General features: G+C 42.6%; 1 protein-coding gene across 2 annotated transcripts; it reads right to left on the minus strand.

Annotated features, from left to right (window-relative positions):
• Positions 1-10,693: 10,693 nt before the first annotated feature.
• epha2b (eph receptor A2 b) lies at positions 10,694-34,480 on the minus strand. Of its 2 annotated transcripts, none has more exons than XM_069659474.1 (17): positions 34,345-34,480; positions 33,626-33,705; positions 31,451-32,099; positions 19,678-19,833; positions 19,038-19,397; positions 18,722-18,852; positions 18,296-18,467; positions 18,102-18,201; positions 17,340-17,395; positions 17,120-17,245; positions 16,259-16,444; positions 16,084-16,145; positions 15,712-15,921; positions 15,438-15,587; positions 15,151-15,344; positions 13,934-14,089; positions 10,694-12,542 (listed from the first exon to the last, which is right to left on the minus strand). In XM_069659474.1, exons 1-17 carry the CDS (start codon positions 34,427-34,429, stop codon positions 12,434-12,436), a joined length of 2,982 nt encoding a protein of 993 aa, XP_069515575.1. In that variant the 5' UTR covers positions 34,430-34,480; the 3' UTR covers positions 10,694-12,433. The 2 variants fall into 2 exon arrangements, with proteins under 2 accessions (XP_069515575.1, XP_069515574.1); XM_069659473.1 differs by having other exon boundaries at positions 16,247-16,444.
• Positions 34,481-56,114: the final 21,634 nt, after the last annotated feature.

The raw sequence follows: 56,114 nt of genomic DNA on the forward strand, positions 1-56,114 counted from the left end.
TTTACACAATCTTTTAGATGTTTAAATTAGACGTTCCCTGTGTAATTATAAGAACTTGCATATGACTAAAAGATTGAAAATTATCAACTGGAGGAGTTTTAAATTCAAACGGATGTGTTCAAACCAAAAGCAGCCAGACACAGGAAATATGTACATTATAAAGATTATTATTATTACCTTCTGTACACTCCTGGACAGCCCCTGACCTTGCCAGCTGATGGTGACATAGAGACAACCGTTTGGGACAAAATTACATCATTTTTTTAAAAAGGTAAAAGGAATGTTAACGCCTGTCTATGCACGCGCGGTTGGCGCATGCGCACTTGCATTGCCTCTGCTCCGAAAGCTCTTGCTTCAGGTATTAGCGGGGCTGGCGCTAACTGCTCGCACTGATAGGGCTCGGGACCCCCACGGTCCTCCACCGCACTAAAGTGCTCTTCAGGGGACTCTGGAGGGGAGATGTCCTCCCCCTCAAAAGAGCCCTCTGTCTTCTTTGCACATATAGATAGCATTTTTATGCAAATGTGAAGTGCCAAAGAACATTTCATGGTTATTGACTTTAGTGTCATTCAGTTTTTATTTTGAGTCCTGGCACGTAAAACGACTCGCAATCAGCTCGCTCAGTAAATAGATGGCTTCACTGGAGCGTTTGTCCCAGTTGCTCACAGTGGATGTGTTATGTGTTTAACAGCGGAAAAATGCCTCACATCATCACAAGTTTTATCTCAACTTTTTAAAAAAAGCTGCTGGCATTTTTGGCTGCAACAATATAATAAAATCCCTGCAAAGTCCTGCAGGGACCGTTTAATGCTGTCTTTATGTCCCCTCTGCCTCTGATCAGCAACACAGTTTAATCTGCTACCTCATTTCATCAGTCTAGACTACCTTCTATTACAACATCTCCCAGTAGTGTCTAAACACCAACGACTTTCTGACAAGACAGTATCATCTTTTAAAATTACTTTATATCTCCTTATCGAACTACATTTAGTACGGAAGCCCTAAGCGGACATGCATCTATACCTTTTATTTACTCAATTTTTCCACGTTATCGAGTCATTTCTGGTTGTGAGATCTGGACTTATTTATAACAACGCTCTAACAACGCTGCATCACCGTAACGTTAGATGATCATAACGCATATCCCCAGAATGCAAAAGCACAAAACAAACCTAGAAACAGACTTAACTTACCTCATTAGTGTTGGCAATGGCAGAACGGCATGTCCTGGTCTGTAATATCGCAGTGATCAGCCTGCTGTTTGGTTTTCTAGATCACCGGAAAATTATCACGAGAAATCCAGCTTTGTTATCCCAAGATTACGAGATCTCAACAGAACAACCGGAAATGACTCATCAAGGGAAAACAGAGTAAATAAAATGTATGGATGCATGTCCGCTTAGGGCTTCCGTAATTCAGTAGCACAATTCACATTCCTACATGTGACCTTTTTTTCATGTTAACGTTTCTCTACATTAGACTATAAAATCCTGTCAGTCAGTCAGGATTATATAACATTTAAAAGATCAAAAGAAGTCATTTAAACAGTGTTCCATATAAATATTCTTTATAAAGATTTTTTATCTGATCACTAACATATTGTTTGAGATCCCCCCTCCTGGAGAAGCTTGGAATGGAGCCCTGTTGTAACCGTAATGTGCTTGTCATGATCTTCATCCTGCAGGATCTGATACGCCTTTCATAGTTTATTCATCCTGGGCACATCACAATATCTACACTTCACTCTTCACTGTTATTCATTAGTTAGCAGTTACAACCTGTATGGAGCTCCTTGTTCATTGTTGGCTTTTTCTTTTGCTTTCTTTGCAGAGTTCAGAGAAACGTGTGCCAAGCACAACACGAAGAATGCTGGGAAACACGTCGCAGAATCAGTGAGGGACAGTGCGTCGTCCAACATGACTAACCAGACGAGACTCTTTAAGGACGCGCGAGGGACTTTCTGTGGGCGTCCTGCACACGAGGACGCTGACTGGAAATCTCAGTTCCATTTGTCTCAATAATAAGTTTGTATGTATTCTTTGCTGCGGCCTCTTTCTGCCAGAACTCCCACTGTGTCAGGCCGAATGAAAACATAATATTAGCTCTAGAATCACATGATAGACTGAGCATGCTGAAAACCACCGTCTGCAGACTGACCAATCCGCCCTTTCACTTCTCCTCTCCTTTTCTCAGTTTTTACCACAGAAGCACCAAAAGAGCACTCTTAGCAGCGTGGAGAACACTTTTTGATGACACCAACCTAAATGGCTGCTTCACTCCTCAGATAAAGGATGTGAAAACGGGGAGGATTTTTGCTGGCTAATGGCTCTGGTTACTTCGCCTGCAGCAAAGTTGGCAAGGTCTCTCAAGGCTACACCAACAGGAAATTGCATTAATCCCGAGCCGGGCTGAAGTAATTCACTCCCTTCTTTATTCAAGGCTCTGCCAGAGTTACAGCGGACCACCTCGGCCGTCCTGGTAAGAGAGGAACAGGAGTTGGAGGCCTCGGGCCCTGACTGGAGCCTCCCCTCCATGTGCTCCCTAATTGGTTTAATGACCGTAATTATCTGCTGGGGTGCATGTTGTGCTGGGGACGATTAATGGCCTCCAAAACATATGCAGACAGGCGGAAACTAAGAGAGGGGCAGGGGGGCGCTGAGACAAAGAATAGCTCTGCAGAAAAAGAGTCATAAAGTCGCAGAGAGAGAGACACATCCTGCTGGGTACGAGAAGCAGAGTAATGACACAGCGCTTTAGAGCCGCTTTTCTTTCTTCTTTATGGTTATTTTGTTGCTGTTAAAATGATGAATTAACTTCTGGGGCTTGTTTCTTCTTTTGATAGAAGAACATATTTGATTAGATGTAATCTAAGGTAAACATATGGAACTATACAGGGCATGCCACCCATGTAGTTACAAAGTGAACTTTACAATGCAGCAGAAAACTTCCTCAAAGAAGCAAACGTGGCTGAAAGCTGAATGGTTGGAGTTGTAGTAACATGAATGTCCTCTAGGGGCAGCCTCCAAAAGCTCTCTGACTGGTTACATTTTCTTTACAGGTAACGCTTTATGTTAAGATCCTCGTAATAAGCGTTACTTAATAGGTAATTAAGATCCCTAAGTCCTTATAAGATGCTTATTAGCATGAAATATGTAAATTAGACTGTAAGTGTTAATAATAGTATTATAATCCTGTTTATTGTTAGATTTTAAGACATTAATCAGCACTTATAAGAAATTTTTTAACAATTTATAGACAGCTTAAGAACCTTAAGATGCTTTTTACCTTTTAACTAACATATTAAAATGTATTTGATATAAAACATTACTTATTTATATTTGAGAATCAGCATTTTTCTGAAGTTAGTGTCATAATATTGAATTTCAAACTTAAACTGCCACTCATTTTATATATCATCTATTCTGCCTGTTACTATCTAATGTAATTCAATTATAATTTCTTCCATAAAATGTCAGAAAATTGTGGAAAATGTTAATCACAGTCCCCTAAGCCCCAAAGTCTGTTGTCTAATTGTTGGTTTCTGTCCATCCTACGGTCCAAATATCCCAACATCCACTGAATTTACTGATTTTGCAACCTTAAAAGTCTACAGCTTTAAAATGCAACATACACATTGATGCATCAGTAATATTGATCCAAAAAAACATCTTATAAAAGAGTCTGGAGCCCTTTTTTCCTAGAATGAGTACTTTTACTTTGAGGGCGGCTGTGGCTCAGTGGTGGAGTGGGTCGTCTCTCAATCGGAAGGGTTAGGATTCAATCCCTGACTGCTGCAGTCACATGTCCAAGAGTCCTTGGGTGAGACACTGAACACCAAATTGCTCGCGAAGGCAAAGCCATCAGTGTATGTATGAGCATAGATACTGATTAGAGACCTAGGCCTTTGCCATCAGTGTGTGAAAGGGTGTGTGAAAGGGTGAATGTGACACAGTGTAAAAGTGCTTTGAGTGGTCAGAAGACCAAGAAAAGCTGCAGTCCATGTAGCATTTACTTTTGAAACTTTAAGTACATTTTACTTTCTTGAGCCGAAGTTTTGAACCCATGATTTGAACTTGTAGCAGATTATTTCCCCAGTGTGATAGTGTTACTTTTACTTGTGTAAGGGATCTGAATAGTTCTTCCAGCATAAATACCGTCTTTGAATGTCGATTAAAGATGGTGTTTGATTTGGTAATCAAATGCCTTCTTGATTCTTTCAGTGGTTACAGAGAAAATTTTCAGTGGTTATTTTGCATCAGCCTGTAACTGCTTTATGTCAGCCTCCTCTGCTTTGTCTCTGTTGGTTTATCAGGTTGTCTTATTTTATATCTCTTCTCTGACAGTCATGTTTAAATGCCATTAAAAGGAACAGTATGAGAAATCCTGTCATGATGTAAAAATAAGATAATCTTACTAAACCCTAAACAGGTTGCTGCTTTTAGCTTCTATTCTGCTCACAGCTGGAGGAACCTCGATCAGCTGCGACTTTTATAACAACACAGAGAACTAAACATCAACAGAACAACAAAGACAAACAAACACAGGATAATATAATGAAGAGCAGGGTAACTGTTAACTGTTTTAGTACAAAGGAGCACATACTTTTTATTAAGAGAACCTACCATGTCTAAATATTTGTTAAAGTGATAATGAAAGATCTTCATGTAAATAAATGTCTGTTAAGTCACTATCTATCGCAGAATAAGGTAACACAATGGTGATGCATTTGCAGTATTACAGACTGGGTGTTTGTGGCGACTTTTGTGGCAAAAATCACAAGCGGCGCCCAGTTAGTGACGCGTTTTCCATCAGCTAGCAGTGGTTGGTCTGCCAGAGAGGGTAGGCGGAGCTAAGCGGCTGCTTTTCCGGTCTCTGCAAGTGTTGCGAGTAAACAGTAATCTACTACGGCTGAACAAACAAAGAAAAGATGGATGACTACAGATACAACTTCAAAAATAAGTGAAAATCCAAAGAAAAAGAAACAAACTCGACGCTCAGATGAAGCAAACAGTCTGAAAAGGAAAGCGACCGTCAGCCAGGAAAATCAAGAGTTTCAACCGGAGGCAACCGTGGACGCCACACATGCAACACTGTCTTGATATCTGGGAAGTGTGCTCCAACAATTACGATTTATCGCCATAAGAGAACAAAACTGAAATTACAACTTTAAAGAAAAAAATATGTTGATTAAATTCAATAAAACATGTTTAAACAAGCTTTCCATACATGCAGACCTCAGTGAACATGATCTGCCCCGTCAACACACAGCTGAAATGTGAACTACATGATGTCACTCTGTGGCACTTTCACCCCACTGCTATCTCAGAGGTCAATCCGACCTTTTAGACAAACATTTTTAGGATGATTTTAGGTTTCGTGTTATTTTGTGTCTAAATCTGGTCGCTCCTGAACGCACCCTCGTTGTAAATGGCAGCAGTCAGAAAAGGACCGTTGGAACAGCAGTACCGACATGTTAATGGGCTCTTGTAAAGATGGACATGTGAGAATTTTAATGTGTTGAGTGACATCAGCGGTGTCATTAGCTGGAATATGGAGTGAATTAGGCCGGCGTTTCCAAATATACAGAGAGTCTGCAGACGGGCCGGGCTTATGTCAACAGGGGCTTGTGTTTCGCTCTCCACTCCCCCTCATGTCGCCTTGTGCTGACATCAAACAGATCCCAGCAGCACAGTTTGGGAAATGCAACATGCTGGTAATAATTATTTGCCGCTCAGTATCTCTAAATGAGTTATTTACAACATTTAGTTCCAGCAGCTTAGATTGTTTTTATATGGATTAAACCTTGAGAGGAGCTTTGGCAGAGTAATCTTGGATCAGAACGTTTCAATCTTTTATTTGGGAGTGCAGTGAAAATAGGAAAAATTGAAGGGAGATTTAGGGAGCAGAATAATCTGCACAAGCCCTGGAGCACTGGTGAGAGGAACAGCAGCGGAAAGACGCAGGAAGACCAATATAGACAGAAATTGGAGGATGTGTTTTCTGGTCAGGAACCCGTCGCTAAAATTAGCAAGGATGTAAATTCCTCAGCGTTGCCGGTTTTTGAATCCACGCATGACACAGAGAGCCGCCAGGAGGACATAAAGCAAGAATAAAAATGGAACGGCCGCGGTATAAGGGAGGGTTCATCCGTGAACAGTGCCGTGGTAATGTTTTCCTTCTTCCTAACTTCTTTCAAACTGACCTTCGCCCTGAGAACAAAGACATCTAACAAGCCACAAGAAGGAGGGAAAGAGCCCTGAAAGCGAAAGCCACGGCTCCCACATACAACAGTCCACAGAGGGAGGCTCGGTCCCTGGACGCCAAGCCTTCAACACAATCACCGCACATGCTATTGTGGCCTGCAGTAAAGCCCTGGTATGGCTCAAATCTCCAGCTTACCCCCTTTGCCCCCACCCTTTCCCCCTTGCTATTTCTCTGTCTCCCCATGCATCCCTGTCATTTACAGTCCTAATGACAAGACACAAACTTCCACACATTCAACCCCCGCAGAGCGAGGATAATCACATTACAGCTGACGACAGGGACATAAACCAAACTCCTCCTGCAGTCACTTTGAACGCACTTAGACGTGGATTTGCATAAATCCAAACAGTACAGTCAGCAGCTACAGTGTGTGGCTCTGCTTCTCTTTTTCCATCGTGGAAGAGAGTTTAAAAAAATCCCCATAATGTGAAACACTGAGGGAACGGATGGAACATTGTGGAAGACTGTCGGTTTACAGTCGCCACACAAAGCCGGGACTATTTCTAGGCATCCCAAAGGTTTAACAGAGGTAAGAGCACACAGCCGGCTGGAAGTCAAGGACAAAGACGCCTAAGATGCTAAGTGTCACATCCAAGTTCCCATGAGCCGTCTGCGCGAGGCCTTCTTTTGCCACTGATTAATTCAAAACCCAAATATTGACATTCCTCTTTGTAGCTTGGGCTGTTATCTTAGGAATGCATTCTAGCCTTTGTCACTCACATCAATCAACCAAAGCTGATCATTTTAAGATGCAAGGCGCCGGGGACTTTCCTGCCACTGCAAGGTCACAGTCAGTGAGATAAGGCAAAGTGGATCCATCACAGTGAAGCACAAAGTGAATACGGGGCATGTTTGGACTTGCTGAAAAGTGATGTTGCTGACGGTTACACACTGTCTTCCTTGTCCATCGAAAGAATGCTGGATTCCATTCAAGATCAGACATTGGAAGTTCCCAAATACTTTTCTAAACTCTGGTTAAGTGTTGGAAAAAACTACAGAAATGTAAGTAATAAGAAAAGTGAATGTTGGTCAAGTTTATTTACAGCTTTTTTGAGTTAAAGTAGGGATCCAGGACAGACCGACTGCTGACGTAGCCTTTGTCCAGTGGAAATCCATGAGATTTAAGGAATAATTCCATATTATTACATCCATCCATTATCTTTACCACTTATCCTGTTCAGGGCCGCAGGGGGGCTGGAGCCAATCCCAGCTGTCATTGGGCGAGAGGCGGAGTAGCAATTTATTACAACTTGTGTTAGATATGTGCGGTTTTCACCATCACTCACATTTGTTATTATAACGATGTTAGCACCAAAGCTTCAAACAGGTTTTAAACATGGCAACAGTTATCTTGAGTCAGTAATAAAACCTCATCGGACTGGAAAAACTGTGCTCAAACGGCAGGTATGTTAAAGAAGACCTGAAGAAACTGACTCTGTGAGGGGTAATACAGTACAGACAGTTCATGTGAAGAAAAAATGTATATTTATATTTATATTTATATTTATATTTATACTATTTTCTGTCAATTTCACTTTTAGAAATACTTTCACTAACCTGAGGGCTGCTTTATGACTCAGATTTTTGTCTGTACTTGTCAATCTTGTGCAGATTATTACTTGCAGGGTTGGGAGGGTTATTTTAAAAATTCCGATACGGCTACTAAATACCTGAAATGTTATCAGTAACCAAATCCAAGTCTCACCATTTTAAAGTTACTTAACTGATTATTTTCAGTTGTTTTTGGATTCATTCAAAACTAAATATACAAATAAAGACAAGAGAAAATACATTTCAATACAATGACTTTTATTTAAAGCTCCTGTGAGGAGTTTTTCGCTTGTTATGAAACAGACTGAAATTAATTCTGATTACTCTATATGACCTACAAAAGCAAACCAGACCATCAGCAACCAGACTGATTATTTCTATATACTTATTTTAATGCCTGAAACTGCTGGCGGGGGGTAGGTGTCAGATGAAGCAATTAACAGCACGCTGCCTTTGTGTACATTTTCCAGGGCAAACATTTAATTTACATAAGAAAGCAGGATGAGATTTTTTGTTAAAAACCACCATTTAAGCATGTACAGGACAAAATCAGCAAAGAGATAAGACGTTTGTCCACAGGGGGCGCCAAAACACAAACCGAAAGTTCCTCACAGGAACTTTAAGTGTATTCTGTAACAGAACAGTGTCATGCAGAACTTGAACTGTACTGCGATGTTGCTCTCATTTTCTCCTTTGAAAATAAAATAATGGCGAAATTTCCACCCATTGAAAGCTTGTTTTTCACCACAGGCCATGGCAGCCATAGGCTGTTGATGGCAGCTTTGAGGAGTGCTGTTGTGTCGTAAAGTGTCATAACGTGTACGCGCAGGTGCATGGCATTATCAGAGACAGTCAGACGGATGGTTTAGAAATGAGAGTCCAGATGTTATGGAGCATCTTTGCTATTAAATCGTCTTCATTTTAAGATGTATTTTAAAATTGTAATCCTCCAAGTAATCTCCATTTTTAATAAATGTATCTGTAATCTAATTACCTCTTTTTTTTGTAACTGTAACGGAATACAGTTGCCTTTTAATATCCTAGTTACTTAAGGCTGTTACTTGTATTCCATTACTACCCACGCCTGCTAACTGAGAAACTAAAATTAACTAAAATATTTTAGAGTAGAGTCTAAAACTGAAAGCTTGTCTGTCTTTATGTGTCAGCACTGTGATGGACTGGCAGTCAGTCCTGGGTGTACCCCGCCTCTCACCCAATGACAGCTGTGATAGGCTTCAGCGCCCCAGCAACCCTGAACAAGATAAGCGGTATTGATAATGGATGGATGGATGGACAGTCTAAAACTAGTGAATATGTTAAATCAAATCAAATCAAATCAAATTTTATTTGTATAGCGCCAAATCATAACCAGAGTTATCTCGAGACACTTTACAGAAAGAGCAGGTCTAGACCGACTCTTTGTTAAGTTATTTAAAGAGAGGCCCAACATGAATCCACCATGAGTAGCACTTAGCAATTCAGCACATTGGCAAGGAGAAACTTCCTTTTAACAGGCAGAAACCTCGAGCAGAACCAGACTCATGTTGAACAGCCATCTGCCTCGACTGGATGGGCCGAAAATGGGATAGAAGGAGATGCAGGATAGAGACAGGCAAAGAGAGCAACAACAACACATGTTCTTGTTACAACAACAACATATGTCCTTGTTAAGTGTGACATTGAAACTTTTGCTGTGATTTGGTGTTATGTAAATATGTTTTTAATGAATGTTGATTGAATAGAGCTTCCCCATCATGATATATCCTAGTTTGGAGACAAACAAGTACTGTGTCTATCTGTGTCATAAGTAGCGTAACATCTGTGAATCTCCTGCTTTGTTCACTCAGAATGTCCACAGTAAAAAAGGGCCTGTTATGGCCCAAAATATAAAAGTGGTGAGGATGTAAAAAGAAATAAGAAACATACAAACAAAAGAAAGAAAAAGAGAGTGCCGCAAGAGTACCGCATGCCATGTCGTTTTTGGTAACCTATTCTTCCTGTGGACCGTGAATATTCAAAACAGCAAATGCAATTTTAAATCTCAGACTCGCATGTTTATCCAAGCGGTACAACTGTAACGCAACAGTGGGGTTCATGAGAGAAGAAAATGTGGTGTCAGCAGCAGGTCATGTCCCAGGGCAAGAGTAATCAAAAGGCAGATGACAGTGCGATCTCTGTTTAATAAATACAAACATCTGAGCTGAATCTGAGTGTTTCATGTTTACTTTTCTCTCACGGTTTGATTCTGGTCGGTTTGATTAGAGAACATAAATTATAAAATGTTGATGTGTGTGTGCATGCGTGTGTGTGTGTGTGAGAGGAACAGAAAATCTTTGCAGTAAACAAGCACTCATTAGAGGAAGGATTGGGTACAGACAGTTCCACTACAGTATGTGGAGTTCTCGTCTTTGTACAAAATGCTCAAGGATGCAGGTCCCCAGTCGGCTATTTGTTCTGAAAAAATTTAAACACAACATATTTGCAGTTATATTATGAGAAAAGACCTGAAAATCAAACAGAGGTCCCCACTTGGTTGGTGTAGCTACATAGTCCTTTGTTTGTATTGTAGGCAGGAATGTGTGTGTTTGGGCGAGTGTTTATGGCTGGACACAGTTTCCGCCTGCAGGTAATGAAACACTCAATCATGTTTATTACAGGTTCCACCTCTGGAATTAAACCGTGCAGCAGCATTATAAGGATATCCAGGCGGAAGTCTAAACATCCTGGTACTGTTTAAAACAAATGAAGCATTCCTCCGCTCTGTTTGGTGTCAATCATAAATCAGTCTTAACCTAATTCAATTTAAGACTTTATCGCTCCACTAATGCAACGAATAACGCCGACACAGACACAGAAAATCAGAGCTTTTCTTTTTTTATTTATCGAAAATGAGAGAACAACCTTCAATTAAAATCCCAGCTCAGTGTTTATCAGCATAAATAAATAAAAGTACAAAATAAATAGGCTATTAAATACAGTATAAAACAACAGGCAAAAAGGAAGGAGTTTGCTCTTTGATGAAGGAACTCTCAAAATGTTTGTAAAGGCAGCAAAAGTAGGAGACGTTGCTTTTGAGAGTGGTGGTAACTTATAGAAAAATAATCAGTTTGGTATTATGGTAAATAGTGAAATCATACAAAATGTACAAAATGTAATTGCAACCAGTAAACCAGAGTAATAACACAAATATCCCTTTTCCAAAGACAGACCTATCAGCTACTATAGAATCAGATACATTTGAAAATACAGTAAAAATTCAAGTAAAGGAAGGTGTACATCAGTAACACAATGATTTGCAGTCATCAATCAAGAGCACTGGAGAAACTGTCCACTATACACTTCCCACTCCGCTGAGAGCAGCTTCTTTAAAACCACACAGAAGCAAATTCCCTCCGCTGTTTCACAAACAGGTACTTTAAAAAAGTCTTTGAATTTCGAGCTCTAAATTGTCAAAGCACGTAGTTTCATCCCATCAAAGTGTTACTCAAACCCACAGAAATGTGAATATTTTAATATTTCTACAAGACTAAATGAGACATTGAAATTGCAAACCAAACCATGATTACGTATGAAATTATTTCAACCACAAATCATCAGTAAATGTGTTTTAAATTCCTTTGGTAGGGGCTTCATCCTCTCCCTCTCTTCATTACTGGGATGCTACAAATAGAGATGTGATGCATTCTAATGGAAACTTATTTCATTCACACAACATCTCACTTAGACACCTTTACATTTTGTTCAAGATTATGTGTGTAATTTTAAAATGCAATGCTGCGACAAACAAAGACGATGAGATTCTTGATCCAAGTGCTACATTATAAAATTGAATCCCGATGTTTTAGGTAATTTCCCAAACACAAAGAAACAAAACAAAGTGAATCTGTACAAATCGAGTACCTCATATATACGCTCTCTTTTCTCATATAACATCACTTATATGATTATAGCTTAAATTCTGCGCAGAGCCAGCAGAAGGCCAGAGACAACAACCGGCCCTACTGTGTTTATACACCTAAGCAACACAGCCTCTTTAACTTCGGGCCAGCTCAAGCTAATTTCAGCCCTCTCAATGCTCAATCCTCATTGTTCTGACAGGAAGAGGACCAAAGTGCCAATTAAAGGGAGACGCTGTGACATCAGCACCAACCACAACCTGAGCCAGGGCGGGACTCTGCTGCTTCCACACTGACTGTGCGTCCCTTGTTTGTTGGAAACTGAATTGCAACAAGCTCGGGGTGCAAAGTTGTAAAGTTGAAGCTGTTCCCAGAACTGGCTGGATTGTTGATTTTTACAGAGCAGGAATGTGAAATGAAGAAAAATAATGCATGAGCAGTGGATCATATCTGTACAGAAGACATGGATAATAAAAAATAGATATCTAAATATACAGTCTACATGATACATCTATTGTTGTATATTTTGCTCAATTCCCGTGTGAATAAGATGAAGAAATCAAAAATGTACAGATGGTTATTATGATTCAGTCTGCCCCAGGATGGCACAGTTCTGTTGGTCCTGCCGTTCCAAAGCCGCCCCTGCAGTATCGCTGCTGCTCCGCTTAGAGTCCAAGGGGCCGCCTGCTTCAGTGCCCGAATTTAACTCTCTTAGTTGAGGATCACACTGCAAACACGCTCAGGGTGCTGGTCTGGTCCTTTAAACCCAGGATGCTATAGGCGATTCTTTTCAAATGGCCAGGCAGTCTCACCCCAATGTTTTTTATATCCCTGTAAAAGAGAGAGACATGAAAGAATATGAGAGAGCTGTGTATGGATTCACACTTTGGACTCGTTCCAACACCTTTAAAGCACATCCTTCCTGTCTCTCACGCCTTGTAGTAATCTGTCACTCATCCAGCGCCACAAAACGCAATGCGACTCCATCCTTGTCTAGCTTGATTGCTAAACCAGTTCAGAAAGTCTGGCTGTGTTCCAAGTTAATAATCTACCAGGATTTTATTTTCTTCACTGTCTTCATCATAGACCTGCAAAAGCCCTGCAACACAGCAGTCAAAAGCCAAAGTCTTAATTACAGCTTTAATTACTTAACGAGGATTCTCCCTGTTGACCATGAATCACTCGTCTGGCAAGCAGAGGGTGCGTCGTAAATAACCGCTGTTTTTTTCCAAGAGTGCTACCAGATGCCCCGAGATGGAAACATGGGGCCATGAAATCACACCATTCTCTATGACAAATACTTCAAAAGCGTTGTCTGCTTTAGACTCTGCCCATCTTACCAAATCATGAGCAAGACCGGCTGCGATATGTATACCATGAGGGGAGGGGGGATGGTCCTTTTGGCTGCTCATGTGGTTACAAAAGGCTCTGGCCCTCGTTATTGCCCCAAAACAACCCAATATTGCTGCTTCACTGACTCTTTTTTCCCCCTAAAAGGTTGAGACCATTTCATTAAAGTGCTCCCTAAGCACTCCTACACATCTAAGAAGATCCAATTGCCTTAAACTGCCCTGTGATACGTTCAGGGGTTACTTTCTGAACGCACCTCTTCAATCTTTCTAGAAGAACAAACGTGCCGACTACGGGGCTTCAAATGTCGTCCATCTATTTCAGTTCCTTAATCTCTTTTAGTCGCTCCTGCTCCACAGGCAATTCTCTCCTCTTCCTTCCCTCCTTTAATGTTAAAGAAGCCACAACGGGCCTTTGCTCTCAACAGGCATCACTGGTGGTTTTTCGGGGCTCTAGCAATAGTGCTGCTTGTGTGTATGTGGGTGAGGGAGGGATAAGAGAAAGAATGGAGAGAGGAAAGAAGAATAAGGACTGCAGCAACCACACGCCACCACCAGCCTACCACAAATGAGCCCACTCCTTCTCGTTCCCTCCATTACTTTTTCCATCTCAAACATTTCTCAAGTTGTAACTGAGGTTGGAGATTATATTGTGCGCAAACTATTCTGCCGGCAACATTTTTTCTGGATAACATAAATTACTCAGAGTGGGTTCATAACAAACTTACTCTAGGGTGCAAAAACATGCCCGTGCATTAGGATTTAAGGTTTAATTCATTGCATGATTTGACAACAAAATGTTCCACGGCAAAAACAAACTTTACAATGAAGTTATAATGTGGCGTCAACAATAAGTGATCATGCCGCACTTACTCGTTCTTCATCTGCAGGACCTGGTCCATGGTGACGACCCCAGCGTGCGTGAAGTTCTCACTGTACTGACTCATCTTGATGGACTCCAGCCACTCAGACACCGACCTGAAGGGGGAACCGTCCGAGCCGCTGGTGCTTGGCAGGCGGATGGATACGCTGCAAGCAAAGCAAAGTAGATCCAACGATAATAATCAACAGACTTTCCCACAACAAAGGCAGATAACTGAGGTCTGTAATTACTGTACAGGAAACCAGTTGGTGATAAAAACCAGTTGGAGCAGTCAGGGCGAAAGCCGATCAAGATACAAGAACGACAGTCTTTTGTCCTTTCTCATCGTTTCTGGCTTTCTTACAAAAGGGAAAATATGCATTCAGGCACACAGTCGCAACAGAGCGTTTGTAATCCCTTGCCAGGAGTGCAAACACATTTCTTTCATTGGCCTCGGGGTTAAGGTGTCAGTCGGTCCTTTTAATGGTTTAAGTAGAACATCTTAAAGCCATTCCCTTTCTTCACCAAACAACCCTTAACACCCGGCCTCTTACTTCAATTAAAAGGGGAGCCGCTGCAAGAGCTATGTTCTGGAGCATGTCCCGCCCGGTCAAGTCTCAAGACTGTTAAGACCAGCAAAAGTCAAGTCCCTATGTATTCAAGACAAGTCTGAGTGAAGGCAAAGCTCACCGAGAGCAAGTCACAAATCTTTAGTCTCATGATGCCAAACTTTAAAATCAGCTTTTTTAAAATGATTGTTTGTTCAGACATATAGTGAAAAATCCAAAGTGCCGGCTATAATATTTATAAGTTTGTATTGCTCAATGATTTTACATGACAACATAAGTTAGTTTCGGGGTCCCGCTTTCGATCTTATTCTGCAAATCAACTATGAGAAAATACCGGTGCTTTAGGTATCTCTCTAAAGGTGAGAAAAAGGCTGTATCTTAGAGGAGACCAAATGACTTTGATGTTGATGCTGTATAAATAAACAGATAGATAAGATGATAAATAGATCTCACCAACCAGAGAGGAAACTGTAAAAGTGCTTAAACAGTTGGCAGGAGACAAAAAATGACTGAAACTGTAATATATAAGGCGACTGCAAGAGTTTTAGTTACAGGGTTTTTTCAAAAGTAATATTTGCTGATAGTGGCAACTACTGAAGAGTCAGCACTGGAAAAATATGCATTTCAAGCCCTTAATCTGTTTTGCAAATAAATCTTACCGTGGGTCAAAGTCAGCAATGGTCTTCAGGGAGTCTGGGCTCCTCAGCAACTTGTCCAGCAGGCTGACAATGTCTCCAAAGCGTGGCCTCTTGGAGCGATCCTGGAGCCAGCACTGCAGCATCAGCTGATAAACGGCTGAGGGACAGTCCATCGGAGCCGGCAGCCTAAAGGCCTCATTGATAGCCTTCATTACCTGCGAGAAGATGTTCAGGTTACTAATTAGATCTTCTCCCACTATCAGACATGTAGTGCAATCTGTGAACCAGCTGTAGACACTGAAAATTACCTCATGGTTACTCATGTCCCAGTAAGGCCTTTCTCCAAAGGCCATGACTTCCCACATGACAATGCCGAAACTCCACACATCACTCGCTGAGGTGAACTTCCTGTATGCTATTGCCTCTGGAGCAGTCCAGCGAATGGGGATCTTACCTCCCTGTTCAGGCAAAAAAAAAGCTTCATGTTAGAGACAAAAATACAAAAGCAGGACTCAAGAATCTAAAAACCAACACGGCCGCTCTGACACCACTCCTCACTCTGTGTTGTTGACATATACTCACACTTGTGGTGTACGTCCCCTCAGGATCATCCTCCAGCACCCTGGACAGGCCGAAGTCTGACACTTTACACTCCAGGGTGTTGTTGACGAGGATGTTGCGGGCAGCAAGGTCGCGGTGCACGTAGCTCATGTCAGAGAGGTACTTCATACCCGCGGCGATGCCACGCAGCATGCCAACCAGCTGAAAGGAGGCAAACTCGCCATCGTGATCCTGATTGGAGGGGAGAAAGGACACACTGCTTTTATTTTTGTGATCAAAGCAAGAAGAACCATGGTAGTACAGTAGATGAGCAAGGCCCAGAGATATACTGTGATATAAAATTGACGTAGTAGAGATAATTGCATCTGCAAAAATGTTATGTTGGAGACTTACCCTGAGGTATCTGTCCAGTGCTCCATTCTCCATGTATTCAGTAACGATCATTGCATGTTTGACTGCAAACACACAAAAAAAGGACAGATTAATTTTCAGAACTGGCCCAAAACAGGAGCAGATAAAATAATAAGTAAAGTAAAAAAAGCGCAACAAAACTCACAGAAGTCCTTACATTTGGTCACCACCCCCTCCAGGCGAATGATGTTCTGGTGGGAGAACTGGCCCATGATGGAGGCCTCACTGAGAAAGTCCTGCCTCTGTTTCTCAGTGTAGCCTGGCTTCAGCGTCTTGATAGCCACTGCCACCTCTTTCCTCCCCGGCGCCTTCAGATTGCCTCGGTACACCTCACCGAACTCCCCTGCAGGGAAAGAAACAACATCAATGGAACAACTGAAAGAGCTATCAAATGTGTTTGATATACGTATCATGTCTCTAGCTGCAGGGGATTCCTGTGCAGCGTGAAAATGAGGAAGTCTCTGCGTCTGTTTTGCCTGCGGCTCTCTCACAGAGGTGTGTTCTGGCTGCGTGTTGAGAGACATTCTATTTTGTTTAATTAGTGGATGGCCTGTGGTGTGGAAGCATGGGAATCAGCTGTCACATGAGGAGAGCGGAGGGGGGGCATGGTCGTGGGAACCGGGGAGGGGGTGTATGTATAAAATAGACGGTCAGTTCAAAGGGTAAAGGTGGTCGCACTTGAATAAACGTTTAATGAAAGACCCGGGCAGGGCTGGGGAAGGTGCTCTGATATCCTTCCAAACACTGTTTCAGCAACACTTTCTTTGCAAATGTTCGTCAACGTGAGCCAAAAAAACATGGATCCCACAGCCAAGAGTTGCCACACAACAAAGTGTCTCAACTTGTTGTGTGAGAACTCAGCCAGATAGATGTTAATCTCGCTAAAGTAACCAGCCAGTCAGCCTTTAAAGCTGGAGAAAATGCACAATATAAACAGCGAATTTGAGGATTGGAAAAATCTTTCAACATCTCTGACTTAAGCCCCACAGCAGATTGTCTCAGCGGGGTTGTCACTCACCAGCTCCAATGACTTTCTGTTTGGTTATGTGGCTGGGGTGGATTTCAGTGGCAAACTTCAGGACGGCTGTGTTGGGGTCCTCGTATGTGTGTGGATCCACGTAGGTCTTCAGAGGCTTCAGTTGCTCTGTGAGAGAAAAAAATGAAACATTTAATTTATTAACTAAATAAAAGAATTTAAAAAGAGTGCAGTAAAGAAATGAAAGAGATTTTCTGTTTACCTGAGCTGGAGAAGTAGGTGTCCTCTGGCCCCTGCCTGGTGTGAGAGTTTCTTCTCCTGAAGAAACGGATTAAAACCAAACTGTAAATTAATATCACACTTTCAAGAAAAAAAAACGCCTTTTGTCTTTAAATCATTTGCCTGCTTTAATATCAATGGCACATAGCAACCTTTGTAGCCATTTTTCAAGATGTTGTAAAGCTTTCAAAAGGATCCCGACACTGGGGCAATCGGCCTTTCATACAGAAGCAGCCTTTTGAAAAAGGCTGACGATAGTGTGTGTTTGCTGAGCCGATTTTAAAGACTGAAAGAGAGACAAGCAGGCGGGAGGGAGGTGGACAGACGGGCTACAGTCTGCTACAGTGCAGGCTCAGGTCACTTCTACAAAATGCCTGCAGTCCGGTTTAGAAAGAACCAAGCGCCTCTTATCGCAAACAATGTACCACCCCGGACCAATTTCCTTTTAAAGGCCCCAACACTTACTAGAAAATAACCATTCAGCAATGACAAGGCGCATTCAAAGCAAATTCTTCCCTAGTGAGTGCTGGGACACAGATCCAGATAAAGAGAAAGAGAAAGTTGGCTAAAGGAAGAGAGAAAGCGAGAGGTGAGGAGAGACTGAATGCAGAGGCCATTTGGAGGCCCCACAAAGGAAAGGCAGAAGAATGAGAGAGGAAGCCGGTGAAGCAGGTCCATTCTGACCGAGCACCAGGGCAGACAGATACACAGACACGGAGAGCAGCAGAGGGGAGCGGTTACTCACCGTCTGCGGAGGAATAGGACCACAAGCACGATGAACAACATGGCCGCTCCTCCAACTGCTGCACAGAAGATCACTGCTGTGTTGTTTTGAGTGAGACGTTCTAGAAAAGGAACGTAAAGAAAACAGACGTCAGAGAAACTTCCTGAAAGAAAAAAGTTTGTGAAACTTTATTTGATACAGGGTCGGCTTTGTACCTTCATGGGAGGTCTCAAACTGTTCCTCCATGCCGGAGCCTCCTGGGCTGCCATCGCTGGTGAGGGCCTGCACCCTGAACAGGTAGGCTGTGCCCGGGGCCAGTTCGTTGATCTGCACAGAGTTCTTCTCCAGTAACAGCACAGTGTAGGTCGTCACATCCAGGTTATCATCCTGAGACACAGAAGAAGACAAAGTTTTTTTTTAACATGTACTGTGAAGTTGTTGCGAATGGATTCTCATGTTTATGTCACAGTGATGGTCAGATCAGCTTTGACTCTAAATTGATTGGTATGCAATTTTTTGCACTCCTTTTCAAACACTTGTTTAGTCATCTCTCCAGTTGGATATTTTGCGTACACCCCAACGCCATCTTTATATAAAACATCTCAGAAACCAAATTAAACCTGCAGAGCAAAGTGACGCACCTTCTTGCGGTAAGTAAGTTCATAGCGGATGGGCCGCAGTTGGACCCTCGGTCGGGGGGATACATCCCAGGAAAGGGACAAGCTGGAGGAGCTCCTCTCAACCAGTCGCATCATGGTAATCTTCGGGGGATCTGTGGACGGAGGGTGGAGAATAAGTCATCGGGATGTGTAAATCTAATTAAAAAATGGCCTACTGATATAGATAAGAGTTCTCACTCTTGCTGCATGATTCGACTGCCCCTGCCTCACAGATAGCCTCTATCATTCCTGCAGCACAGATAGCATCACTTCACTGCCTCATATCAGCAGCTCTCACCTGTGTAGTGCAGAGATGTAGTCAGAGCGCTGGTGGAACGTGGTCCATGAGCTCGTGGCATCGCCTGACTAGCAAACACCGACACGCCGCTATGTGCCTCAACGGTGAAAGTGTAGTTGAGGTGAGCATCCAACTCGCTCACCGACACCTTTGTGTCAGTGAGGCCGGTGCTGGCTGGCTCGTAGCGGATTTTCTCGCCACAGGCCTGGCACACGGCGCCCTCGCAGCGCTGACATTCGATGTTGTAGGTGATGTCGCTGCGACCTCCCGTGTCTTTAGGCGGGCTCCAGGAGAGGAGGAGTTTTCCCGGGGAGAGCTGGGTGGTGGTGGCAATGAGGTCTTGTGGGGCAGAGGGAAGGCCTGATGGACCCAGATAGGGAGAGGGGAGAGGATGTTAGACCAAAACACAGAAGAAGAGAACCACAGGAAGAAAAACATGGCTCATGCCTTTCTTACTTGATAGAAACACTTGAAAGTGTAACAAAAACATTTGTGGTACTTTGAGGATGTTCAAACATTCAGATTTCTTTATTTAAATCACATAAAATGTGTGCAGGGAAATGTTTCTCAAGTCATTGATGACTAATACTTCAACATTATCTTATGCAATGTAACCATTAGAGATGAGGTGACTCTTTACCTGAGCAGGGTCCAGTAGGGGGGTCGGATGAAGCCCGGTAGAAGCCATCCATGCAGGGACAAGAGAAAGCCCCAGAGTCAAGCTTCTGGGTGTTGGCAGGACATGGCTCACAACTGTCAGCGGACGCTTCGGCTTTGAAGAAGCCAGCCTTGCATTCTGTGAAAACAAAAAATGATTCACATGAGCAGGTGAAAAGGGACAACAGTGGCTTCAGGCAGCATAATATATTGCACAACGCGCCGCCAGTTCCTCCAGATCATCAACGCTGTGAACTTACATGCAACCAAACATGAGCTAACAGGTTATTATGTCAAGATTAAAGGTCTGATTTGTGACAGTGACAGAGACGTGGGAGGGAAAACAGAGGCGATGTTCTGCTCAGTGTTGACTCTTCTTTTTATAACACTGTCCACTGCAGCGAAGACATTGCTCACATGAGCTCAACCCTGAAACAAAACGCAGACTCCCTGCCTAGCCGGCACTCCTACTCCTTACTGTTCTAACCACCAACCCCCTCTGATTCTGCTGTCTTACCGTGTCTCTCTCAACAAACACAACCAGTCGTCCCACATTCCACGACAGTAAGTCTGTCAGGCACCAACAACGACGTGAAGGGACCCAAAGCAGAGCATACATTTGCACTTAAATTGTTTAGCACCTAACAGTCTATTATATCATTTCTTTCAGAGACCCACATGCAGACCATTGTAACTGTATCACCAAGATCAAATGACACATAATTTCACACGTCCAGCCCGGGATAAAGAAATACAGGTAAAGCATCCAGCTGTGCGTAGCGGCGGTGAAATATGAACTTAATACGGTGTGAAATTTTGGCGAGAGCTTTCCATAAAGGAGAATGAAAATGAGACGGGCCCCCCTTTAACTCTGCGAGAGCATTCCAGCGGCTGCTGCTCCATGTCCTCACACCATCGCACATTCATCCAACCAGCTACACACACACACACACACGTTCATGCATGAACTGCACACATGCACCCACGCCCGTATGTAAGCACAAAGCACACAGACATGTATGCAAAGCACACCCGTGGACACATGGGTAAATCTGACATCAGAAGAAGGATTATGTACGCTGCCTGTCACCTGTTCATGTCCTTCTGCCAAGTCCATTCAGCAACACACACATATGTAAACATACACACACATTTCCTGCCTTCCAAGTCGCCTGGAGCGTTTAAATAGCTCATGTCATAAGATGTTGACAATTCAAATGAGAGCCAACATGCAGGCCAAAGGAAAACAGAAGAGGAAGCACGAGAGAGCAGATAGAAACCAAAGAAGAGAACGGTTAGAGGAAGATCAGATAAGGTAGAAAGGGGGAATGATTGCCAGTTGAAATGAGATTCATGCTTTCAGTGATTGAAAGTCAAAGGCAAAAACACACATTCAATGTTGGATTCCAGCAGAGGCGAGTTGGACAGAGGAACCAAGGACGAAGGCGATATCAGATTCACTCAGAGATACTGTCTCAGTCTCCGTCTTTCATTGTGGTTCATGTAAAATGAGGTCCATTTGGAAGCCTCAAATAAACACAAGACGGAGAGCACATGGCTCGCCTTCCATTTAAGTCATATCAGGGGGATTTACTCAATTGACCGTGATTTTCTCCTCATCTCTTTTCAGCTTCTCCTCACATCGCGGTTCACAAAGCTGCTGTAAAGAGGTGTCTATTAACTGAAGAGCTCAGCGACAATGGGAGAACGAACCCCACTCAGCATGAGAAGAAGTTGCAAGTTTTCGCAACAGACTTGCACGTTACTCAATCTTCCCCTCAAGAAAGCATCTCTCCTCTCCTGGCCAGCTGTTCCACTCACAGCCACCGCTACTCATTAACGCGAACGAGGCCGAGGTTGGGCGAGGCAGTAGAGAGGTGCTGCGAAGGAACAGAAGGTCCAAGAAAGAAAGAGAGAGGAATACTGTATCCTGCTGAGGGCTGAAGAAAAGAGGGGAGAAAGAAAAGAGACAGGCCGGGGTGAACTCCTCCATTGAGAAGGGGCAACAGCTGCTGCCTGCAAACCCCAATTCATACCCCTACCTCTCCTCCTCGTAATCCCCGAATTCCTTCCTCCCCTCCTTCTCTCCTCCCAGTCTTCACTTAAAAAGGCGCCCAGCTAACCCATTAACATTGCTATTCACCACTGACCAACAGGCACAGAGAATGCCATGCCATTCAAGTGCTGAAAGAGAAAACATACACACACAAGCATTGCAGATGGGAATAGCCGAAATGCCACATGGCAACTGAATAGAGGAGGACTAGCCTCTTTTTGGCGCTACAGCGCAGGCTGCAATGCATCGTGGTCAGGACTGCGGAGATGATGGCCTTACACTGTGAGCCGCCTCTATAATCAAGATGCATTCCAGTGCACACCACCCATCAGGAGCCCTGTAGCAGAGTGCCTCTATTACAGCTCCAGTTTCAGCCCTGCTTCTCCATGATAAAGGTGATTGAGTTTGTGTACCTTAAACATATGAGTCACGGTGACAGTTAAATAACTAGATGACTCTCTGCTGAGGTATTTAACAAGAGGATTCCTCGACAAAAGAGCAAAGTCCGGTGAAAGGAAACCTCCTGGTTCCACAGAGGAGGTGGAGCGCGACTTTGGATTGTTGCTGGACACAACAGGAAACAGGAAGAGTGCGGCTGATGCAGCCTTCCTTCCTTCGGCAGCCAATCAAAGCATGGAAACACAACGGAGCACGAGCAAATGACGAACCAGCGCTGAGACTATGAGACAGAATAATAACCGTAAAGGAAGCCAAAATGTGTTGACCTGACATGAACATGGGCTCTAAACGAAGGGAAGGGGAGGGAGGGGGGCTCCTGAGATGAACCCTTTCGCTCCTTTGAGTTAAAACATATGACAAACTTAGACCGGCCATTTTTTTCCTTCCTTTAGCTACAGAGTCAGGAACTGTTTGTCATTTGAGAGGCCCTGTGTGCCTTGAGTGGCTCTGTGTTTGTTTATTGAGACCGAGTGCAGGGGCCTGCTATATTCTGGGAGCAAGAGTGGCTCTGGAGTAGGAGCCCCCCCTCAAGGACCCCCCCCCCCCAGGTTTGTCGGCAGAAGTTAAGATGGATGAGATGGCGACAGTGATGAATGCATGCACGGATAGATGGATGAATGGGGTAACATGGTGGCTTGACAACATAGATCGCCCTCAGGACTGGAGGAGTAAGTGGTCGGGGGCCCCCCCCACAATCGAGTCCGGCGCTGGGCTTTTTAAAAAGGCAGAAAGGTCATGTCTGCCTCGGGGTAGTGAGTAGTGAGTTAAACTGTGCATGGCTTACAGGGAGTCAGTGGCCAAGTAAAACAAACACATGCTCGCAGTAAGGAGGAGGAGGAGGAGGAGGGAGACAGACGGTGAAGGTTAAATTCAGAAGTATGGCCAAGGAACAAAAAACATCTTGGAAAAATAAATTCATAAGACATAAATACAAATCTTTATCAGCTACCCAGATATATTTCCCTGCTTTGTCTGCACCCTCATCTACCTCACCCCGTCCTCCCAAACCCCCTCATTTCATTCCCCCAGTCAGTCAGACCCCTAATTGCAATATGTCATGTCATTTTGTTTGTATGCAGGGTGACAACATGTCATTAGCATTTTGGGGGAGCTGGGTTTTGTTGGAACAATGGGGCTCTCTGATGGGGGAGGTGAGCCGGTAACATGAGCCAGGGGTCACAGAGGTAGAGGAGAGGAGGGGGGTTAGTAAAGGTGTAGGGGCTGTTAGAAGTGTGTGCATGTGTGTGAAGGAGGCATTAGTCAAAAGGATTAGCTGACCGATGGAGCAGCTGTAAGGGCATTACATCTGTTTTACAATTGCACTCAGGCTTTCATCTGGGGCTGTTAACAAACACAATAAATTCCCTGATCCCCTTTCTCCTCTCACTCCCTCTGTCCACTCAGGCTCAAGGAAACAGGGAGTGATACAGGGAGTGAAAAGGTGACTCAAGGAGGCGAAAAACTCAACGTGGTCTGATCGTTTGACACCCATTCCGGCTGACATGGAAGTCACAGCTTTCAGAGGCCTTTTAGTTGCACCGCAGTCATTTGGTTGCATTTCTCCACGTTGCTGGTCAAAGCCAGACAGCCAGGTGGCAAACACAACACCATTTTACTACAGCACGCTGAGCCGACATGTCACACTCTGCATGCCGACAGCCGTCTGCTTCCTGGTTAGGGGGGAAGAGGCCAAAATGGGACCAAATGCACCCACAAACAAAAAGACTTATCAGGCAGGACAACAAAATGGAAAGTGGCTGAGCGAGGCCGCTCGGCACAACGCGACAATGGAAAGCCCTGAGCCAACGGGTCGGGGAGTCACCCAGGGATTAGGTGACCTCCGGTTTCCGCTGCGGACTCGTCCTGTTAGCCGTGAAGGGTGGGTGGGTGTTGTGTTGGGCTGGGGAGGGGATTGGGGGGGAATGACTGACTGACATGGGGGAAGGAAAGTGCTGACCTCACACACCAGCAGTACAATACAATGTGCTTCACACACACACACATATACACACACAGCCTCGAGGCTCAGGAATGTCACATAGAGGAAAAATGTCCCAACTTCCCAACCACAACCAAAACACACTCAAAAAAGCCAAGAAATGCTGAGGCTCGGTTATTTGACTAATTGCAGACATTTAGAAACTAAATTTGCAGACTGCATTTAAACACAACTCGCTGCCCGATAAAAGAATCACATGTGCTAACACTTGAAAGTAACGACACTAAGCGCTGCTCCAATCTTATTTTACGATACATCGATTGTGTAACAAAAATGTTAAACGATGTTGCTTGTAGGCTAGATCCAACAAGAATACGGTTCTTAACTTTAAAGTGACATTTTTGCCACTTTTCCCTCTTGGTTTTTGTTTGCTCACCAACACCGTTAGCAGCTAACATGAAAACATCGAGAAAAGCTGGAGATGCAGATATTTTTGGTAGAAGCCAAACCACAGCTGAGAGACGCGTTAATATTTGATTGTCCATCAGCTGACCAAGAAACAAAACTCTAAATGAATGCACATGTTGCTTTATGTCTGCAAGGTGTGATAATGGTGATTGAGCCTATGGCCCACTGATGAAAGCCTTTGCATTTGCAGAATTACAGACTGGGTGTCTGTGGCGACTTTCACAGAAATAATACAAGCGGCGCCCAGTTAGTGACACGTTTTCCATCACCAGCAGTGGTTGGTCTGCCAGAGAGGGTAGGCGGAGCTAAGCGACTGCTTTTCCGGTCTCTGCGAGTAAACAGTAATCTACTATGGCTGAACAAACAAAGAAAAAATTGATAACTACAGATACAACTTCAAAAATATTTAAAAATCCAAAGAAAAAGAAACAAACTCGACGCTCAGATGAAGGCAAACGGTCTAAAAAGGAAAACGACCGTCAGCGAGGAAAATCAAGAGTTACAACCAGAGCCAACCGTGGACGTCACACATGCAGCACTGTCTGGATATCTGGGAAGTGTTCTTCCGCAATTATCGCTTATCGCCACAGATGCCGCCAAAGAGAACGAAAGTGAAATCTTCGAGATGACAACTTTAACACCAAAAAGTTGTCTCATTTGTCATCACACGTTTTGCTACATGCTAATGATATGCTCAGGAAACAATCTGTGGGTTTATGTTCGCCTCTGTCCTCACTGAAAACGACCAAGCAAAAACTGAGTGTCATTACTGTGAGTTCGTAGTGCATCCAAAGGTAATCGCTGATATCTCGTGTGTTCTGACACATCAAAGGCTCCTCCATCAGAGTGCACTTTTAAAACCACAACAGTGCAATTTGCTCTGATCCACATTTAGCAGTCACAGGGGCCATAAGATCTTAGCTTCGCTACATTTCCTGTCATCTCGTTCGCAGTAATTGCAAGTGTACTGTTCTCTCCGAACACTGCCCAACAAGACGGTGCATGACACCACTTAAAAGTTTTTTCAGTCTCCCCATTATCTAACCAACTCCCTCAAGTTCAGCCCCCCTAGGCAGATGGTACCTTGGCAGGAGATCAGAGGGAACTATAAATTCAAAGTAATCACGGTGGCTTTTGGGTAAAAGCAAGAATATATCCAGACTGAGATGTAACATGAGCAGCGTTTTCCGATAGGTGACTTACAACCTACAGCTACAGGGATCAAGAGTCGAGGATGTTCGGTAGAGCAGAATATTTCAGTGTGGGGATTATCCTGCAGGAGTGAGATGATTTCATTACATGAAATCCAGCGTAAGCCAACTAAATCAGAACACTGACACACTGAGGTGTGGTGCTGTGTTCACATGTCTTTGTATACTCTTCTTCAGATGAGCTGAAGTTTTTAAAAGGTTTGGGGTGATAATTACAAAGCAGTTAGCTACATGTACAAGCAGTTTAAAAAGGATTGGCCATAAAACAATTGATGTCTACATTCCCAAATCCAAACTTCCTTCATGAGTTAGTCCCAAACAAAATAAGAAACTGTCAGCTGAGGTTCACATTTTAAATCCACTGAATGTTTATGCCTTAACTACTATGTGAACCGGGCCATTTATTTTTCTCCGCTACTCCGCTTCAACTCTCCAGCTGGCAGCATTGTTCAAATTTAGCCTCTATTTATCTTTACGAGTCAGTCTTGGACAAATGTATTTACCAGAGAGAGGAGAACTCAGCACAGTCTAAATAGTCCCATCAGGGCCGTGTGAAACGGGATGTTTAAACTCTATCGGTGTCATATTCATGACCCGCATATCAGACAGAAACAACAAAAACACAACACATGCAGGAGAAACTGTTTGTTTGTCAATTTGTTGTACTTGGGAAAGCTTGCGCAACCGGGTACATTTATTGAGTAAATCTCATGAAGAAGACTGCTGAGAATTATGCGCTGAGATAAGAAACTATCAAATAAATAGAAGATGAGAGGCGGAAAATTGGGGCTTAAATAGAGAGAGGCTTCAGGGACAGGAGAGGGGGGAGAAGTACAGGAGGGCACAAAGACAAAAAGGCACACAGAACCTGTAGTTACTTCACTTAAAAAGCACAAACACACCCAACTCAATTACTACCCATACAAATCACTCACCACAGCATACAGTCATCCAACTATGAGTTAGTCACCAACTGTTTGTTACATCAGCTGAGGATGAGTATGGAGACACGGACGCAGAAGGAAGGAGGGGGAGAGGGAGCATAGTTTACTGGAACCTCTCTGGCGAGAGGAAACTTCTTTACGGGAACTTTTTAGTGGACAGTTGTTCCACCGAGACACCAAAACGGCTCAGAGCACTTCATATATTCCACATTATATTTCACATTGTGTCTCCACATACAAACACAGGCCTGTGGAAACCATGATTTGGGATTAAGCCGTATTTGTTGAGGCTTTAGAGCGGCTGACGAGGTGTGGACCTGGACGGTTGAACACAAACCCAAGGACCAGCCAGGGCAGCCCCTGCTCCTTTGTGGGGTGACACACGGTATGCCGTTCTATTGTGCCGGGGAGGATTATGGGTAAGGAAGGGCGTGATTGGGAACGGAGGAAAACTGTGTCAGAGTCAACAGTGAGTCACAAGTGGAAGCCCACAGCACGTTGTCGATTTAAAGCCAACTGCTTAGTTGCACAAAAGTTGAGATTGATTTTCCAGAATTTAAATATAGATTGTTTATTTTCTCACTGAGAGACTGAAAGAAGAAAATCCTGCTACAAAGCAGGTGCTGAGTGAAGTAAATCACAGAGTACACACACTGGGAGTCGCCTCCTCCATGTTTTTTTAATTATTGTTATTCACTGAAAATATCTGATGTTAACAAATTTCAGTTATGGAAAATTACTATGTTTACTAAAGTTTCAATGTACTTTCTATGTTATGTTGCTTTGTGCGCGTACATACTAAACTGTAAATTGTAGTGATGTAGTCAGATTAATGTTTTACATTAAATATCATGCATATTTTGGTATAAACTGTCAGAATACAAATTGAGCTCGACCTCAGCTAGCCTCATTACGATGCTGCCTATATGTTAAATCATTAGTGCGCTTGGTCATAATGCAGTACGACTGTCAGACAGTGGCTGCAGCGCATCTGAAGGCTGTTTACTAACCGCAATTAAATAACAAAAGAAGAAGAAAGCATTAGTGCCAGGTGCCAGCAAAGCAGGTGTGGCGCTGTGAGATTAGGAACAGGAGAAAAATGCAGAGACTTCTGCAGCCGTCAAAGAGTTCTGTGTGAAACTTGTCGCAAAAAATAAACGAAAACGAGGTCAAGTGCAAACTTTGAAAGGTAAAACTAGCAGTTCATAAGTCAACACCAATATGCACAGATGGGGTGGGACAAAGTATCGATACAGCAATATATCGTCGTCCTCACAGTTCCCAATGAATATCGAACAGTCATTTTGCTAGAAATGCCCATCCCTAATACGTTATGTTATAACACTTATTCTGCATTATGAGTAGATTACTTTTCAAAGTATAATCTACTTATGATACTCTTGTAATTTGACCAATGTCACATTTTGAATGCAGGACTTATAAAATTATAGAAAAAGTTTTAGTTCTCCATAAGCAGTTAAACAGTTAAAAACGTAAGGGGAGAAGAAGCCCACAAACACAACAATAAAAAGTTTAAATAAGAAAGTAATTAATGTGAACGTTTTCCTGAGGCCTTCATCGTGTGCTGATCCTGCTAATAAACATAAACCCTACCAGCAGCTTGAGCTGCGCGTTCTCTGGTTCCAATGCATTTTGTGTTTGACATTTATGTCTATGGAGAGCCAAAATAATTCTCTTTTATGGTAGTCTGTGGTGCTTTCATGAAAACAAAAGGCCGTTCTGTGCCTCACCACAGCTGACTGATATGATTTACAACCGGTTCATAAAAGCTTTTACATTTATAGCTCTGTGGTAGGTTTCTGCGGCACAGGAAGTGATGCGTTTTATCTTTAGAGTTTGTTTGTCCGAAAGTCGGACTCTGAAGTTAAAATGAGAAATGACGGTCACAGAGAGAAATGCGCCACACGCCACCTACAGAAACCTCAGCAGGAGAGTTTGAGCAGAGAAAGCTCCTAGTTTGACGTACGAACGGTCGCTGAGCCTGAGAGCGCTGATGAGGAGGCAGTGACAAAAACCAGATCGTCACAGATTTCTACTTTAACAGGTCCCACAGTGCAGAGGAGTCATAAAACTGAGTGAACACATCAGTGAACATGGAAACTCTCAACTTTAGAAAGAAAAAGCACCGCAATTGAAGTTTTGTGGTTTCTCCCCGGACGGACCCGCAGCACAGGAAAGAAGTGGGGAGAATGATTAACTGTGTGTCTGTATGAGATTCCTCTTTAAGCCCTTCCAACCATTCATCTTGGCCCCGCACTGCTGCGACCCTGTGATTCATTTCCACCTTCATTAACAACTGCCCTCGTGCGTCTCCCGGCCTCTCATTTGACTTCATCTCGGTGGTTTTTTGGTTGCTTTGTTTAGTCATTTTTATGTGAGGGCTTGACCCGGAGCTGCTCTTCCCCCTCCTGGGAATTCCACAGGTCTGGAGTAATGTTGGGAGGCTCCTCCTCGGCAAACTGATCAGGAATGTACCAAACAAGAGGGAAGAGGAGTTGGAGGTGGAGGTGGGCTCCTCCGGCCTCGCGGGGGAAACACAGTGCTTCATTGTTCTCGTACCTTTACATTCCATTCCTCACCTCTCTCTGTTTTCTAATCACACCCCTCCACTAAACACAACCCTCTCTGTCGCTTTTGTATCACTCCTCTTTCATTCCTTCCTGCCTCTCCTCCTCCGCCTCCTGCCTAATCATCTTACCTGGCACTTTCCTGCAGCAAAAAATGATGTACTGACAGAAAGCTTCATCGCTTTTAACGCTCTGTTGCCAGTGGGAGGAAAACTTTGTGGGAAAGCTAATCTATTACAGAGCCGGCTGCATGTAGATTTACAACTCTAGAGTAAGGTGTGTGTTCTGTTGTGTGATTAAAGCATCTGGAAATTTGGTTTGCCAAATAAAAGTTGAGAGTCTCATTATGCATCCCCTAAAATCTGCGTGAAAAAAAACAGCTCATTTAGACCCTTTCTCAAGACTGTGGAGGCGTGGCCCATCACATTTTGATTGACATCTACCTGGCTTATCTGTGCAGCAACAGCGCATAATAACATGAGCATAATGCAGCCCTTCACAGTTTCAGCCCTCTGAGTCAGACTGTGAGGAGGAAGCAGAAGCCCTGCCAGCTGAAAATCATTTTAATTGGTCACTGAATCGTGAGCTCCACAACTCTTTGCTATAGCCATATCATAGTTAGCAGCTAGCATGCACAGCATGTGTTTTCAAGGCTATTAATGCAATGCTTTATGATGGACCTGTAGCGTTAATGAGGCAAACTAAGTAATCAACGTGGCCGTCAATACTTTGCCCAAAGATGACGCTAACGCTCGTGTCAACAGCCGAATAGCTTCCGTGTGATTGGATGATTGGATTGCAGTTTATTATCTAATAAATATCAGAGCAGACCCACACCCAGTTCCAAATGTAATATCAGGAAAGGTCACAGAAACTTCAACAACACTTTGATTTTTGATTGAAACTAATTTTCTACTCATTTTTAGTTGCTGCCTGTGATGTACGACCCTACATTACACAGTTAGAAGGCTAACGTGGTATTCAGTTTCCAGTGGCTTTAAAAGTATGCACACCTGTGTGTGTACAAAAGAGAGTTCCAGAAAAAGGGGGAGTGGAGGGGTACTCAGGGCTGACGGGAGTTTGAGGGGTTTGTCACAGAGCAGATTTCAGCAGGCCCTTGCATGCCAGCCTGTGTTCTCTGCTCACACACACACTACACTCCAAAGCTGAGGCTCAGGTAATTCATGGAAGCAGAGGGAGAGATGGATGCGGCTCAGACAGAGATACATGTATCCAGCGTGCCCCAGCACAACAGGAGGGCCTCTTTTTTCTGTGATGCTCGAGATGAACAAAGTCAGTGAGCCCCCTCCAGCCCCCCCACCAGCCTTGAAGATGCTAATCCATCACAGTACAGTAGCCCTCTGGCTTCTTTGATCACTTTCAGTCACACTGACAGCCCTTCCCACAACAATAAAAGCTCTCTCTACAGGACTTAAAACAAAACTTCACTGTTGCTACAAAATCAAAGGACTGAGTTATGGTTGAACTATATTTCACAGCCATATCAAGATAAGAGAACAGATGATAATGAGAGCGCAGGAAATTACCTGACGCAACAGGCTGTGAGCTACACAGTATGTGAAAGGTTGTGAAAGCTGTTTAAGCTTTGCACCCTCACCGCCCAATCTGAGCCTTGATGACTCAACGGACATATGATTATGTTACACAAGCTAAACATCAAGGCTTGAACAAAATTGTCCACAGAACTGTACATCTTCGATTTACCACAGAAACTCAACAGCATATTTCTTAATTTTATAGGTATCGCTCCAAGGTCAGGGATGATGCCGGGACTTGTACCAGAAGGTCTTGGCATTCCTTCCATTGCAGAAGAGTTGTGTTAGCCAAAGGGAGAATTCCTTTTGAACAATGATAATAACACCTATTATAAATATCCACAGTGTGCCATATGGACTTGTTTTACAACCTATGGTAATTAAAATAAAAGCTAAATGGTGAGTAATGTTAAATGGTCCGTTTAAGAACACTCTCTCATGGGAACAGTGTCCTGGGTTTACATGCAGACAGGGTGAAGCGCCCAGGGACAGAAAGACCTTCACAAATACCAAAGATTCAAGAGCACGCCCTTACCTTGACACGAGTCTTTGACTTCTTCATAGCCTGGTTTGCACTGGCACTGTCCAACTGGCACAACCCATTCCCCGTCCACAGTGCAGTAGATGCGAGGCAAGTCCTCGATGATGGCGTTCTCCACGCACACCCCGCTCACTTCCCGCAGCGCCTGGTTCTCACCTCCGGCCACGGTCTCAGGGAACGACGCAAGGCTCTTCACTGTGGCTGGGCAAGTTTTGTAGTAGACCCGGAGGGAGAGAAGAGCCACGCAGGCTCCGATGTCTTGGAAAGCCAAGTAAAAACCTTTTCGAGACAGATTCTCCACCACACGTGTCTCAGTGTTGATACGTTGACCATTCTTGTTGGTGATTTCATCAGGTGCTATGGTGGCCACTTTCCTGAACTGTCCCTTGCGGAAGGTAGTTCCCACGTCTGCATCTGACTCGGACGTGAAGAGGTTGAAGGTTTCCTTGCAGGTCAGCGAGGTGGCATCGAAAGAGTTGCAGTCACGCACGATAAACTGGAGTTCAACAAAAACCCGTGAAGCCGACGGACGCCGCTGGATGAAGGTGGTCCGCAGCCAGTTGTCCTGCTCACGTTCCCCAACATTGCAGACAGAGTAGGTGTAGAACTGCGAGCCGTTCAGGGTCCTCTGGACGACCTCCCACTGAAACAAAACCACACAAACCAACAAGGTTAGAGGTACGGGAACGAACCCCTGGGGAGCCCCGGAGCATACTGGGCGTAGCCAAGGCAAAAATGAAAGGGCACCAAACCTTCACATGAGGGTTCAACCACTGTAATCTGAACCTGCAAGAAAATACTCCCATAGCTCTACATGTTGCTAATTAGTCCCCCTTAATATTTTAACTATCCTTCACAGCAATAACACATTTCTGCGCATGGGGAACTTCACTTTATGAGCCAGCAAAATAATACAGAAAGCCTCAAGGACTTTGTGTGAGTGCGAGAATGCATTTCTATCATTTCACAGATACCAAATCATGTCCAATTCAGTCTTTCACGGGCTGTTGCTTCTGCTAACATGCGGCCCAAACAATGGTTTAGTTTGCATACTATATGCGGCCACAAAGATTCCTTGGAAGAAAATGGACAGCATGTTTTTTAACATTATAATCTTGAGGAGCGACCGGCCCCCACAGGAGCAGAGCCTGTGGTTTGCTCTCCGCGTGTAGCCACTGTGCTATTAATTAAAGGAATGTGCTTTGTTGGCCGAGTGTGTGGCTTTGTGTGTAAACGTGATGTCTAACAGCAGAACCGACACCTCTATTAAACAGCTGGTGAACATTTTTTATAAGTGGCCTTTAAAACTTGGAATAATAATTATCATAAGTGATGGTAGTTACATGAGAAAGTGGGCACAATAAAACATGTTTCCAGCACAAAAAAGAAAGAACACCTGATCCTTATTAGAGCAAGAAGAGAAACTACTGTGATCATTTAAAGGAGTGAAACTCAGGAAAAGTTGGGTGAGCCACTGTGAGCAGCACGCCTGCACATGCCTTTGAGTCATCAGCACATGAAATGCGGCTATTTACAGAGAATTTGCATGAGCTTGACTGGTGAATTACTTTGATACCTCCGAGTCGAAGGCACAAACGTCTCCTGTGCACTGGAGATAACCACAGCGTTTAGGTGCAATAATTAAACTATGTTCTTGACACGTCTCTTAACGTGGACATTTCACCCCGCTGTAGGAAAAAGGTAGCTCTGAGTGACTGGCTGCATCTAAAACCCCTCCCCCTCTAAAAAGAGGTACCACATGCTGCAAACTTCACTAAAAGTTAATTGCTCTCTAACATACAATTCTGGAGCTGAAGCCTTGAAACCGCAAGAAGCCACAAGTATTCCCAGTTGGGAGCTAGCAGCTATTCTGTCTGCCTACGCTTTGGTGCAGCTCAGACATGCTCTGCAGGCAACTCCTAATGTGACTCCTTTTCAGATCCATACCGGAGCAACCATTAGGCTCTAACTGCCAGATTTTATAGAAACCTGACATATACAAACACTGAACAGCGAACCACAGAAGTCAAGTGGTCAAATATTTCTTTGCACAGGAGGCTCTCGGTTCAGCCAGGGCCCTTCCTGTGCATTTTCCCCGTGCAGTTTTATCCTGAGGCAAATTCCAAGAAGAAACGTGGGAGCTGAAGGAGAAGCAGGAGCGATACTCACCCCCGGCTTGTCTCCCTGGTCTAAGGGCCATGTCAGCCAGCCTAGTTCACCTCCTGTTGCCCTCATATCCAAAAGCACCTCTGTGGAGACATAAGAAGCAGTCAGTACATGAGGAAGAACTTTAAAAGTCACCAGAAAAAAGTCATTGAGACTAGGAATAGTAGGAATAAAAAAGAAAAAACAGATATTTTTATTTTAGTTTCCAATTTTACAAAATAACTTATTTAGTTTAGAAAAAAGTTGCTCCAAAACTTTGGCTGTATCAGTTTTATGTGTAAAGTTTAGATGCCCACACTGAGTTTCTTAATGTAAAACTCATGGGTATGAATAAAATGAGCATTGTATGCAAAATTTAAAAAGGCCAGAGGAATCAACACAATACAGAAAAAAAGATAATACAGCAAGTATTGTTAAATTTCAGACACAAATTGCTCTCGAAAAACTCTCTCCAGAATTCACCTGTTGGTGTTACAAAGTCTAGCTCAGCGCACATGCAGAGAAAGAACCCTCGACTGAATTGACTGTTAATAAAACAAATACAACTGCAACAAGAAACACGAACAATTCTTAAAACCGACTTTAGGCTGTCACAAACTTCGGGAAGTATGTTTCCTGCTTTTAAACTTTCTTAAAGGAGGCTCCCCGCATGGCATGCGTGCTTCCCTTCAGCTTTAACAGAGTTAAGAAAACTTTTGGAGTTAATGAACACATGCACTCACCTTCTTTGGTCTGCAATGTAATCAGTATGCCATGAATGAGTACGTATGAAAATAATAAAGGTCTGACTCCTGCAAAGAAATCCATTTGGCAAACTTTTCCTTCCTCTCTGTCTATCTCTCTGCGCTCCTGGGCTTGGCTGGGACCCTGCACTGCTCTGCTGCTCGGAGGTGAGCGCTACTCTCTGCTGCTCATTCACAAACCGCCCCACGTCACAGACTCCGCCTGCAGGAATGTGTGTGTGTGTTCGTGTGTGTGCGTGTGTGTGTGTGTGTGCGTGCGTTTTCACTGGCGGGGGTGGAAGGAGGAGGGTGGCACATGAGAAACTTTTGCAAGCTTCAGGGACTGTCGGAAATGTACCGATTTGTCGTACTTTTGGATCGAATATGAGTAATAAGTCGTAAAAGTTGAAATTCCAGGAGCCGCTGATGCTTGTTTGTGCAGCGTTTTTTTTAAACTATAGCTGCAAACTCTTTGTCTCATATTAATTAGTCAACAAGAACCTGTCCAAACATGTTGCTATCTGTTGAATTGCTGGCGACAAAGTGAAAGAACAGCTGCAGGATCGAGATAATATCATTAAGACAATGCGGTACTTTGTTAATCATTCACCACTTTAGTGTAAGTATCTGTGTCATTTTCTTGTCCTTTGCTCCTTATTGTATTGAGAGGTGATAAGCTGTGCGCGTTCTTTGTAGTTTGCAAAAAGAGGTGGTGTATTAGGAGTCTTTACTCAAGTAAATGCAGCATTAAAATAGAGATAAATAGCCTACTCCAAGAATGAAAGTTCTGCATTCAAATTTTACTTAAGGAAAAAGTCGACAGTATTATCAGCAAAATGTTTAAATGTTTAAAGTGCTCATTATGCAGAAACAAATGTGTTGTGTAGTTTAATTCGTGGCAATAAATAGTATTAATAATAAGATAATAACACCATTCTTTATTAATCCCCAGAGGGGAAATTTGGGTGTAAGACAAAGTAGCAGGAAGGTAAACACAAACAGAAATAAGAACACAAAATAAAATAAAATGAGGTAGGCTATGTACAACTGGTATACAAAAGTGACAATCTAAAGTGACAGTTCTGACATAAAGTAATGTACAGTATTCTAATGTAGTCATATATTTTGTCTGTTAAGTCTTTAATTTAAGTTGCAAGTACAATATGTACCAACAATTTTGACTTAAGTTCACCTACTGGATGTATGACTAGTTTACAGCACTGATAAAAAGTGCTTATCTAATTGTCTCTTGCTTATCAGCGGCACATCCATGGAGGCCTGAGATACTGAAGTACTGCAGCCTGATGAGGGTCAGATTATGGTAGTAGATTTACATAATGAATGAAGACTTCAGTTAAAGTGTGTAGATCTATAGAGGACATGTTTAAATATAGTATGCACTACTGCTGAAACCATTAGTCAGTTAGTTGATCACTAGAAGTATGTCATATGTAATCAATAGTTTAATTGATTTATCAGGTTAAAACACTTGTTGGTTCCTGTTTCTGAATTTTTTAGGAAACTGGTGGATATTTTTTACCGTATTGCTAAATTCTATAAAATAAACTATTCAGCATTTAAACCCCACAAAATATTGAAAGATTTATTATTGTGATATATTTTAATTATAATGAAAATTATCTTTAAATGCAGGCCTTTCTGTGTAAATGTTCAAGTGCCAACTTGTTAGCAAACCTCCTTAAATCCAAAAGTAGTGCAGTTTACAGGGCGCATTTGAAGGCATCACAACGCTGGTTACAGTTTTACCTACCTGGCTCTCCAGCAGCCTGCAGGGCTGCAGAATCATTTGCATGGAGATATTGATGTAGAATTGTTTGCCACGCTGAATAGACCAGAGGAGGGAAAAGTAGCGGGAGCCGCTTTACTTGACGTCTCTTTGTTCTGAGCATCCCCGCGTACAGAGGTGGAATCGCTGTGACAGGCGGGGAGAGATGTATTCATATCAGCATAATAGCAACCCTGAATACCAGAGTGCAAGAGTACAGCTGGCCTACTGATAGGCCGTCATAATTTATGGGAAATATCCCAAAAATGTTGCACCCTGCCAACACTGTAGATAGACAGTGGTAAAGTTATGAACAAAACAAAGTTTAATCTGGTTTTTCAGTCTCAGGGGGGCATGTGGGAGTGGGAGAGGGGGAGTCCAGTATGAATATGGGGAATTAAGGAAAGTCCTTTACCTAGCAACTGGTACAGAGTGGAATTCACTGTTAAGCTTTATCTGACATACTTTCATTGTTTGTTGTGTTATTACAGCAACAGGTTGCTGTGGGAACATTAAGGAGGCGTTGAGCTTTACATCTTTTTTTCCACACCTCTCCTCCATCATTAAACGCAGCGCTGCAGCCACAGGGTTGTAACTTATTCCTAACTGTATATTCCCAATGGTGTTTACCTTTGAGCACCAGCCTTGTCCCCACAATACATGATTACAATACAGTGTGTCATTGATTGGACATGGCTCCCTCTCTCAAACATGCATTGTCGTTCACACACCTGTGACGCTGACACTGCGGGAAAAGCTGCTGGCCGGGGCCTGTGTCCCAGACCCCCGAACCTCCCTCCCTTTGCGGCCCATCCCCGTGCTTTCAGGGGGGCTCTTGTTTCACAAAGGCTACGCCAAACCGCAGAAGAACGCCGTGGCTTTCTGTGAAAAAAGACGCCTTAAAAATCCAACCACTCACACGCCCACTCTCGCCTCCTTTTAACACTCACTGCTCACACCTCGTCCTCGGTTATGGGTTCAGGTAGGGTTGGGATTTGAAGAGAGTGGGGGTAGGGGGGAGGTTGATGTTGATATGAAATTACAAGAAACGCCAAAGGGGTCACATGTGCACATTATCCGACCTGGTAAGCCTGTTGAATATGCATTGTTCTTAGTAGTGCAGCAGTAAAAAGCTAATGCAGGATGTAAGCTGAGAACTAAAGTGGATTGGGGTGTGCGGTTGAGGGCTTGGGGGGTGGTTAGATCAGGGTTATGAGTGAGTTAGAGGGGGGGCTGTCAAGCACAGGTGTAAGACTTCTACAGCAGCAGTGGTGGATGGGCAAACAGCAGGGCCATTGTTCCCACATACGCACACAAACACGGCGCAACAAGTGTGGCCCAGGCCGGCATATGTGAGAACAGGATATTGGCTCATCTGTTAGTCTGATTAGCCATATAGCATCGCACTTCCATCTCCTGCTAATAACAACCTCCTGAAAACAACACCTGATCCTGTTGATCCTGCTGCATTCATGAGAAAGTAGTTCCATGTTCCTTGTCAGATTTACTGCAACCTGATAAGGTCAACAGTGAGGTGGAATTAAGACGCAGGTTCACGCTACATCAGGCTTTTTGTGGAGATGAATTGCAAATTACCTGTGTAAGCTGCGTTCAGCATGGGCAGCTCACAGTTTAAGCAAAAGATTATGATCCCTCTGAACTTTCATGTTGAACAACCTTCATCCTAAACAGCCAGGAACCGCACAGTGTTAATGCTTTTCATCAGTCGCGCACACATGGAAGCTGGATTTTCACATATCAACAAACAAGGGAGACATCTGTAAGTTGTATATATTATGCATACAAATGTGTGTATGTGGTAATGAGCAAATGTTGGTGGTAATGTGGCCCGAGTGTGTGTGTGTATTGAGGTGAGAGGCGGGGGAGCTGGAGGGCATGTGTGACCTACGTGTTGAGTTGTAATGTAAACCAACCATGTGTGGTGGGCTGCTCTGTGGTCATTTGTATTTCAAACTAAAGAGGCCAGCGCTGAAGGGAAACACTCAGAGACAGCTGATGCTCACATTAATCTCCCGTCCTTTCAAAGCTGAACCTGCGATGACTTTCACCGTCAACTTTTCACTTTTTGTTTGGCTTTTCAGAGCCGCATGTTTTGTCAGTCTTCATTTATCTCCATTATCATTTATTCAAGGAGAGAATATTCAGTGTTTTCTTTTACAAGCACTTCCATATCATTTTAAACAAGCGTCTTTTAAATTACTCTAAAGCATTTAAACATTATCTATAATTAGGTCAACACTCATCCTACCAACATATTAAACTTACACAGAGCAACAGGTGGAATCCCACGGGACCAGGGCCGTCCATGAGGGGGGGGAAAGGGGAGAGCTCTCTGGGGCCCAGTCGGTAAGGGGGCCCATGGAGGCCAGCAATAACCTTGTTCATCCCTCTTTATTTAAACATAAATATGCACCGTTAACTCATTAAAACAATAGTATTCTATAATGTCAAAATTGCATCGTAGACAGGCCACACATGACCTTAACTACTAAGGTTGCAATATTTGAGTGAATCCTTGACATAACAAGATGGCACATTAATTCAGGATACCAAAAAGGAAGAAGAAGAATAACAACGGGCTGGCCAAGGCTTTTGACTGAAACAATAATGTAGTACCAGTGGATACTTTTTTCATTTAACACCAACATTTTCTGTGGATAATAATATGACTATACACAATTCTTGTGTTTGGGGGAGTTGAGAGAGAAGGCGCATGCGTTTATATGAATGACTCAGATTTGGGATGGGCCTGTTCACTGGACCTTTCAGGATCCCAGCCATATCTGTGATTGGGCCCCATGAAAATGACTGCATAAGAGTAAACCAACAAAGCAAAATGTTCAACCTTTTTCTCAAAAGATTACAAATCATGTAATTAAAGTCATTTGGAGAAAAAGAACATTAATATTTCAAGAAAGTGACAGTAGTTCTGCAGACTGTGTTTAAGGAGAGTTGGAAAAAGGTCTGGATAAGAGTTAAATCTGTGCTGTTGATTTAGTGTTGCATTTCCATAGAGTTAGGGGAATTACAAGAGTATGCTTAAAAATAAAGCGTCAACATCTAAACAGTCAATCTACAGAAGAAAAAAGAACCGGGCCCTACGTCCCCATAATGCATCAAATACTATCTTCTTGTGGCGTATTTGTGTAACATCATGCAGAACATTAAGCTATGTACAAGAAACCAAGAAGAAAAAGCTGTTCAGAAAAAGTTAGCCTCCTACTTCTTATTCTAAGTATGATATATAGGGAATTTCTGACACCTGAAAAGCCAACATGGCTAACAGGTACATGTAAATTAAATTAAAAGTAACTATACTCAGTTTTAGTCTGGCTTCACTAAAAACAACAAATCAGTGACATCACATGAGAGGCATATTTAGGTTTCATTTTGACTGTATGGTGTTACTAAAGGGCTATCTAGGCCTGGTTCAGCTTCCTGGAATACTGTACGAAAGTCTTCAAGTCCAAATCTTTTTCCAGTCTTTTGTTTCCATTACCGTGCACAGCATCAGACCAACAAGTCTTCCAAGTTAAATAATAACATGTGATGTCATCTCTGGTGGGGTTTTAATGCAGTCCTGGATTAGGGTTTTTTCACATTTTCTAATTGGTAATCCTGACTACTCAACAACTCAACTTTTGTCTTTTAAGTTTGAAAGTACAAGTGTTGTGCATAACTATAATGCTAATGCTAATGCTATGCTAACCTTGCAACCTTGCCCAACTCTTCTGCAGCTTCGGGCTAGTACGACTAACACTGAAAACAAAGAATCTGCAACAGGAAATAACTGCAGACGGATTTACTTTCACTTTGATATCTAATAACTGACAGAAGGAAGTAAAAAATGGTTTGAGCACAGAGACCAGAGACATAGTATCAGGAGTTCCAACCAACTCTTCAAGACTAAGCTCAAGACTAAGCTCTAACATTAATAATGTGTTTTTCTTGATTTAAGGACTTGAATCTGGACCTGTTGGCTGTTCATTATAAAAGCTAAGCTGTTGAGTTGTTTTTAAGCGCTAATAAGCTTTTATCTTTTGGTAACCCTTTAGATACTTCCTTGATCTCTTATCTCTGAAGGAAATTGTTAGACTCAACTTCAAATAAAGGCTTTATCAGTGTATCCATTATTCATAATTCACATGGTCCTCCCTATGTACACATTTATATCAAATTAAAAACTTCCCCTTTCAAAGCGTCCACCTGATTCATAAGCTATTCTTGAAATGTAAACATGACCCAACCTTGCAACTAGTTTTCAAAAACCTCCTCATCCTCCTCTTCCTTCCTTCCCTCCTTTTCCTTCCTTCTCTCCTCCTTATTAGAGCTCAAAAGCACTGATCTACCCTGCGGGGGAACGAGGCAGCATAGATGCACCGTACCATTCATTGAGCTCCTTATCACAACATTATCTCAGCATTCCGATGCCCTGAGCTGGAACGTGCTCATATTCTCAGACGACGCCTACCTTGTCTTTTTATTAAAGACGCGGGTCAAACTGGAGTGGCAGATGTTCCCATTTGCTCAGCCAAGTAGAATGACCTGCTCCTTCAGGCGCCTCCTTCCTCTCCTCCTTCCATATCGAGTGACTGCCAGCCTGAAGGCCATTGTGGACGTTTAAGGAAGCGCAGAGGAAAGAGCAGAAGGAGACAGAGCTTAGAATAAAGTTGAGATGGATTCCTGGAGTGGCTGAGGAGGAGGGACGATCGGCTCCAGTAGGGGCCCCTGGGCTGCGTCCATTGAAAGCCACCTGTGGATCCAGTTCCAGATGACCCTTCTGGGCTCTATCAGATGGGAGAGGAAATGGAGAGGTGTGTTTGGGTGAGGAGTGTGTGAAAAAGAGCTTTTTACGTTCAACTATTTATCCAAGAATGCCTTAAAAATGTTTTGTCTGGGGCCTTAATTCTGTTTGCCAAAAGTTGGAAGGTTGGGGGTTCGATCCCCGACTGCTTCAGTCACATATTGAAGTGTCCTTGGGCAAGACACTGAACCCCAAATTGCTCCCGGTGCCATAGCCATCTGATTGGAGATTGACACTTAGGCCTTTGCCATCAGTGTGTGAAAGAGTGAATGCGACATGTAGTGTAAAAACAGCTTTGAGTGGAAGATGTAGAAAAGCGCTATATAAGTACAGTCCATTTGCTAGCTGCTTTATTTCTAGCCTGGTGAGAGACAGCTACACATGTAGTTTTTGAAAATTATTAAGTTATTTTTTCATTTTAGCTTATTTATTCACAAAGATATGATTTACATTACACATCATTTTTTGTGGTGTTCCACAGGGTTCTATAATGGGCCCCATTTGAAATAACTTTAAACATGCTGCCCCTTGACCCCTAATCCTTTTTTTTTCTCTAGTGTATCCTTATCCAGTCTAAGTAAACTGAGATGTTCCTTTTGATTGTCCCGTCCTCCAATAATTTATCCCAAGGTGTTCTGAGATGGATAAAACATCCCTCCAGCGTGGAGGAATATTCTGGATCTGGCCTGCTCACAGTTTGATGTGTCATGATGACTCCAAACATAAGCATCCTTGCAGTATGCTTGCCAATCAGTAACCCAAACCACCTTAATAGTTTGTATTGACTCACAGGAGTTTAAACTCCCTCCAGATCTGTGAGGTCCTCGCCCTAACTTGCTTCAACACTTCGGGATGAAAACTACTTTTGTTTTATGTAGACGTCCAATGAAAGCACAGACAACCCCAATGTGTTGATAGTCTGTGTGAGCTTACTCTCAGCTGGAAAAACACCTTCCAACAGCTCATTGACTGAATCTAAAATTGTTCCTCTGAGTCCAGCTGACTAAGTATAATCTGCAGTTGACGTGAGGAAGTTGCCTAAAACAGGGCCTCAGATGTTAAAGCTGTGGTAGGTAAGTTTAAAGATCAACTGTTAGATAAACACTTGTAGTTTCCGTTCCCCTCCTCGCTCCACCTACCCTGCCAGTAGCAATTAGCAGCAGGTGATTGACAACACAGAACACTGCTTTCATGCTTCACTGTTGATCCTACTTGGTCAGATGCCCGAGCTGCACAATTATTTTGAAAGCAAAGAGAGGGCCGCCGGCTCTGCCAAGATTCTGACACATAAAACTACTTATTTATGTTCACACAACACAGACATTACTTGTGCTCGGCTCACAAAATATCAGCTTGTGAAACTTGCCCGCAAGAACTTTAACTCTTTAGCTAAAAGCCTCAGGCTGCTCTTTGATTATTTGAACAGTTGGGCTGCCATGAATAACTTGATGAAATGAAACCAATGCAGTGTTGCAGATGACATGTTGAGGATTATTCATGCATCATTTTGTTAATTTGTGCTTCCATTAAGTTGTGACTTCTTCATAAATCTCTGTCATGGCTGCTTAAAGTCTAAAGAGGCTACAGCAGTGCTAACGTTTGTATTGGTGGTCACACTCTTTTTATGATTATATCCCCATTATCTGACAGGTGTAGCTGTCTTCACTGCTAGGTCCTGGATATGTGGGATTTTTGAGCACCCACATTAGGCAGTGATGTCATATCAGCAGCTCCTTCATGGTCATTGGAGCCAACTGCCCCACTGTGGTTTGTGGTTTGCTGAGGTAGGCATGTCAGGCATCTCCAACTCTGACTCCAAGTAACGAAGGGCTGCTATGCCAATGAAAGTGTTGGGACAGCTGTGTGTGAGTGTGTCTGTGTGTTGAAGTCGGCTTGAATTTAAGAGACTTAATCCTCTTTATGTCTTAGAGATTGTTTTAAAACTACAATTTATATACAGTTTTATACAGGCATTTTATTATTGAAGCATTTTGTTATATTTGTTGATTTTCTCTTTACATGCCTACAGCAATCAAATACATTTTGTCACACACTCTTCCTTCTTGTGTATGTTGCTTTACTTCCTGCCTCTTTGTGTTTTCCTGTTTAATTGTGTTCACTGCCCTTATTGTTTTCACCTGTGTCTTAATTGCCTCACCTGTGCCTGATTAGGCTCTCCTTCACCTTCTCCTGTGCATTTAGTCCCCTGTTTCTGTGCCAGTATCTTTTTTTTATATTAAATACCTCTCATCTTAAAGTTTGCTTTTGGGCATAAATTGAAACATTTGTTGATTCAATTTGAGAGCCAGCTGCACCATTTTAATAATAATGTCATGATATTTATGGCTATTAAAGGGGCCATATCTTTTGAATGGATATTCTCATTTTTTGCATGGGTTTCACATTTTTGGGTGTTTGTTGTTCACAGTGAAAAAGTGAAAACACAATTCCGTGTTTTTCCAGAGTTACATGTTTAAAAAGTTTGCCTCTGAAATGGGCTGTTCGGAACAGCTGCAGTTTTCGACCAATCGTCATTCACCGTCATTCACCTCAGGCTGCCTTCTTGCACTAGCTTGTTGTCAAGATTTCAGCTTACCATTCCGATACCTCCTTCTGATTCTGGCTCGTACATATAAGGCCAAATAAGCGATCCTAGAGCAGCCAGTTTTCTACAACTTTGGAGTGACAGTGCAGTGCAGCCGGTCTCTCACGTAAATTAAATCATGTCTACAATTTTTTAAAACTAAACAAACTTTACCAACGTGATTCAAAAACACATTAGAATTATAGAAAATGTATTGCATAGCTAAAATATATCCACTTTAATGTACAAAAAACTTCAGACCATGTAGCATCAAGTGTGGCAATATACCCTGTTCTAGATAAGAACAAATTATAAGCTAAGCTTATTATTTAAGCATTTGATGTATTTCTAGCCTGGTAAGAGCAGCTACACCTGTAGATTATGAATGTACCCGGTTAAAAGCAACTTTTTTGTTTTTTCATTTTAGTTTATTTATCTCCCAAAATGTGACTTTTCATTTTTGAGGCGTTCCACAGGGTTCTTTTTTAGGCCCATTTGAATTTACCTTGATAATTATGCCCCTAATCCAGTTGATCCCAAGATGTTGGGGTGGGATGGATAAAACATCCCTCCAGCATTGAGGAAAATACTGGTTCTAGTCTGCTCACAATTTGATGTTTCATGATGACTCTGAAGGGAAGCATCCTTAAAGTATGCTAATCAGTAACTAAAATGCCCTAAATGGTTTGTCTCATCTCCTCAAAAAACCACAGTGGGGCAGCTGTTGCATCATGACCCATATGCAAATTCACAACATCTTTTGATGGTGTTTTGAATAAATCTATTCATGCATGTATTTTTTATTCAGACCAAGCTTCATTTTTGCTCTTTCATAATGTCGTTGCAAACACTGTAAATCACAGCTTGTCAGCACCATGTAATTTTATCTGAGCTGAACAATATGACAGTATATAAATAAAGACACAGTCAAGAAATGTAAACTATTTACCAAAGTACAGTGACCGTGTGATGGGAGTGATGTGCTGTTGGTTAAAAACTGCTTTTATTTTCTTCATGCTGGAGAGGCCTTTAGAATCCTGCCCACCTGTTCCTGCTAAAAGACAGATCACTACAGACAAATTACTTTAAGAGACTTTTACAAATTATTACAGCAAGGCATCTGGAAAGCTTCTGGACGTGTTAATAGGCAACAGTTTTCTTATATCAAGCTTGTAAAGTGAAGTGTATCAACATTTTCTTGTGTCCCAAAGGCTTCGTAAATACTTCTGAAGACTCTATTAATTGAACTCCTCCTATTTTTAAAACTAATTAATTGTTTCAGACGTTCGTCAAGTCGAATTTTGAAAACATAATGTGGAATCAAGTGGATTGGGTTTTGGACTGTTGGTTGGACGACAACAGAAGTTTGAAGACACGGCTCTGGGATGTAATGAACCTTTTTTTTTAACATTTCTTTGACATTTTATAGACAAAATTATTTGATTTATTGTTAAAATAATCAGCACTTTTATTGACATGTGAATAATCACTAGTTGCAGCTCTATTAGAAGAATGAGATATACTTTATTAATTCCCAAGGGGAAAATGCTACACACACAAAGGCCAAAAATACACACATGCACAAACAGGACCCTATGGACATGCATTAATAGAGAGATGTCAGACTGAGGGGGCTGCACCGGATGAGCAGTTGAGGATGTGGTGCCTTCATGAACTGAAATAAACTGGCACTCCTCCGGCTACTAGTCCCAGTTTCCATACTTGGTCTGTGAAGGGACTCAAACCCTTCGGATCCCAAGCCAAGTCCCTAAAGACTGAGCTACTTCCACCCCAAGTGCCGTTACAAGTGAAATTAAAACATTACAGTTTACAAGGACTGAAGATTTCAAAGTATTCAGAATTACCCTCAGCCCTGAATCCTACACCTGGGTGTGCCAACGTGAATGATAAAATAGTTTTGGTTACCAATCAGGTGATAAGATGATGGCGATATGATAAGCGAGGTGAGGCATGTTTGCGTGTGGGCAGATTCAAGATGCCAGCATGGAGATGGTATCACTCCTTCATTACAGAGGCACTCTGCACGGTGTGCATGTAACTGCTGTCAGAGAGGTATAAAACTTCCAGAGCCACCGTAAACTCGCCTAAAGTCACCTTCCAGATGGCAAATTACTTTAAACACACACGTCCACTTTCACTTGCAGCCCTGTCAGAAGTAATGTTGCGGTGTTTGGACAGCCTTCCTGCAGCTGTCACATACATAGATTCAAGTGTGGGAATGCAGGGAGTGTGTGCGTGCTCCCATGTGCATGTGTGAGCACGTACAGTACAGGCGGGTGCATTCGTGTACCTGCCCGCTCCTGTGCCATGTTCGAGTCACTGGACACGAGCGCAGAGGGAGCTGCTGGTGCTGGCGACTGTGGCGGAGGTGGTTCAGCGGATCACAGCTGTTTGTGGAATGGCAGCTCATTACAATGCCTGTCTGTCAGGACGGCCTCACCGAGAGCCTGTTCTCGCTTGTTGATCTCTGTCAACAAACAGCAAATACCACAGACAGTCTTTCTCTGCACCTGTGAGGACGATGAGGTCTGAGTGCTAACACGTGGGAGTGAGACAGGAAAATAAGAGAAATCAGGCTTTGCAATGACTGTCGATTTTAGAGGTGTATATTGTTCTCTTTAACTCCAGCCTACACATGTACCTGAGGGGATTTTCCAGCCTTACAAACAGTTCTCACCAGTTTAAATCACCTGTGGGCCTGCAGCAAAGTTTAGAGACACTTTAGAACACCTGTGTAACCTAATGTCTGACTCTTCTACCTGATTTCTTGAGTCCCTGTAGACTCATCATATTAACCAAGCAGTTACACATATGTCTCTGTGAGGCTGCAGTAATGTACTTTCAGCTAAATGCTAATGCTAACCCTATTCCCCAACAGCCCTTTAGCATGCTAACATTAGCACCAAAGTATACTGTAAAACTAATGCTAATGCATAATGCCTTTATTGCATAGGACAGCTGAAGAGAGACAGGAAATGTGGGGAGTAGAGTGTGGGGGATGACATGCAGCAAATGATCAGCGCGTCAAGGACCGTAGCCTCTATACATGGGGCGCCTGCTCTACCAGCTGAGCTAAACCAGCGCCCCACTTATTCAGAAATTTGGACTAAATTGCTGAACGGAAGTCAGAAAATCACTGATGTAGCCTTTTATAAATAATGCATGACAAATATAAAGTCTCAGATGAACTCCAGACAATTTCTATTGAATCAGGTCCGAACATTGTTCTAACTTTCTAGAAGTACTACGTTTGGCATAGCTGAGGGGTGGTGCTGGGGTATAGCATGCAGGAGGGGGAGGACTCATCTTTAAAGGGGACTGTTTTAGTTTTTTTTTTTAATCATGTTTTTGGCCTTTTGCATTTATTTGATAGGACAGTGGATAGAGTTGGAAATATGAGTAGAGAGTGGGGAGGAAAGGCAGCAAAGGGCCAAAGGTCAGAGTCCAACCTGGGACTGCTGAGTCGAGGACTGAGCCTCTGTATACGTGACACCATATAAACCACTGAGCTAAACTGGCACCCCAACAGGGACTGTTTTTTGTGTTATTATTTTTATTTATTTATTTATTTTTATTCAGCCTTTATTTAGACAGGTAATGTCACTGAGACACGTGATCTTATTCTCAAGAGAGATGTGCTTAGACGGCAGCAACAACACAGAGTTACAGACAGACAGGACATTCAATACAGAGATACAGAACAAATTATGAGTCATTAAAGTCATTAAAGTGATTAATGCAAATCAAGCGATTCCAACAGACTCCCCGTTCCCTAGGGGATTGAAGCTGGACAGCTTTAAGTTCTGCTGTAGTGTGTTCCAGGTTGATGAGGCAGAGAAAGAAAAGGCCATTTTATCGAATTCAGTACGGACTGATGGGGTGGACAATCAATAAAGAATGTGTTTGGATGTATGCACAGGATAGATGAGAGCATGTAAAGCCATATATATGCAAGCAGAAATGTGTAAGATCAAAGGGTTGTCAAGACATTTCAGTCCAAACCCTAAAAAGTAGATCCCTATGGGGGCAGTTAAGGTAAAGCCAGGTGATTATTAATATCTCTGGAATTCATCTTCCTGTGAAACTAAAATATCTAGACTAATGCTTCTCATGTTTATAAAAACATTAGCATCACTGGTGTCTCTCATAGGGTTCTCAGGCGAGGTTTTAAAGGTTGAGTTCACCCAAATACACCCATACAAACATATGTCATCACCTACCCTTATGGTGTGCAGCCATGCAGACAGTTTCACTTTAATCTGCTCTGGCTCTGACAAAGATTCCTGCCCACAGCAAAACACAAGCGAGCTAAATGAAGTTGCATTGTAGCATTGAAGAGTGACGTGATAAAATCAGGAGCCGCAAGGGATTCCTGGAAGGCATTTTTTGGGGGGAACGGTTTTATAGTGAACAAATCATGAGAGCTACAAAAAAAAACAGCAGAAGGAAGACTGCAGAGGAAAGGTATGTGTGTTGCATCAGCGGTGGCAGGTGTGTTTGTAAATTCCTCGAATGTAATTGGAGCTCTCGTTCACATTTAAGCATATGTGTGGAAACTCCCAAATACAAATTCTTATTGTGTGTTCTGTCCTGTGTTGCAGATAGAGCAGTGCGTGTCAGAGAGGAGTTTTAGTTTTGGATCTCAGAATAAAATTTAATGGCTAAATTATCTGTACAGCTTTGAAAAGTCGAGGCGTTAAAATGTGAAGTGCTGTGGTGAGTCCAAGGGGGGAAGGCTGCCATGGGTCTCATGAGCTCTTTTGTATAGTCTTGATATTGGCTCAGTGGTTTCTTTGTGTGGTGAGGGACCAAAGTGGGAGTCAGAAGGATGTTGCTGAAAGAAAGATGGCATGTAAATGTGTGTCTGAGACAGTATGACGGAGATATGTTCTGAAAACATACGATTTCTGCCTGAGCTTCTTTGTGTAGTTATGAATGTGGTTTTAATAATAATACATAAAATATGTTTTAATAGTGCGAGATGTTCTAAAAACCAGCATCTGTGAACCATTAGTGATGTCTGTGTACGTAGATATATTTGTTTCAATATTATTTTTAATGATAAATTACTGCTATACAATATATATTTTTTCTAGTGCATTTTCATCCGGACTGGTGGAAAGTTTGTCTACATGTGTACAAAATAGGAATCTACAAGTGTAGAATTGAAATCCACAAATGCCTTTTACGGTAACATTTCACTAACAAGACCACGCCATTGTACAGTAAAGAAAAGTAGTTTATTTGGAATATGCTCGAGGGTCAATGTAAGGTGGGCTGTCGAGGTAGCTGGAGCCATCAGGAACCCAGGGGTCGAGACTAGGGATGCACCGATACTGATACCCGATACTTGTACTCGTACCCGTACTCGTAAAACTACGCCGATACAACCGCACCCGATACCATTTTACAGCTTGACATTAGCCTCCTGTTAGTTCAGCAGGTAGGCAGAGAAGGAGCAAAGGCTTATTCCTCACAGACAGCACTAACATGTCCACTGAAACTAACAGAGTGTAAGCCACGATTGGCTGACAATATTTGGAGTGACAGTGTAGCCCCTCCCCCCACATGTGCGATCCCACGTGGGAGAGCGGCTGCACTGCACTGTCACTCCAAAGTTGTAGAAAATATGGTTTTCTAGGATCGGTTATTCAGCCTTATATGTACGAGCCAGAATCACCAGGTGGTATCTGAATGGTAAGTTGAAATCTTGACTACAAGGTAGTGAGAGAAGGCAGCCTGAGGTGAACGACGGTGACTGACGATTGGTCAATGTCAGCGAAAGCAAGGTTCTACGCAGAAACCTGCAGCTGTTCTGACCGGCCCATTTCAGAGGCGACCTTTTTAAAAATGTAATTCTGGAAAAACACGGAATTATGCAGTTTTCACTTTTTCACTGTGAACAATAAACACCCAAACATGTGAAACCCATGAAAATATGAGAATTTTTTTTAAGATATGGCCCCTTTAAGACACAAAAGATCTGTGATTCACCTGAAGAATGTGGGTTGAATCAAAATCTACTCAAAAGTACAGAAGGTCGAAATATGTAAGCAATTTCATAATAGGGAAATAAACTCAACATGGGACATTAGAGGAACTTTTGCCAACCTTCTCCAGGAATGCAAAATGACCAAATATTGCTATTGTCCGAGGCACAGTGTTCCAGTTAACTCAACTCAAAAGGCTCCGGGGACTCACACCAAGACATAAATCTATGAAAACTAGACTTTAGTAATTGCCTTAATCTCTGGTGGAACCACAGCTTTCCATAAATCACAACATGGTTGAGGTTTGAGGGCAGCGGTGATATTCTTGTAAACATCATAAGGTTAGTTAGTGCCCTGCATGCTCAGCAGAGGAGATTCAAAAAGCAGCAACAAACACACACAGGATGGGAAAGAGCACATGAGGAATCCTGACTGTCCTTGTTCAATGGCTTCCTTTGTGTTTTAATCTCTTCCTTAATTTCCCGTTCGCATTTTCCAGTCTTAAAAAATTCCAACCCCATCATTTTCCCCGTGTGTGTGCTGCGCAGGCCGAGCACGCTGCAACAATCAACACATCCTGACGAGCATAATAGCTCTTTGTATTCCCCCTCCCACTGCTGGAAACTCAGAGCGAGTCAGGCACACACACACACACACACACACACACACACACACACACACACACACACACACACACACACACACACACACACACACACACACACACACCACTGTTTTCAAACCTACACCCACCTAAAGTGACCTGGGTCCCTGCAGTTTCTCCATCCATGCAGCCAACACACAACCTAAAGTCCCTCACACTTACTCTCACAGGCTGACAGATTGGCTTCAGCAGGCAGAGAGCGGTTAAATCCAGAATAGATGGAGGGTGACAAAAAAAAGGCAACAACTCACAAGCCTGTCTTTTATTTTTGCTGAAAAGCGAAAGAACCACAAATCATCTTCACATCTTTCTGGAGCCAGATCACGTCCCAAACCGCCAAAGAAGGAATGGAACAAGACACGCACCGAGAACCACGGCAATATATGGACCATGGCACTATATTTAACTCCTGCTCATTTGAATTCCAGAGTAAAAATGTTGACTAAACAAATGTTTTGTCTACTGTACATGTGACTGTTTCATTTTAAAATGCATTTGTTCAGCATTTCAACATGAAAAGAACAGTCTGCAATGATGCATGTGGAGCAAAGTCCTGTTAAGAATCACAACAGTAGTGCTCAGGCTGCATAAGGCCGGAGATATCATTGCTTTTTAACCTTGCGTACGCATGTTATGTAGCGTTAATTTCTAAGGATGTGCAGAGCCGACGCTCCAAACAGACGCAGGGAACGTTGAGCAGCCATCACATGCACACCAGCGCGTAGTTAAATGCAACTACATCTCCAGCTTAGGAAGTGAACGTAGCCTTCGGGTCTGAAAAAGTGAAGCCATTGCAGATGTGCTTTAAAGTGTGAAAACTTGAAAAAACGAAGTCTGGTGGGACAAGAAGCATGAGAAGTCAGACGATCACGATCAGGCAGGTTGTATCAAGACTACCAAATTGTATGGTATGTATCAAATTAAACACAATAACTGTCCTTTAAGAGTCACCAACTCATCTACAGAGCATGAGACTTGTAAGCTAATGGCTATAAAAGATGTTGACCCTTTTTTTTTGATTGAAAAACAACTGTAGGTTTAAGAAAGTTATTTCCTGAAGTTCTACAAACTCTGATGGACAGTGTTAGTGTGCAGCTGCAGAGGACTTGAGAGTGCGAACATGCTAACAGCTTGATTTTGCCTCGCAGATTAGAGAGTGCTCCGGTACTTGAGCATGAAGTGCAATAAGTGCTGTAATATTTAAATAAATATCTTATTTACATGCATAAAAATGCAAACCAGCTGAAAAAATAAACTTTATAAGTGACATTTACATATTATTGTAGCGCTGTCTAACAGAAATACAGGTTTTATTAAACCAAATGAAGTAAGTGAGAAATAGAAAATTAACGCTCATGCATGACATCGCTGATATCAGATTGCATGTAGGACACAGTGCCATGATGTCACAGGAAGGTGTTGTGTTTATGAGGCTGGTGTCGCCAGGGTGAAGCCATATAGCTGTAGCATTGCTCGGGCCACACCTTATGTGTACTGTGACCCCATCAGTCAACTGATCTATTTCTAACTGCTGTGCATTGTAAAGCGGAGTGATTACTGCATTACATTTCATTCAGTGCTGTTTGCCTGCCGCTGACCTTTCAAATTCAGCCTGGAGAAACGTTCTCACTTTACATGGACGGCTATTATAAGTCTGATACGTGTCGTATTGTTTGCATGGCAACTTATTAACAGGCTTACAGGATGGATTGAAAGTTAAGGGGCATAAAGAAGTAATTAAAAATTAATAAATCAAAGGAAACTTTACTGAGAGCACCTTGTAAACAGTTTCATAATTACTGGACAGATCCAGTGTGTATTTATCTACATGACCTTTGCCTCTCGTGCTTCCTGGTTGCAATGCTCTGCTAGGCCCACTAAAGTACTAAAACAGCATCTAATCTAGCTAATTTCATGCTTTCGCTACAGTTTATGTTCATATTAAATCTCTCAGATCAAAGCTTTAACGCTGCGTCTCCAGGCAGACATACTCACAATAAACACACACCATAAATTGTATTACAGCACCTTATCGTGCTAACATGGAAATAAGTAATGTGTACTTTGTTTGAGGCGTTGTTTTATTATATAACTACATTTCCTGTTCCCATATTATTGCCTGTTCTGTCTTTGGAAGCTAGGAGGACAACCTTCTTTGGGGAGAGGACATCTTGGGAGTTCGGCCTGTTGATATCCTTGCCAAATGTTCGCCTCAGGGTGTAACTGTTTAATTGTGTATTGTCCTTTTTTTTGATTAGCTTGAATTTAGCTTTGTTGTGTATCTTTGCAAATTAGAGAAACATCATTGATTTCTGGGGCTTGAATAAAGGTTTAAATGAATGAATGAATGACATGGGACCACCACTAACCAACCCGAAAACGATGGCCTACAGGAAGCACAACTATTATTAAAGCTACTGTGAGATACTTACAGTTTGCGTTGATTTTGGCGCCCCCTGTGGACAAAAGACAAAGTGGTACGTCTAAATTACTTCTGTAAATTATGTTCCCATGTAAAGTAAGATAGATTGATTGTTATCGGATTGACATTTTTCTTTGAACCAAAGAGCAGAACAAGAATGCAGTATATCCCTTGAAAAGGTTTAATGAAGCTTGTAGTTACAAACATGTAATCTGAGACGGTGGCTGAAGGGGGGAAGAGAAGCGGGCAGGCCGTGAGTCTCAAGAGCTGAAGAGGGCAGACTGGTTTCTGTGGTTGATCCTGGAGCACAGGAGAAAAATATTAGCAGCAGGCTACAGAGAAGAAACAATATGTTGCGCACAGGAATGTTCTGGCTGGCCGGAGCGTTGTACCTCATAGGTAGACCGAACGATTTGGTGATGAATGACTGAAGAACCAGGCAGCCTGTGGTGTATCTTTATACACCGCAGGCTGATGACTTGATGAGGAACAGGTGAGCAGGCTGAAGCAGCAGGAGGTGGTAATTAGTGGAGCAGGTGAGGAGCACTGAGGATGGCAATGCCCAGAGACAAACAGAGAGAGAGACAACAAGAAACATGGGAAAGGGGATAACTCTCAGCCAAGGCCTCGGCTGTGAAAGTGATAGCGTTTGCAAAGTGAAAAAGGCCTCTGAATGGGTTGGTTGGTCCTTTTCTTTCGGTTTACGTCCATTTTGGCGACCCTTGTGGACAAAAGACAAGCAGTTTGCTGTTCTGTACGGAAGTCCTAAGCGGACATGAATTAATACCTTTTATTTACTTAGTTTTCCAGTCATAACGAGTAATTCCCTTTTTATTTTTTTTTGTGATTTCTACTTAAACCCTATTCGCACGGGACAAACATTACATGTGGACCCTGTGTGATTTAGGAATGACCCCTCACATCTGTGTTTCATGCGCCGCATTCGCACGGGATAAGCAAAATCTATTTTATTACGATTTACAGAAATCATCCCCCGTATATGATTGAAAATGTCAAGGCTTCATGTAACATCTGCTTAGACTAAAGCCCGTTGAAAGATAGAAAAACGTTCCATGCATATCATCCATCTCGTCGTCTTGAATTCGCTCTTGTGCTGGATATGAGTTTGCTCTTTCTGCGAATGCTGTGTAGCTAGATGAGCCTCCTGAATTTGCACCCAAAATGCTGTCAAATCTTTCGTTTACAATTTCCACCCCAGCCACCATAATTCTTGACCGGGAAAGACGCAGGAAAAAGCCGCGGAAATAACAAAAACATTGCAAAATATAATATATATAACCCCAAATTACGGGGATGCTGATTCACACGGGACTAATATTATCAGATGACCTCTGTGTTTTCCAAAATATGGTAGGTAATTTGCGCTGGAATTTTTACTTTACGGACATGGCCGATTCGCACAGGATAAAGATCACAGACGATCTCCCACGATCATCTGACGTCACGATGGTCCAGCGTTGTTATCTTGAGATGACAAGATAAAAAAGTCAAGTTCTTGAGAAAACAACTTGAAATGATTCGTTATCACAGGAAAACTTAGTAGATAAAATGTATAGATGCATGTCTGGGGATGGGTCCGGAGAACTAGTATTAAACCTGGGGCTGAATTATGAAATACTGCAGTCATGATAAACTTCCGTTATCGGTTCTGCGGTTCTTTCGGTAAGAAAATGTATTTCCTGTTTACTATTGCTACAAAACCGTTATCTTGCACATTTAATCTCACCAATAGGGTTAAGACATTCATCTGTGATGCATATCCCCAATCCAGAAGAGAGATCTCTCTCACGGAGCCTGTGTGCGAGGGGTGAGGGCAGCTCTCTCCCACACACGCTACGGCGTGCACATACACACGCGCACACACGATGGTGGAGATAACTAAACGTTCAAAAGTGTGGTTACACTTCACCAGAGTCGATGCCGACGATGCTCGTTGACACAAACAATACTTTTGCTTGTAAGGTCAGAAGCACGATCGATCTGTCCAAACAGCTGTCTAAAGTGCCTCATAATCAGGCAGACACATGCGCCACACTAACACTGGACGCTGTTAACCAGCAAACTTAGCACATGTGAGGAACCGGGTTAATTGATAAGCCCCGCCCACTACCAGCCAGCCAAATTAGTTTTGGAGTTCCATCATTACAACATTGGAGTCTATAATAGTGATCTGTTCTGAACTTTGCTGTGAATAATTGTTTATTTTACATTTCAGAAAATAAAGCAATCTTAATTCTGTTCTTTATTTCTTTCATTTTTTCTCTTAAAAAATGACAAAAAGAACCGATAAGAATACCGTTGAAGTACCACATCGTTAAGCAGCATCGATAAGAGTAGTAATACCGTTAAAATCTTAACCACATCCCTATGCATGTCCGCTGAGGGCGTCTGTAGTTCTGTACATGTGTAAGTTAACTTATTGCTCACTTTGAATCTTTTCTATGGAAATTGTAAACAAAGGAACTTCTGGTCTGCATGCTGCGAAACGCGTCTTCTGACGCAAACCCAGTGTCAACTGTGAGATCATAAATAATAAATACATAAAAATAATCAGTCTTGTTTGCTTTTGTAGGTCAGAGGTGTCTATATTCATTTCAACATGTTTCATAACCAGATAAAAACTCCTCACAGTAAGTCTTCTTCGACATGTGGTTTACTCCATTTGTCAAGACAGAGTTAGTAACTTGAAACATGTAATGTCACTGTATATTCGATATTTCTATTTAGTAGTCGTGATAAATGACATTTCCCACAAGCCCACAATGGTTGTGGGTTAAATACCACAAGCATGACAGTCTGAGGCTGGTGGCAAGTTGTAGAGGCCAAACAGTGAAAACATTTGTAGACAGCAGAAATTACAGCTGAAAAGATGGAAAAATGACATCAGGACTTAGCGTTAGCGTACATCATGGTTATGGCAGAAACAGTTGTGGTGATGCTAGTGCAAAAATTCATGTGAGTTTTAGTTGTTAGAATTATAGTAAATTACTTGTTGTTTAATCTTAATGGGTTTGAATTGTAAAAGAAACGTTTTTGTTTTGTTTTTTTCCCAAGAAAGACTGATAAAATAAAGCCTGAATGACAGATTTACTTGAGTTAAAGCTAATGAAGAGAAATAAGCTAGCATGAATAAGTATTCAGGGCGTTCAGAGTGATAAACCCTTTTGTAATTCAAAGCTTTTTGTATTCTCTTGTTTGTATATCAGGACCTTTGTAAACCAAAAGTCAATGGTTGTCTTCTGAGTGCCCCACAATAAATCTTTAGCACAATAATTTAAGCTAGCTGGCTAATTTCTCGAACAAAAGCCTTTCAAAGTTCTTCCTTTGGTTTGAAAATTGTTGATGCTACTAAACTCTCTCAGCAAGACCAACAGGTTTAAACGTTTCTTTGAAATAAAGTAACCATATTGTCCTTTTAGGATAATGTAAGGGACAAACAATTAGCCTACACAAACAT

This window comes from Semicossyphus pulcher, unplaced genomic scaffold, assembly GCF_022749685.1.
Source record: "Semicossyphus pulcher isolate SPU_LCO1_2020_fin unplaced genomic scaffold, fSemPul1.0.p SCAF_13, whole genome shotgun sequence".
NCBI classification, from domain to species: Eukaryota; Metazoa; Chordata; class Actinopteri; order Labriformes; family Labridae; genus Semicossyphus; species Semicossyphus pulcher.

Excerpts from the sequence above, each read along its gene's own strand:
- epha2b (XM_069659473.1), bottom strand. The coding sequence starts at position 34,429 with ATGGATTTCTTTGCAGGAGTCAGACCTTTATTATTTTCATACGTACTC. Across the intron at positions 19,398-19,677 it reads CCCTACTGGACCCTGCTCAG|GCCTTCCCTCTGCCCCACAA; the intron begins GTAAAGAGTCAC and ends TGGGTCCATCAG. Across the intron at positions 18,202-18,295 it reads GTTTGAGACCTCCCATGAAG|AACGTCTCACTCAAAACAAC; the intron begins GTACAAAGCCGA and ends TTCCTTTTCTAG.